Below are 72,089 nucleotides of genomic sequence, written 5' to 3'. Positions count from 1 at the left end.
CCGTTAGGCGATGTTGCATCCTGCCTCATATATCCCAGGACAGTTCGGTCTGTACTCTTCTGATGATTTTCTGCTGAGGTCGCTTGTAGTCTCGCTCAAGAGTGTTGAAGTTGGTTTCTTCTGACCGTGCAACGATGTTGAAATGTTTACGCTTCCTGGCTGGCGGCTGGTGATATTTCCGTGTGACTGAGTAATGCTGACTGTTCGAAATTAAAAAATTTCGCTCCACCATTTCCTTACTAACACGTCATGTAACAATTTCTTCCTTTCGTCTACTGCATGGTCTACAATTTTGGTTTAGCGCCAATCTTATTTCGAACTCTCCTTAATACTTTCGCATTTCTATGGCTCTCATTCACTTATAGACACTAATACTGTCATCTAGCCGCAGGTTAATTTGAGCACCACAGAGATTTACTAGGTGCTTTATCAAGCAGTTTGCCCGTGCTTCCCTCCGGCGTTTGAACCAGCCTGCCCAGCCAGGTGGGTCTAAAGCAGAACACGGCAATGCCCACAGTGGGCGGCATTTTTCTCATTTGATTGTGTGGCGTCTATTTCTTCTGACATGTTCGGAAGAACAGACACCACGCGAAATCCGCAGCTGAATTACACGTTATGTAAATTGAACGTGGACGGGGTAGAAAGGAAGGGAAATTGAAGGGACTGTTGATGTCAGTGTCATTGTGACTTTATGCAGAATCAGTGGCAACCAGTGAAAATGTCTGCCAGATCGGGATTCGAACCCACTTACTTACTAGGCAGCTGCCGGGACTATCGGGGCCCGCTCTCGGCCAACCCACATTCTCACGCATCGCCACCTATCCGCACTCCTTGACCATGCTCGTTACTTTGAGATTTCCGCAGGAGGTCAGATACCACGTATTCACATAATTTATTCGGCGCCACATTCAGTGCGGGTACATAATTACGTCCGACTTGCTGAGGGAATCTCAAAGTAGCGAGGTGGAGAACGTGGATGGGGACTGTGGATAAGTGGCCCTGGAATGGAGTGTGGGTCGGCCGAGAGGCGTGTCGCGATAGTCCACGCAACTGCCAAAAGCACGGCGTCCGGGTGCCACAATGGTTAACGCAGTTACCTAGAAAGCCGGACACACATTTTCACTTGTCGCCGCTGATTCCGCATAAAACCCCGATGCACCTGACATCAATAGTTCCTTCCCTTTTCTTTCCTTTCTCCCACAAAATGGTTCAAATGACTCTAAGCACTATGGGACTTAACATGATGTCATCAGTCCCCTAGACCTAGAACTACTTAAACCTAATTAACCTAAGGACAGCACACACATCCATGCCGAAGGCAGGATTCAAACCTGCGACCGTAGCAGCAGCGCGGTTCCGAACTGAAGCGCCTAGAATCGCTCGGCCACAATTTCCGGCCCTTTCTCCCACCTCAACCTTCAATTTACATAATATTTTTCTCACTAACAAGCCGCTGCCAGAGGGGAAAGAAGCAATAAGGAATAGAAAAAGTTATTGGACAAACTGGAGAAGATCAAACCCTGAATCTATGTATTTTAATTTCCGAGGGGAACTTAATTCATTTATATGTTTCACTACACTGTTTACCTTCACAGTAGCGTTGTTCCGCACAACAATATTTCTGGATTTTTTTTTTTAATAGAAGCACTTTTCAGAGAAAATGTATCTTTTAGGAATATAAATCGAAGGAATGCTTTTAAATTCTAGAAAATATCTCAATCAATATTCTGAATGACATTGAATCCATTGTCAATGAAACTACATTTAACGTATTTTCATTATTGCAGTTATTCTTATGTTTAGCTTAGGCGAAAACAAGTGGTATTTGAGACCCACTCCAAGCAAGCATGTCTTTCCGAAGATTCTTTAGGTAAGTGTCTCCTGTTTGTGTAAAGCTAATTTGAATGACACTTCAGAAGTGGCCCAGACCATGACTGCACATGGGGAGTTACATAAGACGCCTATTGTCAGTTGGAAACGTCGTTTCCGTTTTTATTATTAACTAAATGCTCTTCAAATCGTAATTTTATGTGCTCGTCTGCTTTGCAGTTTCTCAGTAGTCTGGTACAGTTTCAGGTCCACAGCATTAAATTAAGGTACCAGTAAAACGCAAAAACTAAATCTCTGTTTTCCTCAGCGACAGAGACACTTCTTTCACAGCCCTAATAAACAGGCGTATGGCAGGGTTGTGCAAGGAACGCTTCTCTTTTCGTGCTACCTATTCCAGTACAGGACGTCCCTTGCCTATACTTTTTCATTTCGTACCCTCTTCAATGGCCGGAATACACTCTTCGAGAACCTTAAGGTATTATGGGGGAAAACGTACAGGAAGAGAAAAGTCAACTACAAATTGTACAGAATACGGACTACAATTATTAAAGCCGAAAGACAAGGCAGGGAATTTATAGTTGTGAAGAGAGTGAGACATGTATGTAGCTTATTATCCGTATTATTCAGTCTGTAAATAGAGGAAGCAGTAAAGGAAACCGTTGAGAAACTTGGAATGAGAAAGTTCAAGGAGACCAAACAGAAACTTCAAGTTTTGCCGATGACGTTCCACTTCCGGCAGACAAGGCAAGACACTAGGGAGATAATTAAATGCAACTGCTATTGTACTGAAATGAAGTTACAGGATTGATATGAACAAAAGTAAAACGACAATAATGGTCTCTAGTCGACTTAAATCAGGTGATGCTGAGAGAATTGGATTAGGAAATGAGAAACCAAAAGTTGTAGGAGGGTTTTGTTATTTGGGCAGCAAAATAACTTACGACGGCCGAAATAGAGACAGTATTAGACATAAACTAGTAACTGCTAGAAACCTGTTTCTCAGAAACTGGTCAATATCTAATATAAATGTAAGTGTAAAGATGCCTCCTCTAGAAGTAATTGTTGTGAGTGTAGACTTAAACGGAAGTCAAAGGTGGACGCTTAACAGTACGGACAAGGAAACACGGAATGCTTTCCAATATGGAGATACATAAGAATGCTAAAGATTAGATGGGTCGAGATGAAAAGGTACTAAATCAAATTGGGGGGGGGGGGGGATAAATTAATTTCATGGCAGCCCTAAAAGAAGTGATCAGCTGTTACAACACAACCTGTGACATCAAGGAACCGTCAATTTGTTAATAGAAGTGTGAGTGCTCCGGTAAAAATTGTAGCGGAAGACAGGTGCCTGACTGCAATAAGCAGGTTCAAATTGAGGTAGGGAGCAGTAAAGCCGAGATGAAGAGGTTTCGACACGACAGAACACCCCTTTGCACTAAAGGCTACTGCACTTCCTGCATAGACACAGTATTGCACACTTTGTAGCAACTACAAGAAAGACCAACAAACCGGCCTAGTGCAGCATACTCCCATCCAGACCGCATATTCTAAGGATGTGCCCGGGACAAATGCTACATAAAAGCTGCGACATGGTCATGAATAGAACAGTGATCCGGAAATGTTGAACAGATTTATTTATTTCACGTCTCTGATCATAAATATTGTAGATCCTCAGACTACCGGTTTCGGTCAGCAAAGACCATCTTCAGACGTGCAGGAAAACGCAAATACATCTAGTGGCTGTCTACAGCTTAAAAGAATAAAAAAAGGCTTGAAACTGGTTTGTGTAGTTACCTAACCTGGAGTAACCTTATCGATTTTGTTAGAAGTTAAGCACTCTCAATATGCAGGAGTTCTCTGTCCTCATTTAACAATTTGAATAACATTTAGCACATTTTGTTACTGAAATGGGGGATAATATTTGTTCACAATCAGCATCTCTGGTAACGTCGACGCTAAGACGGCAGTCGCGTTTACTTCGTTTCTCAGACGATGCACAATGTCACCTACGACACTGCGGATCTGCAGTAACACCTCTGCGTCAGCCGTCCTATACGGATACTGCTCGCAGAGACAGTCAGTCCGCTTCGTGTAATCGCGAAGTGAGCCACGGACGAGTAAGCGGCATGGCAAGAATGCTGAAAGTATATATTTTTGAGAAAACTAATTTTATAATATGGTTTTTGATATCTTCAGTGCGAGAGAGAAAGATTTTTGATTGATTTGGTGAAGTCTTCATAATTTAGTGTTCAACACAAAACTATCCGTCTATTCGTAATTAGGTAACATTAACGACAAATCAGGAAAGATCAACTCAATCGACGCAACTTTTTGTAAACTACGATGAACATACAGGGTTATTACAAATGATTGAAGCGATTTCACAGCTCTACAATAACTTTATTATTTGAGATATTTTCACAATGCTTTGCACACACATACAAAAACTCAAAAAGTTTTTTTAGGCATTCACAAATGTTCGATATGTGCCCCTTTAGTGATTCGGCAGACATCAAGCCGATAATCAAGTTCCTCCCACACTCGGCGCAGCATGTCCCCATCAATGAGTTCGAAAGCATCGTTGATGCGAGCTCGCAGTTCTGGCACGTTTCTTGGTAGAGGAGGTTTAAACACTGAATCTTTCACATAACCCCACAAAAAGAAATCGCATGGGGTTAAGTCGGGAGAGCGTGGAGGCCGTGACATGAATTGCTGATCAAGATCTCCACCACGACCGATCCATCGGTTTTCCAATCTCCTGTTTAAGAAATGTCGAACATCATGATGGAAGTGCGGTGGCGCACCATCCTGTTGAAAGATGAAGTCGGCGCTGTCGGTCTCCAGTTGTGGTATGCGCCAATTTTCCAGCATGTCCAGATACACGTGTCCTGTAACGTTTTTTTCGCAGAAGAAAAAGGGGCCGTAAACTTTAAACCGTGAGGCATCCAGAAGCTTTAAACTGCGCATACCATCGCCGAATGGAGTTAGCAGTTGGTGGATCTTTGTTGAACTTCGTCATGAAGTGTCGTTGCACTGTTATGACTGACTGATGTGAGTGCCTTTCAAGCACGGCATACGCTTTCTCGACTCCTGTCGCCATTTTGTCTCACTGCGCTCTGGAGCGCTCTGGCGGCAGAAACCTGAAGTGCGGCTTCAGCCGAACAAAACTTTATGAGTTTTTCTACGTATCTGTAGTGTGTCGTGACCATATGTCAATGAATGGAGCTACAGTGAATTTATGAAATCGCTTCAATCATTTGTAATAGCCCTGTATACATTTTTGTCTTTGAATGTGATAGTGTTGAACAAACAACTTTAAAGTCTTTTCAGAGTTTGTCATTTGTTCGCAATTCTTGATTATAACGAAGAATACTTTTGTAAAGTGACTTTTCTAAATTTTCCAGTGCACCTTTTAAGGGAGTCAGCTTTAACGTAATCGACCACGCCATCACCCATTTCCCAGTCTTTGTCATTCACCACATAAAGTTTCACAATTGTTTAAAATGCAGACGCATTACGTGGACTCATTGCACAGGAAGTTCACGTGTAGTGAGTTTGCCACCTAGTAAATGAGTCGCGCCTTTTTGTAGCTTGTAATAGCAGCGGCAGCAGCAGCAGTAGCGGCTACCAGAGAGCAGTTGCCCGGGCGTTATTCATGACTCAGGTAAGAGAAGAGAGATAAAGAAAAAAATACAGTTCACATCTCAAGGGCTTCCATTCATACGACCAGTAATCAGTTAAAATTTTGTCAGATTTCATGTCATGAGAAGTAAATAAATATGAAACGGAGTGTATTGGCTTCTGTCTCGGGTTCTTCGGCCGACGTTCATCTAATGATTTTTCTGACGTTTCGCCAGCACGAGTGGCTGGCATTGTCAAAGCTTCACCCTCCATTGCCGGTGGTGCCAGTTCACCACCGGCAATGGAGGGTGAAGCTTTGACAATGCCAGCCACTCGTGCTGGCGAAACGTCAGAAAAATCATTAGATGAACGTCGGCCGAAGAACCCGAGACAGAAGCCAATAGGCAGTTTGTCAACAAGTGGCCACGAAAGCCTCAACAATTTTTGTATGAAACGGAGTGTTGCAATTGTTGAAGGGAACTTAGATGGGATCTGGATTTCTTAATTAGGCGACTCAGTACACTTTCTTGGAAATCATTCAGTCAGATTAAGTTCAGTTTTGATCCATTGTTTACAAAGTACGTAACTTTTCAAACAACTTTTCAGGCAAGCCAAGCAAAGCAACTGCCAATGCAAAATCTATAAGCATAAACTAATAATATCTTTTTTTTAAATTTTCAGTAGCGTGGCGACCAATGTTTGAGATTAATATCGAGCAATGAATGTTTTGTATCTTATCCTAAATCGAAAACAACAAAAATTATACCAACTGATAGTCAAGACGCTTCTTTCCCCGAAGCAAGGGAATTATTTGATTGAAACGACAGTTTTAATGTTACCAGTCACAGTTTATTGCCACCGTGCGTTTCAGAGGTGTACACTTCGATCATCAGATGGATTTATGTGAATTATCACTTAGGGCTAAGATATAGCATTGTCTAGTAGAAGAACTAGAAAGGATATTACAAAAAATGGAATTAGACCCACATCCGCATCTCCAGAAAAAACTGTCATAAGATAAAGACTGAGTAACCAACGACGCGATATCATTCCACGAGTCGGAGTACGGAATCTGAGAAGTTTGAACGTAGTAGGAAAGCAAGGAAATCTGAAATGAAAAGAGCAATAGGTCATTAAAGACACATCAAAAAAACTTTTGCATCATCGCGGTTCCCAGAATTCCTGAAGGTAGACGTTGACTATGGATAGTGTATCATAGACACAGTCCCATTGACTGTTCAGAGATGTTACTAAACCCGCCCAAAGATGTAAACAACCATGCATGAGCAGCGCCTATTAGACGGAGGGGGTCCGACAGCCGATCAGTTCCAGTCATTCCTCCAGGGAGGAGGTACACGGCTCATGATGTTTGTAGTTCAACCACGCCTAGACGGTCAATACCGCGGTTCGATTGCGTCCGCATTGTTACTTTGTGCCAGGAAGGCCTCTCAACAAGGGAAGTGCCCAGGCGTCTCGGAGTGAACCAAAGCGATGTTGTTCGGACATGGAGGGTACACAGAGAGATAGGAACTGTCGATGACATGCCTCGCTCAGGCCGCCCAAGGGCTACTACTGCAGTAGATGACCTCTACCTACGGATTACGGCTCGATGGAACCCTTAAGCAACGCCACCATGTTGAATAATGCTTTTTGTGCAGGCATAGGCCGTCCTCTTACGACTCAAACTGTGCGCAGTAGGCTGCATGATGCCCAACCTCACTCGCGACGTCCATGACGAGGTCCATCTTTGCAACCACAGCACCATGCAGTGCGGTAAAGATGGGCCCAACAACGTGCTAAATGGACCGCTCGTCACGTTATCTTCACCGATGAGTGTCGCATATGCCTTCAACCAGACAATCGTCGTAGACGTGTTTGGAGGCAACCCGGTCAGGCTGAACGCCTGAAACACACTGTACAGCGATTGTTGCAAGGTGGAGGTTCCTTGCTGTTTCGGGTTGGCATTATGTGGAGCCGACGTACGCCGCTGGTTGTCATGGAAGGCACCGTAATAGCTCTACGATACGTGAATGCCACCCTCCGACCGATAGTGCAACCATATCGGCAGTATATTAGGGAGGCATTCGTCTTCATGGACGACAATTCGCAGCCGGCCGAAGTGGCCGTGCGGTTAAAGGCGCTGCAGTCTGGAACCGCAAGACCGCTACGGTCGCAGGTTCGAATTCTGCCTCGGGCATGGATGTTTGTGATGTCCTTAGGTTAGTTAGGTTTAACTAGTTCTAAGTTCTAGGGGACTAATGACCTCAGAAGTTGAGTCCCATAGTGCTCAGAGCCATTTTTTTTTTTTTTTTTTTTTGACAATTCGCACCTCCATCGTGCACATCTTGTGAATGACTTCCTTCAGGATAACGACGACTAGAGTGGCCAGCATGTTCTCCAGACATGAACTGTATCGAACATGCCTGGGATAGATTGAAAAGGCCTGTTTATTGACGACGTGACACATCAACCACTCTGAGAGATCTACGCCAAATCCCCGTTGACATGTGGGACAGTTTGGACCAACAGTGCCTTGATGAACTTGTGGATAGTATACCACGACGAATACAGGCATGCGTCATTGGAAGAGGACGTGCTACAGGGTATTAGATGTTACGGTGCGTGCAGCAATCTGTACTGCCATCTCTGAAAGTCTCGCTATATGATGGTACAAAATGCAATGTGTAGTTTTCATGAGCAGTAAAAAGGGCGGAAATGATGTTTATGTTGATCTCTATTCCGATTTTCTGTACAGGTTCCGAAACTCTCAGAACAGAGGTGACGCTAACTTGTTTTGATGTTTGTAGATATAGTGGGGGTTTCTGAAGTGAAATGGAAAGAAATAAGGATTTCTGGGCAGACGAATATAGCGTAATAAAAACATCGTTATAAAATGGTATGCTCCGAGTAGGATTCGTTATGAAGCGGAAAGTAAGACGGAGAGTGAGCTACCATGAACTGTTAAAGTGATAGGGTTGTTCTCAGCCGTTTCGACAGCAAACCAATGCCGACTTTAACAGTCCAGTTATGCATGTTCGTGTCGCAAGCAGCATAGGCAGATGAAAGTCTAACAATCACAGGGCATTGGAAAGCGGTTGTAGTATAAGGATAGCTGTTTAAAAAAGAGCATGGGCTTGGCAGTAGGAATGAGAGAGAAAAAGTCTGATTTATTTCTACATTAAAATTCCGGCCTTGCCGCTGTGGTGACACCGATTCCCGTCAGGTCACCGAAGTTAAGTGCTCTTGGGCTTGGCTAACGCTTTGATGGGTGACCATCCGGTTTTCCGAGTGCTGCTGGCAAGCTTTATGCAGTCAGCCCTTGTGAGGCAAATTGAGGAGCTACTTGATTGAGAAGTAGCAGCTCCGGTCACGAGAACTGACAACGGCAACGGCAACCGCATCCAGTGCCGGCTATAGGCTAAGAATGACATGGTGGTCGGTTAGTACCGTTAGGGTCTTCCGAGACCTGTTCGACAGATAAGTTAAGAGAGTTAACAGTGAATACTCTGTTCAAGAATCACATGAGGTGGAGTTGTACTTGGAAAAGACCCCGAGACACGGGAAGATTCTAGCTGGATTACATCACACAGAGAATCTGACAGTTCTTAAGATAATCGTCTAGAATAACCATTGTGAAAGGACATGGGATAATGAAGTACTGGGGAGTGGTGAGACGCGTTTAAATTTCGCTAAGAATGTCAGTACTGCGATAAGGAATACCAAACTACGCACTTGGTCATCTTGAAGAGGAATGGACATCGCTAAAGAGGGCAAATACAGATGTTGGACATACAACAATAAGTACTAGGAAGATAAGTACGAAGATAAGTGCGAAAAACTCTTGGGTGACATAAAACATACCTCAAGAGATTGATGAAAGAAGGAAGTAAAAAGAATGTTCAGGTTCAGACAGAAATTATGCGGTGCAAAATTCTTACGAACGAAATAAATAGGAAGTGCACGAAAGAAAAGGCGAAATAGATGCACCAAGGATGTAAAGAAATGGAAAAATAAATAGGACTGACTCAGCATATATAAAAGTCAAAACATCCCTTGGTGAAATTAAAAGCAAGGCTGATAACATTAACTGTGCAGTTTGAAACGCGGGGAAGACAGCGCATATGTGGAAAGGGTACCTTCAGAGCTTCTATGATGAGGAGGAGATGTATAATGAAGTGTTAGAACTTAAAAGAGCTCTGGACGATTTTAGATCAAATAAGGCAGAAGGGATAGATAACATACCATCGGAATTTCTGAAGTCATTGGGGAAAATGGCAACCAAACGTCTATTCGAAGTGATGTGTAAAAGCTATGTGACTGGATGCTTAACATTGACTTTCAGAAAAATATAATTGACAGAATTCCGCAGAGCATTGTCTAGTAGAAGAACTAGAAAGGATATTACAAAAAATGGAATTAGACCCACATCCGCATCTCCAGAAAAAACTGTCATAAGATAAAGACTGAGTAACCAACGACGCGATATCATTCCACGAGTCGGGGTATGGAATCTGAGAAGTTTGAACGTAGTAGGAGAGCAAGGATATCTGAAATGAAAGCAATAGGTCATTAAACACACATCAAAAAAACTTTTGCATCATCGCGGTTCCCAGAATTCCTGAAAGTAGACGTTGACTATGGATAGTGTATCATAGACACAGTCCCATTGACTGTTCAGAGATGTTACTAAACCCGCCCAAAGATGTAAACAACCATGCATGAGCAGCGCCTATTAGACGGAGGGGGTCCGACAGCCGATCAGTTCCAGTCATTCCTCCAGGGAGGAGGTACACGGCTCATGATGTCTGTAGTTCAACCACGCCTAGACGGTCAATACCGCGGTTCGACTGCGTCCGCATTGTTACTTTGTGCCAGGAAGAGCTCTCAACAAGGGAAGTGTCCAGGCGTCTCGGAGTGAACCAAAGCGATGTTGTTCGGACATGGAGGGGACACAGAGAGATAGGAACTGTCGATGACATGCCTCGCTCAGGCCGCCCAAGGGCTACTACTGCAGTAGATGACCTCTACCTACGGATTACGGCTCGATGGAACCCTGAAGCAACGCCACCATGTTGAATAATGCTGTTCGTGCAGGCATAGGCCGTCCTCTTACGACTCAAACTGTGCGCAGTAGGCTGCATGATGCCCAACCTCACTCGCGACGTCCATGACGAGGTCCATCTTTGCAACCACAGCACCATGCAGTGCGGTAAAGATGGGCCCAACAACGTGCTAAATGGACCGCTCGTCACGTTATCTTCACCGATGAGTGTCGCATATGCCTTCAACCAGACAATCGTCGTAGACGTGTTTGGAGGCAACCCGGTCAGGCTGAACGCCTGAAACACACTGTACAGCGATTGTTGCAAGATGGAGGTTCCTTGCTGTTTCGGGTTGGCATTATGTGAGGCCGACGTACGCCGCTGGTTGTCATGGGAGGCACCGTAACAGCTCTACGATACGTGAATGCCACCCTCCGACCGATAGTGCAACCATATCGGCAGTATATTAGGGAGGCATTCGTCTTCATGGACGACAATTCGCACCTCCATCGTGCACATCTTGTGAATGACTTCCTTCAGGATAACGACGACTAGAGTGGCCAACATATTCTCCAGACATGAACTGTATCGAACATGCCTGGGATAGATTGAAAAGGCCTGTTTATTGACGACGTGACACATCAACCACTCTGAGAGATCTACGCCAAATCCCCCTTGACAAGTGGGACAGTTTGGACCAACAGTGCCTTGATGAACTTGTGGATGGTATACCACGACGAATACAGGCATGCGTCATTGGAAGAGGACGCTCTACAGGGTATTAGATGTTACGGTGCGTGCAGCAATCTGTACTGCCATCTCTGAAAGTCTCGCTATATGATGGTACAAAATGCAATGTGTAGTTTTCATGAGCAGTAAAAAGGGCGGAAATGATGTTTATGTTGATCTCTATTCCGATTTTCTGTACAGGTTCCGGAACTCTCAGAACAGAGGTGACGCAAACTTGTTTTGATGTATGTAGATATAGTGGGGGTTTCTGAAGTGAAATGGAAAGAAATAAGGATTTCTGGGCAGACGAATATAGCGTAATAAAAACATCGTTATAAAATGGTATGCTCCGAGTAGGATTCGTTATGAAGCGGAAAGTAAGACGGAGAGTGAGCTATCATGAACTGTTAAAGTGATAGGGTTGTTCTCAGCCGTTTCGACAGCAAACCAATGCCGACTTTAACAGTCCAGTTATGCATGTTCGTGTCGCAAGCAGCATAGGCAGATGAAAGTCTAACAATCACAGGGCATTGGAAAGCGGTTGTAGTATAAGGATAGCTGTTTAAAAAAGAGCATGGGCTTGGCAGTAGGAATGAGAGAGAAAAAGTCTGATTTATTTCTACATTAAAATTCCGGCCTTGCCGCTGTGGTGACACCGATTCCCGTCAGGTCACCGAAGTTAAGTGCTCTTGGGCTTGGCTAACGCTTTGATGGGTGACCATCCGGTTTTCCGAGTGCTGCTGGCAAGCTTTATGCAATCAGCCCTTGTGAGGCAAATTGAGGAGCTACTTGATTGAGAAGTAGCAGCTCCGCTCACGAGAACTGACAACGGCAATGGCAACCGCATCCAGTGCCGGCTATAGGCTAAGAATGATATGGTGGTCGGTTAGTACCGTTAGGGTCTTCCGAGACCTGTTCGACAGATAAGTTTAGAAAGTTAACAGTGAATACTCTGTTCAAGAATCACATGAGGTGGAGGTGTACTTGGAAAAGACCCCGAGACACGGGAAGATTCTAGCTGGATTACATCACACAGAGAATCTGACAGTTCTTAAGATAATCGTCTAGAATAACCATTGTGAAAGGACATGGGATAATGAAGTACTGGGGAGTGGTGAGACGCGTTTAAATTTCGCTAAGAATGTCAGTACTGCGATAGGGAATACCAAACTACGCACTTGGTCATCTTGAAGAGGAATGGACATCGCTAAAGAGGGCAAATACAGATGTTGGACATACAACAATAAGTACTAGGAAGATAAGTACGAAGATAAGTGCGAAAAACTCTTGGGTGACATAAAACATACCTCAAGAGATTGATGAAAGAAGGAAGTAAAAAGAATGTTCAGGTTCAGACAGAAATTATGCAGTGCAAAATTCTTACGAACGAAATAAATAGGAAGTGCACGAAAGCAAAGGCGAAATAGATGCAGCAAGGATGTAAAGAAATGGAAAAATAAATAGGACTGACTCAGCATATATAAAAGTCAAAACATCCCTTGGTGAAATTAAAAGCAAGGCTGGTAACATTAACTGTGCAGTTTGAAACGCGGGGAAGACAGCGCATATGTGGAAAGAGTACCTTCAGAGCTTCTATGATGAGGAGGAGATGTATAATGAAGTGTTAGAACTTAAAAGAGCTCTGGAAGATTTTAGATCAAATAAGGCAGAAGGGATAGATAACATACCATCGGAATTTCTGAAGTCATTGGGGAAAATGGCAACCAAACGTCTATTCGAAGTGATGTGTAAAAGCTATGTGACTGGATGCTTAACACTGACTTTCAGAAAAATATAATTGACAGAATTCCGCAGATAGTAACAGCAGATAAGTGCGAGAACTACCAGTTTAACAGCTCATGTATCCAAGTTGCAGACGAGAATAGTGCGCAGAAGAAAGGGAAAGATAACGGATGGACTGTTATACGACGTTCAGTTTGGCTTTAGAAAAGGTAAAGGCACTAGAGAGGTGGTTTAGCGTCGCGCTTGATAATGGAATCAAGGCTTAAGAATAATCTAGAGGCGCTCGTAGGATTTGTCGAACTAGAGAAAGCACTTGATAATTTAAAATGGTGCAAGATGTTCGAAATTCTGCGAAAAATAGGAGCGAGCTATAGAGAAGCACATGCAATGTACTACAATATGTATAAGAACCAAGAGGAAGCACTGAGAGCGGAATAAGAACGGAATGCTAGTATTGAAAAAGGATGAAGGACAGAGATTCAGTCTTCCGCCCCTACTGTTCTCTCTACACACTGAACTTCAAGGGTGGGATTAAAATCTAGGGTGAAAGAATATTAATGACAATGCTAGCTAATAACATTACTACCCTCTTTGAAAGGGAAGAAGAATTACAGGTTCTGTTAAATCGACAGTCTAAGGAGGACACAATACGGATTGAGAGAAAACGGAAAATGATGATGATAGTGAGAAGCAGCCGAAATGGGAATAGTGAGTGATTTAAAACCAAAGTTGGTGTTCACAAAACACACGAGGTCAAGGAAATCTGCTGCCTTGGAAGCAAAATAACACATGACGGAAAAAGCAAGAACGACATAAGAAGTAGACTGGCATCGGCAACGAGGGCATTCATGTCCAAGAGATGTGTACTGCTATCAAACATACGCCATAATTCAGGGGAGAAATGTCTGCGAATGTAAGTAAGGAACATAGAATTGTATGGTAGTGAATCACATCACAGACAGTGGGAGAACCGGAACAGAAGAGAATCAAAGCATTTGAGATGTGGTGCTAAAAAGGAACGTTGAAAGTTAGGTGGACTCGTAAAGTAAGGAATGAGAGGATTCTCAGGAGAATCTACGAAGTGAGGATCGTATGGAAAATGCTGGAAAGAAGAAGGGACAGGATGATCTTTTACTTAAAAGATTAAGGGCAATGTCACCTGAGGAGCACCATACAACACACACGAGTCAGCTAGACCTCGCTCTCTCTATTCAGCAGTATGTTCCGGCGTAAAAGCCAAGCGCCGGCACGACGTAAGGAACGGTCGGGCGGAGACGGCTGGGAAGAAGACGTCAGCCCGTAGTACGCTGACTCCTCTCTGAGGAGTCACTGAGACAGCGGCGGCCTCTAGACGAAGAGAACATAAGCGCAGCACCGCCTCGCCGCAGCCGAGTGAACACTAGCCATTCCACAAGCGCTACAGCAGCGACTTAAGAACTGCAAAATTTCACTTGTATTGGAATTGAATATGCTGAAGAGACTTCTTATTTGTCCTGTCGCCATTTGCTTGCGACACTTCATTGTAAATGCTCTAACAAGGGGAGGCCGCCAATTGTCAAATTCAGATTCGATTCATACTGCGCATAATAAAAGCTCATGGCCAGAGGTGTAATGTGGCAAAGCACCAAGATGCACTTCTCAGCCGCTGTCGAGAAAATCGACAGTTAAAAGAAACCGTTGTGGTGAAATACTCTCTACGATTAATAATTTTCTACAGCGTCGTGGTGCAGCAGTAAGCGCTCGGGTTCGTAATCCGAAGGTCGCCGGATCGAATATCGCGCTATGCAATCTTTCGTTTTTTTTTAGTATTTGTTTTTTGTAATTCAAATATGTATACACACACATATATATATATATATATATATATATATATATATATATATATATATATAATTCCCGGCAATCAGTTGCAACAATTATGCATATAATAAGTTGTTGAACGTCGTTTCTCGTGGAAAAACTGGCGACTTCGAACATCATTATGTTTTCCGCACACAAAGTTGTATTTCACAAATGTTATTAATTTTCTTCATAATGTTAACCCCGTATAGTTAACGGAAGACGAAGAAACGATATTCCAAAACGAATACGTATAGCGTAAGTCAAACGTTCGAATTAGAACAGGGACCCCACGAACACAAATTTGCTGTGGCAGGTATGAAATATAAATTCCGTTACTCGCTCGTTACACTTGAAGGATAGATGACAGATGTTGAATGTGCCGAAACGAGCGGCCGCATTAACAGCGTAGTTGCCTGCTAACTTCGAAAGAAGGTAGATGCGGTCCCTAGCGCAACTTATAACATCGTCGAAAATCAGTGCGGACGGGAGAGCTTTGGTACACCCTGTTAAACAAACGGAAAAATGGAGGCGGTACAATTGGAGAGCGATCCGCCTTCACCAACATGCATAAGCAATTCATTAATAGTTTATATATATATATATATATATATATATATATATATATATATATATATATATATATATATATATATTTGAATTACAAAAAACTAATAAAAAAATTGCATGGCGCGAGATTCGATCCGGCGACCTTTTTTTTTTCTTTTTCATTTTGTTCGTTATTGATCGATGTGTTTGGTCATTGCGGGCGTCGCAAGATATCCTGTTCAAGTTCGGTGGTTGATCCTTCCACTCAGTTTTTTATTACAGAGGCCAACCGGCTCTCTGACCGAACACGCTGAGCTACCGTGCCGGCAAGACCTTCGGATCACGAACCCAAGGGCTTACCGCTGCGCCACGACGCTGTAGAACATTATTAATCGTAGACAGTATTTGACCGTAATGGTTTCTTTTAACTGTCGATTTTCTCCACAACGGCTGAGAAGTGCATCTTGGTGCTTTGCCACATTACACCTCTGCCATGAGCTATTATTATGCGCAGTATGAATCGAATCTGAATTTCACAATTGGCGACCTCCCCTTGTAAGTTAAGTATTGTCATTTATATTCTGATAATAAAACTCCTTAAACGATTTGCTTGAATTGTTGTCTAGCGATCCGAGAAGCAGGTTTCCTAGGCATCCTACAGTTGACGAGTGGGCAGAACACAATACAATAGTACTTGTATACAGCGCTTAGAGACAATTTTTCTGCCAGGTAGGGCTCTCTGTTACAGTTACCCGAGCAAAAAATGGTTCAAATGGATCTGACCACTATGGGACTTAACATCTATGGTCATCAGTCCCCTAGAACTTAGAACTACTTAAACCTAACTAACCTAAGGACAGCACACAACACCCAGTCATCACGTTACCAGAGCATCATTAAAAAGAATCTCTAGCTGGATTTACATAATCTGTCATATACCCATGACTGTGTTTTCCAGAAGCAAGAGGACAGTATTAAAGTCGGTACAACTTCTTTGCCTGCAATCAAATACACTTGTGTGAGACTTCATCCCGCTATTTATTTTTGAAAAGACCCTCGTAATTGCCGCTCACGGTAGCCGCGCGGTCCGAGGCGACTTGCACGGTCCGCGCGGCTCCCTCGTCGGAGGTTCGACTCCCCCCTCTGGCATGGGTGTGTGTGTCGTCCTTAGCGTAAGTTAGTTTAAGTTAGAATAAATAGTGTGTAAGCTTAGGGACCGATGACCACAGCAGTTTGGTCCCGTAAGACCTTACCACAAATATACCCTCGTAATTTCATTACTTGTATAACACCTGCTAGAAAATTATTCTAGAGCCATTATTGTTCATGCTGAAAATGTTATCCCTCGAGACGCCTTACATTTGAGAGATGCAAAAAGAATACTACGTATACACTATTGGCCATTAAAATTGCTACGCCAAGAAGAAATGCACATGATAAACGGGTATTCATTGGACAAATATATTATACTCGAACTGACATGTGATTACATTTTCACGCAATTTGGGTGCATAGATCCTGAGAAATCAGTACCCAGAACAACCACCTCTGACCGTAATAACGGCCTTGATACGCCTGGGCATTGAGGCAAACAGAGCTTGGATGGCGTGTACAGGTACAGCTGCCCATGCAGCTTCAACACGGTACATTTCATCAAGAGTAGTGACGGGCGTATTGTGACGAGCCAGTTGCTCGGCCACCATTGACCACACGTTTTCAATTGATGAGAGATTTGGAGAATGTGCTGGCCAGGGCAGCAGTCGAACATTTTCTGTATCCAGAAAGGCCCGTACAGGTAGAGCATTATCGTGCTGAAAAGTAGGGTTTCGCAGGGATCAAATGAAGGGTAGAGCCACGGGTCGTAACAGAGCTGAAATGTAACGTCCACTGTTCAAAGTGCCGTCAATGCGAACAAGAGGTGACGTGTAATCAATGGTACCCCATACCATCACGCCGGGTGATACGCCAGTATGGCGATGGCGAACACACGCTTCCAATGTGCGTTCACCGCGATGTCGCCAAACACGGATGCGACCATCATGAGGCTGTAAGCAGAACCTGGATTCATCCGAAAAAATGACGTTTTGCCATTCGTGCACTCAGGTTCGTCGTTGAGTACACCATCGCAGGCGCTCATGTCTGTAATACAGCGTTAAGGGTAACCGCAGCCATGGTCTCCGAGCTGATAGTCCATACTGCTGCAAAAGTCGTCGAACTGTGCAGATGATTGTTGTCTTGCAAACGTCCCCATTGCGCGATCCGTTACGGCAATGCGGATAAGATGACTTTCATCTCGACTGCTAGTCATACGAGGCCGTTGGGATCCAGCACGGAGTTCCGTATTACCCTCCTGAACCCACCGATTCCATAATCTACTAACAGTCATTGGATCTCGACCAACGCAAGCATCAATGTCGCGATACGATAAACCGCAATCGCGATAGGCTACAATCCGACCTTTATCAAAGTCGGAAGCGTGATGGTATGCATTTCTCCTCCTTACACGAGGCATCACAACAACGTTTCACCAGGCAACGCCGGTCAACTGCTGTATGTGTATGAGAAACTTCCCTCATGTCAGCACGTTGTAGGTGTCGCCACCGGCGCCAACTTTGTGTGAATGCTCTGAAAAGCTAATCAATTGCATATCATAGCATCTTCTTCCTGTCGGTTAAATTTCGCGTCTGTAGCACGTCATCTTTGTGGTGTAGCAACGTTAATGGCCAGTAATGTATGGAGAATTATTCTGCTGAGTTCTCTAAGGCGTAGATGGGAACACGCGAACCGACGCACATCATCTTTCTCCTGAATGACACTAAAATCGGTACCTTTGTGTCAGAACCCTTGTCCGTTTTAGACTGCCTACTTTGCATAATGCTTTTGTTAACTACCCGAAACGTCTGTCGCTCATGCTGAATGGTAACACATTTCAGTGCAGTCCTCCGTATCGCTGTTAATTTAATTTCCACTACGATTCAATTATGTAGCCGGTTTACGTTTGTTCCAGTTTCTGACGTTGTCTTCTTTGCAATCAGTAATATTAATCTTCTATAATTACTTTCGTAAAGTTATTAGCCGGCCGAAGTGGCCGAGCGGTTAAAGGCGCTGCAGTCTGGAACCGCGAGGCCGCTACGGTCGCAGGTTCGAATCCTGCCTCGGGCATGGATGTTTGTGATGTCCTTAGGTTAGTTAGGTTTAACTAGTTCTAAGTTCTAGGGGACTAATGACCTCAGCAGTTGAGTCCCATAGTGCTCAGAGCCATTTGAACCATTTTTAAAGTTATTATATCTCGCAAATAAGCTGTCAGTCTACACAATCAGATCTCGTACGCCTCTCCTGACCTGGTCTCTGATTAGTTCATTTCTGTTAACTTTGTAAAAGCATGAAATCTCCGCTCACCCCTGACCCATATCTGTTTCACTGCCTTCCTGTTGTAGCTGGTCCCCTTAGAACAGGACAGGATTGTTGATTATTTCTGTTTCTTTATTGCCGTTAACTTACGTTACAGTTTTGTCCACCTCAACAATTGTATTAAGGCAGGGACCTCAAAATCGATTAATTTCCTTCGTAGCTGTGTATCCACATACGTTTAATGAAGTACCGAAATACTTAATACGCTGGACGCATCTTCAGAAAATAGGATATTCATAAAATACCTGAAGCAATGGTTATTCGTATTGACTTGGGGAATATGCTTCCCACATTATGTTCTTAACAACAGTTAGCGCTCTAGGTGAGCTTCATTTCATTCGAATTACAAATTACTCTCATCAACTGCCGATAAACGCCTTCATTTCTTTATGTCTTCATTTACATAGGACGCAAACCATTATACAACGTGTTATAAGTGTTTGAAGTGGTTTCATAAATTCACTCTTGCTATATTAATTGACATATTGTCACAAAAATCGACACTCGTATTGAAGGATTCAAAACGTTTGGTGTTGTTGCGGCCACACTTAAGACTGCTGCCACTAGAGCGTAGCAGTGAGCAGTTAGGCAAGATGGCGACAGGCGCAAAGGAGGCGTATGTTGTGCTTAAATGCATTCACATCAGTCTGATGTTGTAGTGCAACGACTCTTCAGAATTCAGAACGAAGTTCAACGAAGATCCACCAACTACAAACTCCATTCGGCCATGGTATGCGCAGATTAAACCTTTAGGATGGCTCTGAAAGGGGAAATCAACGAATCGGTCTTCAGTGAGTGAAGACGCAGTTGACAGCATGCGGGCAAGTTTGGCACGTAGCCCCCAGAACTCAACGAACAGAGCCAGTGGAGAGTCACACATATTACAACCGACCGTTTTGAAGATCTTAAGGAAACGACTGAAGATGAATCCATACCGCTTGCAATTGCTAAAAGCCCTGACTCCTGATGACAAAGTCAGACGCTTTGAATTTTCGGCACAGCTGCAACAGCTTATGGAAGTGGATGGGTTTTGAAAGAATTTCATCTTCAGTGATGAAGCAATATTTTTCGTGAATGGAATAGCGAATATGGGGAACAAGCAATTCCCACAGTATTGTGCAGCACATTCAGGATTCAGCAAAAGTTACTGTGATTTCTACAGTCTTATTATTTAAAGTTTTCGGTCCCCTTTTCTACTGCGAAAAGACCATTACAGGATAATAGTATCTGGACGTGCTGAAAAAGTGGCTCATGCCACAACTGGATACAGACAGTGTGGACCTCATGTACCAACAGGATGGTGTTCCACCATATTTCCATCATGATGTTTGTGAATTCTTAAACAGGAAAGTGAGAGACCGATGGATTGGCAGTGGTGGCGCTGATAATCTGCAATTCATGTGATGGCCTCTATGCTCTCTCGATCTAAAACCATGAGAATTATTTGTGTGGCATCATGTGAAAGATCCAATTTTTACGACTTCTCTGCCGACAAAAACTACCAGAAATGCGAGCTCGCATCAATTGTGTTTGTACAGATTGATTGGAACATGCTGCGCCGAATGTGGGAAGAACTTATCGACTTGAAACCTTCGTAATCAGTAGGGGGCACTATGGTGCACCTATAATGTGTCAAAAAATCCTTCTGAGTTCTTCTATGTGTCTACAAAGTCCTGTAGAAATGTCTCGAAAAATGCAGCTACAGCAAATCTGTGAAATCGCTTCATCCACTTGTAATAACCTTGTATAGTGTATGGTTGAGGATATACTGTACCATTAATAATGATTTTCTGTTCTGTTCAATTCGCTTGCTGGACGAGGGGAAACTGATTGTTTGTACGCCTCTGTACGGGCCTTGAACTCTGTCAGTCCCTACGCGAGAGATGTTACGTTGGCGTTTTCACCTCCGCAACAAACGTTACTGCAACTACACGGACAACGGTGCTCTGCCAACTACTCTGAAGTCCGTGGCAGAGGATACTTCTCACTGAGCATTATTAGGTTTTCTGCCGCTCCACTCACGTATACAGCGCGAGAAGAATGTTTAAATGCCTTTCTGTGTGGTGTAGTTAATGCAATCATGTTCTCCCTACGGGCCGACCGCTGTGGCCGAGCGGCTCTAGGCGCTTCAGTCCGAACCGCGCGCCTGCTACGGTCGCAGGTTCGAATCCTGCCTCGGGCATGGATGTGTGTGATGTCCTTAGGTTAGTTACGTTTAAGTAGTTCTAAGTCTAGGGGACGGATGACCTCAGTTGTTAGTCCCATAGTGCTTAGAGCTATCTCCCTACGGATGTCGTACGTAGGTGGTTGTAATATACTCCTAGGTTCATCATTTAAAGCTACTTCACGAAACCTATTTTGTGACAACCAATTGACAGATTTACAGTTTGCTTGGCGTCCCAGAATATTCAACAAAATGAATCACCAAATGAATGAAAACTCACTTAAATAATGACCTTAAAATTTACATTCAGTTCCCCAAAAGGACTCACACATTTAAAAACTACATAACCAAAAATGCCAATGCATTTAAAATTTTGTGTCAAACAAACTTTATTGGTCTGCACGAATGCTATTGATCAAGAGGCAGCGCGACGTCAGAATCCGACCGACTGCACCCAGAGAGATACTCAGGGTAAATCAGACTTAGATACGTCCCGGATAATATACACCAAGCAATTGACACGAATCCTTTTCTCTCAGAACTGAAAAGCTAAATACCAAGTATCAAAGCCATACACAGCAATAAATGAGTCCACAAAGCTATCACATATAAGAAGGTAAAAAACGGTATTTCTTAATTACAGAAAAGCACAAAATTACTGGTGGTACAAGAAGCAGTTTGTAGGAACACGTGCAGGCCTCTTGAATTCGCACTCAACTTACCCATGACGGGGGCTTCAGCAAGCAGGAAGACTGAGCCGGTATTTTTTGAGTTCTAATAGCCGTGAAGGCGGGTAAGGAGCATAACGGCTCGACTTCCGCAAGAGGCAAAGACGGCATGCGGAAGACGTACCGCGGCCTATCGAGAGGGAACGGCTCAACTTTTACACCTGTCCATGACATGGCATCCAAGATAATATTCTGCGTCGTCCCTATCAAGAAAGCCGCAATCCAGTCACAAGTTTCTTTTGATACTCAATATGATTCTACTTTTGATAATAACCGTAGTTTCGGTATTCACTCAAAAGCTTTCCAGAAATAAAGAAATACTTCACGTACCTGAATGCCTTCATACATGCCTTTCAGGATGTCGGGAAAAGTGGTAAACAGCTAGCTCCTATCCATGGCATGTTTCTTCATTGGAATCTTTTAAGATTTTGTGTAGCAATGTCTCTAACGTGAAGTGTTTCCGTTCTTTTTATAGCTATGTACGGAAAACGTCTCTGTATAAAACTAATCATCATTTATTTATCTTACAGTTCCTGATGATGTCTTAAGCCCAAATACGTTACTTTATAAAACAAGAAGATTGATCAGGGAGGTAACTTATGTTAACAAGCTCAATTTAGTCCGTCACGAATTCACAATTAGTGCTGCAGATGTAAGTATAAAGCAGCTACTGATGAGATAGCTTATGAATGAATATGAAGCACTATATCCATTAGGTTAGTCGTAGTCCGAATTAGTGATGGAGTTAGGTACGTTCCCAAAGCGCCCATATCTTCCCCAGTTTTGGTTGTAAAAGGTTTGTCCTGATTAGTTTTCTGCCTAAATTCATGGGCATCAGACTTAAAAGTTTATGACAGCGTTGGGGGTCTGGCTTTCGCCCAAGGTACACGTCTCAGACTATTAAATTCTCTAGTTGTGCGCCTACTGACACTTTCCCTGTCGGAACTGCTACTGTTTCTGCATATCGTGCGCCACCAAAACAACAAACTTGTAAAAAGGGTCTTTTCACATTATACTATTCTTAACTGAACACTGAATTTATTGCTCTTTGAGCTCAAGCGATATTTCCGTACCTTGCCAAATCACCATTCACACTACAGTCACAGTAACACATATTTCTTACCTTCTTCTGAGGTAGCCATTGTTTTTCGGTTCCATAGGTCGACTTCGATTGAACATTCTTTCATCAAATACGACGTTAATCTCAATAAATAATCAATACACTTCTGAACGTGATCGCACACACCCGCGTCCTATCCTGCGGACTTGCTCAGACTCGTGCAACTCACAAACGCGTGCCAAAAGCGGCAGGCGCCGAAGCCTCACCCCGCTCATAATGTGTGGCATTCCCCCTTCATACCCTCTCCTTCTGTGCTGCTATAGCCCAGCAAAGATAAGCAAGGGTAGATTTGGTACCCGTACCCTTACACTTTGTCGCCACTGTGTCCACCTCATTTGGCACAGTCACCAGGTCGGTACTGCTTGATGCGTATCGTTGCTCTGCAGTTGTGCCTCTAAGACATTGCGGACTCGTATCTTGATGAAAATCACTTGCACACTTAATGCAGTATTTGATTCCCCACAAAACATTCTGAAGAATTTTACTTTTCTTTTAGATTTTTGTCGATTGGCGGTTCAATGTAGGTTCACAATACATGATATCTCAGGATAATATCTACTAAGAGTCGTATGATGAGAATATACCCTTGGTATTGGCAGAACGACAAGCTAAGAACGATATTATCTATAGTTCTCCACAATCAAATACGAAACTACTTTGGAGCTAATTTCTCAGTAACCATTGTACACTATCTGTTCTGTTAAATTCCGATTATATGCGAATATGAATCCTGAAGCAAGCCCTTCAAAAATTCCCACATCAAGGTAAAGTTGAGACCCAAGAAATGATATCATAACGCCATCTGCCTACATATTTTAAAGGAATATAATTAAAGAAAGGTAGATATAGTTTACTTTACGCAGCGTAATAATAGCGATCATAATAAAACATGTGAATGGCTTCTGTGAACATACTAATTTCAAATAGTCCCATAGAATGCTTTCAAAACGTGTAATTAACTCACCTTGAAGCCATATGCAGTGAGCATGCTTCAGTCGGTCTATAAATGTAGCCTTTCTTATGAAGAAGTCTTTAAAGACACAAAACATTCGTACTGTATATAAAGTGATAAATCGCCAAATCTCTCTGCATCTTCGGCCAATGGCTTACCCTTTGCCTGGAAGACATGCGAAGAAACACCTGAAACGTACTGCTGACTACAGTTTTGAAAAAAGTGTTTACTGATAAGAATAGTGACTCTTTAAGGATGGTGTCTGTTCTGAAGGCAGAAAATCTATAACATTGAGCAAAATTGATCGATACATATTGAAAAGTGCACACTCTATCGTCAAGATACTAGAATCTTTTTACCACTCCACGATGTCCACACAATCGTCTGTGCATGACGTATCTCATCCAACAATCACCGCAAACATAGCATTTAAACAAAATAATTTCACATAACTTAGAAAGAGTTTAAAACCACTAAAGAAGGATGTGATGAATTCAGCAGCCCTAATTTTTGGTTGTATTGATGTAAACCGACCCTGCACCACGCCTCGAGAAATTACCTTCTCAGCAAACGGTGAACGTTAAATACGAACGCAGACATATCCACACTAAAGGTCTGGGAACGCTTCAGGTACTAATTCGCCAAGCAGTGCTGTGTGAGTCAGAATGTCGGCAAACATTTGTAACATGAGAGCAGAGAATGTTCAACAGAAAGTGACTTCATTTCCACTTAATACGTGTCTCGACGAGTGAAGCGCCTCTGCATTACTAACCAAGTCGGCCGGAATGAAGAGCAAGACCCACGAAACAGCAAGTTCTCAGTTTGCTCGCCAGTGAGTGGCTCGCACTGCAGCTCACCAAGGTGTTTCACCTCAGATACTCCTACTTAGTTTGTCAAAGGCAGTGATATTTGCAGAGATCGATTGCTCGTTACAGAAACATCTTCTCAGAATGCCTGCGATGTAGCATACAAGAAAATAATTCCAATATCAATGTTCCGATTGTAATAGACAACTTTCATCTTACTCCCCTTACATTTTAGATCAAAGTTGGTATGTCTGTTGCAGGAAAACCAGCTTAAGACCCTCCAAATTGATGGTTTAACTTTCTACAAACAATGACGACACATCCAGAATGAAATTTTCATTCTGCAGCAGAGGGTGCACTGATATGAAATTTCTTATCAATTTGGAAGGAATGAGATGGGGTACTGGCGGAAGTAAAACTGTCCGGAAAGCTCGTGAGTCGTGCTTGCGTAGTAGCCCAGTTGGTAAAGCACATACCCACGAAAGACTAAGATCCCGAGTTCGAGTGTCGGTGCGACACACAGTTTTAATCTGCCAGGAAGTTTCAAAGGTGGTATTAATACTGCTATATAGGCTAATAGACACGTTGTTTTTCTAACACGAAAACGTGAACACAATTTTCATAACTGAAGAGGCCACAATTCTGGCGCACATGTACGACAATGAAAATATTAAAGAAATATTCATACATAAAAAACGGAATATCCAATACCCATGTGGCAGTAGTCGGCACAACAAATATATCATTTGATTTGTGAGTACGCTGATTTGAAATATCCTTCCAGGTATTCAGATTTATGTTCCAAATTTTTGTGCTTTTAATGCATTTCCACTAGCCTCTGTTTCCTTGAATCCACCTCCAATTGTTGACTTAATCTATTTGTGCCAGCTTTTTATACCTGAAGATGAGCTTTCTATTCCCTGGCATTAACATCTATTACTTCTAACTCTTAAGTTTGTTCTGTTATACTAGCTTCTAACTGTTCTTATAACTCTCTAGAAGTAGCTTCTATGTGATCAAAAGTATCCAGACACCTGGCTGAGAATGACTTACAAGTTCGTGGCGCCCTCCTTCGGTAATGCTGGAATTCAATATGGTGTTGACCCACCCTTAGCCTTGATGACAGCTTCCACTCTCGCAGGCATACGTTCATCAGATGCTGGAAGTTTTCTTTGGGATTCCCACGCCCGAGTTCCCGGGTTCGATTCCCGGCGGGGTCAAGGATTTTCTCTGCCTCGTGATGACTGGGTGTTGTGTGATGTCCTTAGGTTAGTTAAGTTTAAGTAGTTCTACGTTCTATGGGACTGATGACCATAGATGTTAAGTCCCATAGTGCTCAGAGCCATTTGAACCATTTTTCTTTGGGAATGGCAACCCATTCTTCACGGAATGCTGCACTGAGGAGAGGTATCGATGTCGGCCGGTGCGGCCTGGCACGAAATTGGCGTTCCAAATTATCCCAAAGGTGTTGTATTGGATTCAGTTCAGGACTCTGTGCAGGCCAGTCCTTTACAGGGATGTTACTGTCGTGTAACCACTCCGCTACAGGCCGTGCATTATGAACAGGTGCTCGATCGTGTTGAAAGATGCAGTCGCGATCCCCGAATTGCTCTTCAACAGTGGGAAGCAAGAAAGTGCTTAAAACATCGATGTAGGCCTGTGCTGTGATAGTGCCACTCAATACAACAAGGGGTGAAAGCTCCCTCCATGGAAAACCTCCCTTCCTAAATGTCACAGTACTTTCACTGGTTCCTGATGCAGTTTGGAATTCCTGTGTGATGGTCTGGATAGATATCTGCCTGTTAAACATTACGACCCTCTTCAACTGTCGGCGGTCTCAGTCAACAGACGAGGTCGGCCTGTACGCTTTTGTGCTGTACGTGTCCCTTCACGTTTCCAGCATCACATCGGAAACAGTGGACCTAGGGATGTTTAGGAGTGTGGAAATCTCGTGTACAGACGTACGACGTAAGTGACACCCAATTTCCTGACCACGTTCGAAGTCCGTGAGTTCAGCTGAGCACCCCATTCTGCTCTTTCACGATGTCTAATAACTACTGAGGTCGCTGATATGGAGTAACTGGCAGCAGGTTGCAGCACAATGCACCCAGTATGAAAAACGTATGTTTTTGGGGGTGTCCGAATACTTTTGATCACACAGTGTAAATCAGTCACCAGTGCAAAACTCTTCGATGAAGGAGGCTTAGCGGGTGACTGAGGAATAGAATCCACGGGACTGCGCTGTTATTCAACTTGAGCCATGCGAGCAGTAGGAACCACAGAGTCAACTGAAAAAACATCACAGCCACTAGTGGATTCATGTTCACTCATAGTAAAACATCTAACCTCCTGTTTCACAACACTAATATGAATAACCTCAACGTTCTCCGCCTGACTGCTTAACGTTCGACTTGCGTCATCAGAAAATACATGCTCGTTATCTGGAACCATGAGGCAACACAGTGTATCAACATTCTCAGACTGCACCACCGACACAGATTTCCCTTTCTTGTCCAGTCTTCACCCAAAACTACTGCTCCTCATTTCCCTCTGATTTCCATTACCCATAACCATTATGTGATAAATAGTAACAGTCAAGGCAATAAGCAACTTCCCCTAGATGTACACAACGAACCACAAACGAATGTACTAAGTATAACCCAGACAGACAACTGTGCCACCAGAGTACCTGTAATGAACATATATATACAAAGAGTAGCATAATCTATCACCAAAGCCTTAATTTTAAACACAAACAGTAGACAATCAATAAAAGTTCCATGAAATATGTGTGATTTCAAAAGTCAATGCTCAACAGTACCGCTGATCTCTTCGTGTGAAAAAATTTGTCAATGTTCCACGTACACTTCCTCCAAGTAAACAGTTTCACTAAAGTCATCAGAAATAATGTACTACCATATATTTGGCACTCTTAATATACATGAAAATGATTATACACTCAAACATACACATATCACACTCAGTATCAGCGTAAGGAAGGGTTCGATGTACTATGCTAGAAATTCTCACCACAGCCAAGTATAGCTATTGAACTGGCAATCAACGTTAGTCCTATTACCTATTATACCACTGTAATTAAAACCCTGTTCCAATAAGCGACAAGATTCCCAATAATGAATCTCATAAAAGATACGAAAATCACCAACTAGCAGCAGATAAACTGCAATTGAACATGAATAATCAATGGAGAAGGCATAACTCTAATCATTCAGCAATGGAAGCAATATTTCACGCACTTAATGTAAAAGACAATGTAGCATTCAGAACTGCAGTATAGAAAGCCACATTGTACTTCCCAGTAAAAAATCCATCACAGTTAAAAAAATAAAAGCCAAAGATGCTCTTTCAGTGCACACTAAGTTTTATTCCTTCCACCTGATCAGAAAATGTTACCCAGTATCTACAGTATCACTACAAAAGAATATTTACATCACAGAATCATCATTACTCAACACACATGTTCACATATCGCTTATCACTGCAAACCCTGACATATTCCTGATACTGTTTCAAAGTATCATCCTCCCATTAAATAGTCACAAGTTTCTTAAATCCAATCACACATAGGATCTCAAAATTAACCACATTATCTGCAACTCATATCTTACCAGCCAGTACAGCTGCAAGTTCCTTTTCCAGCACATGAAGATTCACCAGTCCAAATTAAACACAGAAGAAAACATGGAAGTATCCCAGTGCAGTCTTACCTCTTCATTATTACTATTCATAAATCTCGTTTCATGTAAGCACTCCTACATACCAAGATGTAAGCGCTCACAAGCTCAGAAATAAAAAAGAAATCGTCCCCCAAAGCAACATAAAGACGTTAGTTAACCAAAAAGCTAAGTAAGTCCACCTGTCCACACGTGAATGTAGTATTTCCTTAAATGTCTACTCGAACAAGATCCACAAACGATATAAGAATTCTGAGACAGACATATATATGAACAATTGTGTCAGTTATTAAAGAATAACACAATACAAGAAACAAACAATTAACATTAATAATTGTGAAAAGACAAAAATAAGATGAAATAATGTGGCATTTGATCACTTTTAACATATTTCAAAGTATTAATTACTGGTTATTAATGGAGGTCCTCTCAAAATTAAATTTACACAGTCAGTAATGATAACTTTGTGGAGAGAGCTCCAATATCATACTAATATGCCACAGGTAAAAATGGTAACTGTTTCATGTATGTTAATAAAAGTCCCCCAAATTCGCCAGTTCTTACTCAAAAGGGCAGTAATTCACTTTTAAATCCCTGATAAGCAAGCAAATAGCACTTTAACTAGTAACTGAAGTCATGTAATGTTTTGAAATTCTTAACGCTCTGAATAACCTCATGCATCACTCATCAAGAAATGCAACAAAACCTGAAATTTTCAACAGAACATAACAAAAAGCAATCATATTTGCAGCCAGCCACACAGCAATAGATTACACAGAATATATTTCAACAGACAGTTAACAGATTCAATGCAGTCAGATAACAGGATAAAATGGAACAGTCACTGACCATGAAATAGCTCAGTACGATGATTTTACATAAATATGTTTCTAATCACCTGAAAAACATGAAATAATTACAGAATCTGAATAGTACACAATAGTGTTCTCACACATGCATACTCAGAAGTGTCAAAATTTTGTACAGCACTGAGAGAATTTAATGAAAGTTGCACTAGCAAATGAGTCAACTGAAAACCAAAATTCAAATCCTGGCACGAAATTGACAGATGTAAGCTACATATCCTCCTGTTAATTTCGACACACATGCAAATGTGTAACCTGAAACATGGTCTCAATGGCATGCGTTCTTCAACGTGAAGTGCACCACCAACAAATGATACAATTCTACAATTTTTTTCAGGAAATAAATAAGAAAAGAACAGGTATAACTACTTTGCAAAATCCGATAGTATCAGGTATAAAGTGTCTGAATGAATTCTATGATCGCAGTAGTTTGTGATAAGCTCACAGCATGGTTTAGTATATGTGAAGCAGCTTGTAGCAAAGCTAAGTGCAGTGAGAATACTTGACTCAATCTGTAAATCTAATCTTTTCTATTTAAAAATCTTAAATTTAAAGATACAGATCTTTCATAATGTACATAGAGTGATGAACGCCAACTGTCTCAGTATCTCCAGCTGATGACTTGCAGAGAAATAGCTGAAGTGTACAGGTGCCTGCAGTTTTGAGGAACGCTTATACTGATTGTAATAGTGAATCAGTAAGACTGACGTCTGCCGAAAACAAAGTATCTATAATATAAAGTGAGAGAGCTCGACCACCTATGGTGTTCAGCTTGCCTCAGCCAGTGTGGCTTCTCAGTGGCCGAACAATACGTAATTCTTATATTCAGCTTTCCATTACGTGTTTATAGCTAAACAGATGTGTTTGAAGAAAGAGGCTTATTTTCTTGGTGTCGCATTAGGACACAGCGACAGAGTTCCACGCGTCTTCTGATATATCACTGGTTAATGTGCTAGTAAAATTACCATGATACGGATGGAAGCTGTCTGCGTGCAAAACGCTGAGCTGAATTATTTCGCAGACATTCGCAGTTTCTCTGGACCTAACATATGGACTACGGGCGACGTCTGCCAGAACATCCACACACAGTCTGCTCTGCTCGTCGCAAACGTACTCACTACTCACGGCGTAGTATTCCAGTGCCCTCCCAGTTACATTTTTTGTATATTCACTGAAATGTCATTCTTGTTGGACACCGTTTGTTGGAATACGTTTGTACGTACAATGCTTTTGTTCTCTTTCCATTCTTTATGCATTCTTCTAGCCTGTGTAATTTTCTCTTGGTCTGTGAAAGACCTTTTTTTTTTTTTTTCCTTCGAAGTAGCCACCACAGAATGAAAAGTAAATTTCCTCTGTGCCCCTTTTATAAAGGTATCACGGGGTTCAACACTGTTTCCTCCTTATCCGTCGTGACATATTTCCATATCTGAATACGAAATTACGGACTTTCGCATAAGACAGCAATTGGTTTCACTTTCAGAGCAGATGAATCCCAAATTCTAGATATTGAAATACCTCCGAAACTAGTAATCTGGTTGAAAGAGTGAATCGCCGTTGAATTTGTCTCTTTTAAATGTATGATAACAGCAGAAGAAATTATTATAGTTGTACCTGAAAAAATGAAGTTAATTCTGATACCTCTGAAATTGATACAAAGTTTCCTTATTTTCATCATGACAGCCACAACAGCAGCCGTTACGAAATTGTCTCTAACGATAAACAGCCCACAGTTGCACTAAATTATGATTATTTTAGACCTTGACCATGATTTCTGCTATAATAGTATAGCCTTCTTGAGAAGTCTTAAACACTAATAAATGTTATTAGTGTGTATGACTTCTGAAGAAGGCTATATTATTATAGCAGAAATCATGGTCAAGGTTTAAAATATAAAAAGATTATTAGTGTGTATGACATCTGAAGAAGGCTCTATTATTATTGCAGAAACCATGGTCAAGGTTTAAAGTAATTTAGTGCAACTGTTGGCTGTTTTTCATTCGAGATAATACAAAGTTGTTATAAATGACTGAAGCGATTTCATAAATACGCGGTAGCTAGATTAAGTGACAATTTGTCACAAAACTGAAGAGAAAAACATGAAGTTTTGTGTTGTTGCCACCGCACTTCAGATTTATGCCACGAGAGCGCAGCAGTGAGTAGGTATGTAAGATGACGACAGGAGACGAGAAAGCGAAAAGACCTGTGTGGCACACTTATCTCTGGACATACTGGAAAATCAACTCATTACACAACTGGAAACGGACAAGGTGACTTCGTCTACCAATAGTGTGGTATTCCACGCCAATTCCATCATGCTGTTTGTGAATTCTTAAACAGAAAATTAAGAAACCCATGGGTCAGTCGTGATGGGGTTGAAGAACAGCAACTTATGTCATGGCCTCCACACTCTCCCGACCTAAGTTGAAGCGATTTTTTTATGTAGGGTTATGCAAAAGTTTCAGTGTTCACCCATCTCTACCATAAAACCTACAAGAAATGCAAGATCACATAAACAGTGCTTTTGAAAAGACTGATAGGGTCATGCCGAGCTGAACCTGGGAAGAACTTGATTGTCGATTTGATATCTGCAGAATCAGTAGGGGCCCATATGGAGCAATGGTAATATGTCAAAAAACACTTCCTGAATTTGTCTGTGTGTGTGCGAAGTCCTGTGACAATATGCCAAAAAAAATAGCTAAAGCAAATGTGTGAAACCACTCTAGTCATTTGTAATAATCTTTCATAGAAATGGAAACACACTCATGAGAACTCAATTCGACTGGGTGAACACTGCATTATATCTTAAACGATTTGATTTGGACAACTTGTGTAAAAAACTGCATACAGAAACTTTTCGAATGTTTAAAGGAGATAAAACGAAGCATGCCGCAAGTGCACCCAACCACGCTACAGATCAATGAAGCTTTTGACGCTAGTGATGTTCGGAGACTGCGTTGATTTTTTTTCTTTTTTCTTTGAGAGAGAGAGACAGACAGAGAGAGAATAAAATGCCATTTGACTGTGTATTGCTGTATTTATCTTCCGTACTATCTACATGTCGGCTTTTATGTCATTGTCGAGTACAGTGCCTTTGCCTAACAGTTCTTATACCATTAACATGTCTTACCTGTGTTCAAATTGCCGTGCGATGCATATCGTTATAGATACGTTGCTAAAAATGTGGTCGTTCTCATTAGCCACAACTGGCATCTGCACGCTGATGACTGTCTAACATGCTCAAAATAGCCAGGAGTTTCACTAATATTTACTGCAGCTTCAGCCAAGAGGGCAACCAGCTCTTCTAGGGTGGCTACAGATGTCTCGTACATCAAGCGCTTCATTTACCTTCACAAAAAGACACACACAGGAAGTCAGCAAAATCTATAAAAATCACACAACAGTTTGAACAGAGTTTCTGAGCATCACTAGCGTCAAAATTTTCACGGATCTCTAGTTTAGAATAGTGGCACCTTTGACATTTTTGTCACATAAAAAATGTTTCTTTTTATCTGCTCTAAACGCAATAAGATTTTGTATACATTCTTTCTTTCGCATTACGATATCATTTCCGATTATATCCTTAATACTCCACAGCTCTGTCTTAATTAAACAGTCTCTCTGAGCGTGTGGCCACGAAAAGTGTTTATTTCAGTTCGCCTAGGAAATACAAAACATCTATCCCACTGCAAGCTTTCTGTAAACTTATTTACTTCTCTCTCCTGCTGGTAGATAGTGTCACAACATCCGCAAAAGTCTTACATACAGAACATTCTTATCTACTTCATCGGCATAAAACCATCAGGTTATCGAGATATAATTCTCTGAAATGCGTCTTCAGGAATATAATAAAAGTGACTGTGTGTGCTAATTTGTCTCTTATAGGTCTAATAATGAATAGGAAAATAGGAATGAGGGTAAGCTACTACAAACAGCACAGTGAACGCATTATTGTGGCCAAGATAGATACGAAGCCCACACCTACTACAGTAGTACAAGTTTATATGCCAACTAGCTCTGCAGATGACGAAGAAATTGAAGAAATGTATGATGAAATAAAAGAAATTATTCAGATAGTGAAGGGAGACGAAAATTTAATAGTCATGGGTGACTGGAATTCGAGTGTAGGAAAAGGGAGAGAAGGAAACGTAGCAGGTGAATATGGATTGGGGCTAAGAAATGAAAGAGGAAGCAGCCTGGTAGAATTTTGCACGGAGCACAACTTAATCATAGCTAACACTTGGTTTAAGAATCATGAAAAAAGTTTGTATACATGGAAGAACCCTGGAGATACTAAAAGGTATCAGATAGATTATATAATGGTAAGACAGAGATTTAGGAACCAGGTTTTAAATTGTAAGACATTTCCAGGGGCAGATGTGGACTCTGACCACAATCTATTGGTTATGACCTGTAGATTAAAACTGAAGAAACTGGAAAAAGGTGGGAATTTAAGGAGATGGGACCTGGATAAACTGAAAGAACCAGAGGTTGTACAGAGTTTCAGGGGGAGCATAAGGGAACAATTGACAGGAATGGGGGAAAGAAATACAGTAGAAGAAGAATGGGTAGCTTTGAGGGATGAAGTAGTGAAGGCAGCAGAGGATCAAATAGGTAAAAAGACGAGGGCTAGTAGTAATCCTTGGGTAACAGAAGAAATATTGAATTTAATTGATGAAAGGAGAAAATATAAAAATGCAGTAAATGAAGCAGGCAAAAAGGAATACAAACGTCTCAAAAATGAGATCGACAGGAAGTGCAAAATGGCTAAGCAGGGATGGCTAGAGGACAAATGTAAGGATGTAGAGGATCATCTTACTAGGGGAAAGATAGATACTGCCTACAGGAAAATTAAAGAGACCTTTGGAGATAAGAGAACCACTAGTATGAACATCAAGAGCTCAGATGGAAACCCAGTTCTAAGCAAAGAAGGGAAAGCAGAAAGGTGGAAGGAGTATATAGAGAGTCTATACAAGGGCGATGTACTTGAGGACAGTATTATGGAAATGGAAGAGGATGTAAATGAAGATGAAATGGGAGATACGATACAGCGTGAAGAGTTTGACAGAGCACTGAAAGACCTGAATCCAAACAAGGCCCCCGGAGTAGACAACATTCCACTGGAACTACTGGCGGCCTTGGGAGAGCCAGTCCTGACAAAACTCTACCATCTGGTGAGCAAGATGTATGAAACAGGCGAAATACCCTCAGACTTCAAGAAGAATATAATAATTCCAATCCCAAAGAAAGCAGGTGTTGACAGATGTGAAAATTACCGAACTATCAGTTTAATAAGCCACGGCTGCAAAATACTAACGCGAATTCTTTACAGACGAATGGAAAAACTAGTAGAAGCCGACCTCGGGGAAGATCAGTTTGGATTCCGTAGAAATACTGGAACACGTGAGGCAATACTGACCTTACGACTTATCTTAGAAGAAAGATTAAGGAAAGGCAAACCTACGTTTCTAGCATTTGTAGACTTAGAGAAAGTTTTTGACAATGTTAACTGGAATACTCTCTTTCAAATTCTAAAGGTGGCAGGGGTAAAATACAGGGAGCGAAAGGCTATTTACAATTTGTACAGAAACCAGATGGCAGTTATAAGAGTCGAGGGACATGAAAGGGAAGCAGTGGTTGGGAAGGGAGTAAGACAGGGTTATAGTCTCTCCCCGATGTTATTCAATCTGTATATTGAGTAAGCAGTAAAGGAAACAAAAGAAAAATTCGGAGTAGGTATTAAAATCCATGGAGAAGAAATAAAAACTTTGAGGTTTGCCGATGACATTGTAATTCTGTCAGAGACAGCAAAGGACTTGGAAGAGCAGTTGAACGGAATGGATGGTGTCTTGAAGGGAGGATATAAGATGAACATCAACAAAAGCAAAACGAAGATAATGGAATGTAGTCGAATTAAGTCGGGTGATGTTGAGGGTATTAGATTAGGAAATGAGACACTTAAAGTAGTAAAGGAGTTTTGCTATTTGGGGAGCAAAATAACTGATGATGGTCGAAGTAGAGAGGATATAAAACGTAGACTGGCAATGGCAAGGAAAGCGTTTCTGAAGAAGAGAAATTTGTTAACATCGAGTATAGATTTAAGTGTCAGGAAGTCATTTCTGAAAGTATTTGTATGGAGTGTAGCCATGTATGGAAGTGAAACATGGACGGTAAATAGTTTAGACAAGAAGAGAATAGAAGCTTTCAAAATGTGGTGTTACAGAAGAATGCTGAAGATTAGATGGGTAGCTCACATAACTAATGAGGAGGTACTGAATAGGATTGGGGAGAAGAGGAGTTTGTGGCACAACTAGACCAGAAGAAGGGATCGATTGGTAGGACATCTTCTGAGGCATCAAGGGATCACCAATTTAGTATTGGAGGGCAGCGTGGAGGGTAAAAATCGTGAGACCAAGAGATGAATGCACTAAGCAGATTCAGAAGGATGTAGGTTGCAGTAGGTACTGGGAGATGAAGAAGCTTGCACAGGATAGAGTAGCATGGAAAGCTGCATCAAACCAGTCTCAGGACTGAAGACCACAACAACAACAACATTGATTTCCACAACAGTCACGGTCAAGTTTAACCTAAAACGTTCTATTAAAAGGTAGCTGTGTCTTCGTTCAGTACTGGCCAGTAAAACTGCTGTACCAAGAACAAATGCAGATGATAAACGGGTATTCATTGGACAAATATATTGTACTAGAACTGACATGTGATTACATTTTCACGCAATTTGGGTGCATAGATCCTGAGAAATCAGTACCCAGAACAACAACCTCTGGCCGTAATAACGGCCTTGATACGCTTGGGCATTGAGTTAAACAGAGCTTGGATGGCGTGTACAGGTACAGCTGCCCGTGCAGCTTCAACACGAGACCACAGTTCATCAAGAGTAGTGACTGGCGTATTGTGACCAGCCAGTTGCTCGGCCACCATTCACCAGACGTTTTCAATTGGTGAGAGATATGGAGAATGTGCTCGCCAGGGCAGCAGTCGAACATTTTCGGCGGTGCATTATCCTGCTGAAATGTAGGGTTTCGCAGGGATCGAATGAAGGGTAGAGCAACGGGTCGTAACACATCTGAAATGTAACATCCACTGTTCAATGTGCCGTCAATGCGAACAAGAGGTGATTGAGACGTGTAACCAATGGCACCCCAGTATGGCGATGACGAATACACGTTTCCAATGTGCGTTCACCGTGATGTCGCCAAACACGGATGCGACAATCGTGATGCTGTAAACAGAATCTGGATTCATCCGAAAAAGCGACGTTTTGCCATTCGTGCACCCAGGTTCGTCGTTGAGTACACCATCGCAGGCGCTCCTGTCTGTGATGCAGCGTCAAGGGTAACCACAGCTGTGGTCTCGACCTGATAGTCCATGCTGCTGCAAACCTCGTCGAACTGTTCGTGCAGATGGTTGTTGTCTTGCAAACGTCCCCATCTGTTGACTCAGGGCTGCACGATCCATTACAGCCATACGGATAAGATGCCTGTCGTCTCGACTGCTAGTGATACGAGGCCGTTGAGATCCAGCACGGCGTTCCGTATTACCCTCCTGAACCCACCGATTCCATATTCTGCTAACAGTCATTGGATCTCGACCAACGCGAGCAGCAATGTCGCGATACGATAAACCACAATCGCGATAGGCTACAATCCGACCTTTATCAGAGTCGGAAACGTGATGGTACGCATTTCTCCTCCTTACACGAGGCATAAAATGGCTCTGAGCACTATGGGACTTAACATCTATGGTCATCAGTCCCCTAGAACTTAGAACTACTTAAACCTAACTAACCTAAGGACATCACACACATCCATGCCCGAGGCAGGATTCGAACCTGCGACCGTAGCAGTCGCGCGGTACGGACTGAGCGCCTAGGACCGCTAGACCACCGTGGCCGGCCACGAGGCATAACAACAACGTTTCACCAGGCAACGCCTGTCAACTGCTGTTTGTGTATGAGAAATCGGTTGGAAATTTTCCTCATGTCAGCACGTTGTAGGTGTCGCCACCGGCGCCAACCTTGTGTGAATGCTCTGAAAAGCTAATCATTTGCATATCACAGCATCTTCTTCCTATCGGTTAAATTTCCCGTCTGTAGCACGTCATCTTCGTCGTGTAGCAATTTTAATGGCCAGTAGTGTATATTGTATGACTCTCAGGCAACATTAGCTTGTCTCGGTAGCTCCCTCGCTTATCAGCTTTTCCGTGTGCATGGGTACCATGCCGTGATCGTCTCATGGTTCACGTCGTGCCGAATCCGTGTGTGATGTCGGTTTGTCAGCCGCCAGCTGCGAAGCTGACATTTTCGACCCTTAAACGAGAACCATAGTACTGCTGCGGACACGCCTCGCCTTCCTTATTCACATAAACATGTAATTAAATCAGACAAAATATGCAAGACGATGTTCCTCGAATAAAGCGTTCCTGGGCAGAAGAACTCCTCCGCTACCAAATATCGAGGGACAACTTCATTAAAGAGGAAGGCTGGAGCACCATAACGAAACCTGGTCTGCGGGAAAACTTTGATAGATGGAACTACATTAATTTGAAGTATGGCGTTACAAACGTAGTGGTACGAGCGGGAAGGAAGCAGTAAGATGCTGGACCAAAATTGCATCACAATTTTTTTTTGTTAATGATTTATCACGCAGACATTCGAATTTCAATTTGAAAGCCAAGAACATTGTTTCAGCTTTCACATGATGAATAACATGCTGTGTACTTCATGTTGCAAGTTATGAAACATCGTGCTCCAAAAAAAAAAAAAATAAATAAATAAATAAATAAATAAAATAAAATAAAATAAAATAAAATAAAATGAAAAAACAGTTCAACAATGTGATGGCGATCCACATGAAACCAAGCTGAAACTAAAAATTTTACACACTGACTATAGCTCAGGAAGAGAAGGTCTCTAAACTGACATGACTTTCGTAGAGCTTAGGTAACATCTACAGTATATAATTTAAAGTCTTAGTTATGAAACTTATATGCGCTTTCGCAAATTTTGACTTCATTTAATTCCAGGAGAATTAATTTTCAGTTACCGTATTAATTACTAAAATATGTAAAATGAGTTATACCAAAGTTCACGGCAGTGAAAAGATTTTTAAAAGAAGCAATAACATCACAAAATTTCAGCTGGTGAACACTGCAAAATTTAAATACTAAATACATAAATATCAAGTACCGTAAATCTCAGGTACGCAGCCTTTTGAAATAGTATCTACCTACAGGAGCTGATGCATCTCATTAGATGCAGTGGTAGTTCCAAGAAAAACACTCACTAGCTTACAATACGATAAATTAAAAACCAGATTACTTATCATAAGAGCCTGGCTCCAAATAATAAAGAACATGCGTACAAGCCCCTCTGTCAAATGGCTGCTTCCTGGGTCTTCAACAAAAGATCAGTCATCAATGTGGTGGCATTTACAATGAGTTAATAAAGAAGTACATTTGAGTAGAAATATCTGAAACATAGATTTGTTACCACAGGCAACCGACGTAATTAAAACATAAGCGATGGCAGTTTTACACTTGTTACGTGCAATAACCATTGATTAGAATGTTAATAAAATACGACCAATCGGAGATCACAGCACTGTTCGAAAGTTGTTATGGTGATAGACATAATTCGGCTTTCAGAAGTAATCAAGGCTCAGGGACAGTATAAGTGGTATCAAAATTCTCACCACCTTCTGAGGGACTCGGTAGAAGGAAAACATTGGTAAACAGCCTAGCCCTCTATAAAGGCTAGAATTAACAAGGGGGCGACAGGAATAACTGACAAGACTCCCAAAGTAGTGTCCCACAATGTCACTAGTTCATTACAGATACCATAACAGATCGCGCCATAGTATTCCAAAATAGCAAACAGTCTCCTGGTCTGCTCTTCAGATTGCTAATAGAACCCTTCGAGACACCCTCGGCTCTAGCAATAGCAAGCCGGACCATACTGCTACCCAAGTAGTAGCCATCTTAGACACACTACACCCGACTGTCCTGGCGTCGTCGCAATTCGCGCCACTCGCGACACCTCGCGGAGGGCCACCACACAACCCACAGGACGAGCCCTAATAGCCTCGCGCTCGCTGCGCAAGAAACCCTTTGATCCGAAAATTTCGAGAGAACCATCGAATTATCCAACAAGTTAGAAGGCGCAGTAAATCCATCGCAAAATAATTTCGTAAAAGCAAGCCGGATGCATCAACAAGAGAAAGTAGTCGATTAATAGAGTACGACAAAAAGTATCAGGAAGATAAAGCGCTGGCAGTAATAGTAGAGGGGAAAATTATATGAAACTTCCTGGCAGATTAAAACTGTGTGTCGGCCCGAGACTCGAACTCGGGACCTTTAACTTTCGCGGGTAAGTGATCTACCAACTGAGCTACCCAAGCACGACGCACAATTCGTCCTCACAGCTTTAATTCGGCCAATACCTTCCAAACTTCCCAGAAGCTCTTCTGCATTATGTACATGGCATCATCATCCATGTGGGTGTAGTAGAAAGAAGTGAGCAAATTTGTATTTACATAACATGTCTTTTACGGCTCTGGCGGAGGCTACGCAAGCAACATTATCATCTGTTCCTATTCCTTTTGCGAAAGACGAGCTGCTAGAAAGAAAGAAACGCAGTCGCGAATACTCGGAGCGAGCACGATTTTCCTGAATCTCCCGTCACTGTCAGTTGGCTAAGCTTATGTGGGAGGAATTAATAGCTTGTCTAACTCTTGTTGGAATGTAAGCCCTCGGAATTTCAACAGTAAATCTATCGCTCTCTTGTAACGGCTACCACTCGAGTCTAAAATAATCACCATGATGGTCTTGCTTTTCCTGAAGGAACCCACGACGAAACGCTGCATTTTTCTTAGAATCCTTTCTATCTCCCCCGTTAATCTGTCCCAGGTTAACGCGCAATACCAAAAATTATAGTCGTCAGAAATAATTTAAAACTAAAGATCAAGAAGCAGACGCTATAGAAAATAAATTTATATTTGATTTCATTAATGATATTTACACCTGATGTTTACTGGACACTTAAAAAGGTCGTAGAAAATTAAAATTTCTGCACGTGGTCAGCTGATTTTTGAATCGGCTTTGTGACATGTATTCATACACAGTGTTAAGTTGTAGCTTGTATACACTCGGCAATATGTAGTAATACACATGGATAATAAACAACATCGAAATACACTCCTGGAAATTGAAATAAGAACACCGTGAATTCATTGTCCCAGGAAGGGGAAACTTTATTGACACATTCCTGGGGTCAGATACATCACATGATCACACTGACAGAACCACAGGCACATAGACACAGGCAACAGAGCATGCACAATGTCGGCACTAGTACAGTGTATATCCACCTTTCGCAGCAATGCAGGCTGCTATTCTCCCATGGAGACGATCGTAGAGATGCTGGATGTAGTCCTGTGGAACGGCTTGCCATGCCATTTCCACCTGGCGCCTCAGTTGGACCAGCGTTCGTGCTGGACGTGCAGACCGCGTGAGACGACGCTTCATCCAGTCCCAAACATGCTCAATGGGGGACAGATCCGGAGATCTTGCTGGCCAGGGTAGTTGACTTACACCTTCTAGAGCACGTTGGGTGGCACGGGATACATGCGGACGTGCATTGTCCTGTTGGAACAGCAAGTTCCCTTGCCGGTCTAGTAATGGTAGAACGATGGGTTCGATGACGGTTTGGATGTACCGTGCACTATTCAGTGTCCCCTCGACGATCACCAGTGGTGTACGGCCAGTGTAGGAGATCACTCCCCACACCATAATGCCGGGTGTTGGCCCTGTGTGCCTCGGTCGTATGCAGTCCTGATTGTGGCGCTCACCTGCACGGCGCCAAACACGCATACGACCATCATTGGCACCAAGGCAGAAGCGACTCTCATCGCTGAAGACGACACGTCTCCATTCGTCCCTCCATTCACGCCTGTCGCGACACCACTGGAGGCGGGCTGCACGATGTTGGGGCGTGAGCGGAAGACGGCCTAACGGTGTGCGGGACCGTAGCCCAGCTTCATGGAGACGGTTGCGAATAGTCCTCGCCGATACCCCAGGAGCAACAGTGTCCCTAATTTGCTGGGAAGTGGCGGTGCGGTCCCCTACGGCACTGCGTAGGATCCTACGGTCTTGGCGTGCATCCGTGCGTCGCTGCGGTCCGGTCCCAGGTCGACGGGCACGTGCACCTTCCGCCGACCACTGGCGACAACATCGATGTACTGTGGAGACCTCACGCCCCACGTGTTGAGCAATTCGGCGGTACGTCCACCCGGCCTCCCGCATGCCCACTATACGCCCTCGCTCAAAGTCCGTCAACTGCACATACGGTTCACGTCCACGCTGTCGCGGCATGCTACCAGTGTTAAAGACTGCGATGGAGCTCCGTATGCCACGGCAAACTGGCTGACACTGACGGCGGCGGTGCACAAATGCTGCGCAGCTAGCGCCATTCGACGGCCAACACCGCGGTTCCTGGTGTGTCCGCTGTGCCGTGCGTGTGATCATTGCTTGTACAGCCCTCTCGCAGTGTCCGGAGCAAGTATGGTGGGTCTGACACACCGGTGTCAATGTGTTCTTTTTTCCATTTCCAGGAGTGTAGTTAATCAAACATCTGGCAAAAAGTCGAGAAGGTCAGAAGAAATGAGAAAAATATATATATAGAAAGAACTGCGAGGGCTGATGGAAAGCAATCACTGGCGAGAGGTTGTCATTAAACATCTTGGGGATTATGAAACCGCTTCAGCTGTACTGAACCTTTTTATTATCAGATCACAATCTGCTTTGTGGCTCTGAATATCACTTCCTCAGGTTAGAAAAAAATGGCTTTGTGCACTACGGGACTTAACGTCTAAGGTCATCTGTCCCCTAGAACTTACAACTACTTAAACCTAACTAACCTAACGACAATACACCCATCCATGCCCAAGGCAGGATTCGAACCTGCGACCGTAGCCGTTGCGCGGTTCCAGACTGAAGCGCCTAGAACCGCTCGTCTACAGCGGCCTGCTGAGTCATTAGAGCTAGGATGTGGTGTTCAGTACTACGAAACCTGTTGTGATCCGATAATAAAATGATTAAATACAGCTGAATGGCTTCTTAATCCCCAAGATGATTAGTCACAGCTGTAGTTGCCCTGCCTACAAGGTTTTCTGTCACTGAACAATTTTGTGACTATTTACTAACATAATAACAAACTTCTGACGTCTGCTGAGATTAGTCTAGTGTAACACCGTGATGCGCTTTCAGACTTCTGAACGGCAGTCTAAATTTGACAACATTCAGTACCTCAGAAAGTAGGTTTATCAGCTTAGCGAAAAAAACGTTAGAAATGATATTAAAAGCAAAGTTGTTTTCTTTTTTTTTTAGATAGTTTCAGATGTAAGCTTTACTACATGTTGTCATACTCAGAATGAATGAATTTATTTCCTTGAAATGATGTTACGAAACCTTTCAGTGCGCCTTCTTTCCTGAGACCAAATCACTGATGGAGAAGCTTGTGGGCCGTACTATGCAATAAAATCGTGTTGTGCAACTGCACGAGAAAGAGAGGCCGGAAGAGATTAACTGAATTCACAGAAAATATTCCTCAACAACCTCTGAAATCTTGTCAATGGAGTACTGGTTCACCCTGTGTACGTAGCTGTAGCGCTGGAATCATAGTTCTAATTTTTAATGGAACTGGCCCCATGTGCTATTCTATCTGCCAACCAACTACCAATATACGAGGTTTCACAATAAAGTAATGAGACTGATTTTGTTGCAGGATGTGGCAATCCTGCAGGCTTGCGTATGGACAATATCTTTGATCGTGGTCTATTAGCTGCTTCTAGTTCAAGCGGCACATCGACGCAACTGCGTAGTAGTGAGTTGTGCTGTAGTACGTTAACATGTGTTTTTGTCTCTCGTCTTAGAAATGGAACCACATAATATTGGGCAACGGTATGCCATTTATTTTTGCGTTAAATTGGGTGAAAACCCGACAACAACTTATGGTAAGCTTCAGAAGGCTTTTGGAGAGGAGGTTATGTTAAGAGCGCAAGTTTTCCGTTGGCATAAAATGTTAAGTGAAGGCAGAACGAATGTTGAAGATGAAGACCGCAGTGGACGACCATCAACCTCACGGACGGATGTCAACTTGGCCATGATGCGTGACCTCGTATGATCTGATCGAAGATTATCCATGAAAATGATTGCAGAACAACTGAACATCAATCGAGAAACGGTTCGTCTAATAATAACTGAAGATCTTGGTATGAGAAAGATTAGTGCAAAAATGGTCCCCAAAAATCTCACACCACAATAGCGAGAAACGGAAAAATGTGGCAGCCGATCTGTTAGCGCAAACGGAAATCAGTCCAGAATTGTTGAGTCGTGTTATCACTGGTGATGAAAGGTTTTTTGTTTCTGTACGATCCAGAGACAAAACGCCAAAGTCCGCAATGGTGCTCAAATGGATTACCCAGACCAAAAAAAGCTCGCATTTCAAAGTCAAAAGTGAAATGCATGCTTGTGTGCTTCTTTGTGTGTGTGTGAAATCTTATGGGACTTAACTGCTAAGGTCATCAGTCCCTAAGCTTACACACTACTTAACCTAAAGTATCCTAAGGACAAACACACACACCCATGCCCGAGGGAGGATTCGAACGCCGGCCGCGGTGGCCGTGCGGTTCTAGGCGCTGCAGTCCTGAACCGCGGGACTGCTGCGGTCGCCGGTTCGAATCCTGCCTCGGGCATGGGTGTGTGTGATGTCCTTAGGTTAGTTAGCTTTAAGTAGTTCTAAGTTCTAGGGGACTGATGACCTAAGATGTTAAGTCCCATAGTGCTCAGAGCCATTTGAACCATTTTAAGGATTCGAACCTCCGCCGGGACCAGCCGCACAGTCCATGACTGCAGCGTCTTAGATCGCTCGGCTAATCCGGCGCGGCTGTGTTTCTTTGATTCCAAGGTAATTGCTCATAAAGAGTGGGCGCCTCCTGGACAAACAGTTAACCAATATTAGTAAAAATAAATTTTAGAAAGACTTCGCAAAAGAGTTCTTCGTGTCCGTGCCAACATTGCTGATAATTGGATTCTGCATCACCATAATGCGCCATCCCATACTGCTCTCTCAGTACACCAATTTTTAAACTCAAAACAAATTTCAGTACTACCACAGCCACCTTATTCACTAGATATTGCTCCATGCGAATTTTTTCTATTTCCAAGGGTCAATACGGCGGTCAAGGGACACCATTTTCAAACAACACAAGATGTAAGAACTTTCAACATTGCAGGTATCCGTCCCCGATAGCTGAGTGGTCAGAGCGACACAATATTAATCCTAAGGGCCCGGGTTCGATTACCGGCTGGGTCGGAGATTTTCTCCGCTCAGGGACTGGGTGTTGTATTGTCCTACTCATCATCATTTCATCCCCATCGACGCGCAAGTGGCCGAAGTGGCGTCAAATCGAAAGAATTCCACCCGGCGAAAGGTCTACCCGACGGGAGGCCCTACTCACATGACATATTTTTAACATTTCAGATGTCCAAAAAGCTGTGACGAGGGTCTTGGAGGATATTACAGAAGATTAGTTCCAGAAATGTTACTATCAATGGCAGAAGCGCTGGAAAAAGTGTGTGCAATTAGAAGGGAACTACTTTGAAGAAGACAACACTAAACTTGACTAAAACGGTAAGCAACATTTTTTCCACATCAGTCTCATTACTTTATTGTCGCACCTCGTATAAAAAGAGGCACGGAACAGCTTGTCAAGAACGTAAGTGTCCCATGGAGTATCAAATTAACTACAGGAAAAAGAATGCAGGTCCACAGGCCTGTGAATTTCCGTGACAGTCGCCGGTACTGTACATCCTGTCATGTTGCAACCCAATATAACAGAGTTTTGGCCACGACTGCGAACGCCCAACGTCAGACTTTGCACGATTAGAAGCCTCTCAGCATACAACTGCACCGCTTCTCTAGCAATCTGACGATATTTGACGTAAACGAACACCATATCGACATGCCGATTGTCATACACATTGTAAGAGTCTGAGCAGATCCGGCAACAAACTGGCTGATCGGTACCACAGTAGGACGCAGACTAACGGGCTTGAAGCTCACGGGTGGACTTACGAACCGTACCTGAGTTACTTGTTTGCTTACGTGTGGTGCATTGGGGCACACGTCTATTTGACCTTTTTCCCTGACAGCCGGACAGCGATTTTCGGCGCTGTCATCTTGCTACTATTTGAAAAAAAATTGCTCACATATTATATCGCTGAAGATCTCTTCGTAGGCCTTTTCCAAAAGCACTGAAGAAATAATGTAAGTTGATTAAGAAACAAAAGCGCCACCACAATTCGCTAGCTACAAACGTTACAAGTTACTTGAGTAAGCTAGGAACTTCAGCTAACTGTCCTCTGTAAGGCAACGGAAATCACATGTCGATGTATTCACTCGTTCTGGGTGTATTTGGGATGTCCCGATTTAGCTGCATCATATTGTTAAAGAGTGCAGTTGCACTCGCATGGATGAGTGGTGGAGGTGACAGCCTGGAGCGCCCAATGGAAACACTGCTGACACTGAAGACGGCTTGTATTCAATCTCGGTATGTGCTCTGTCGTGACTCAACGAGACAAAATACGTCTCAGTCGGTTGACTCTGGCCGGTGGTGACGTACGGGAGGCCGCTTCTGCTTTGGTTCCAGAGGATGCTGCGTAGGCGACCCGCAATGGTGACAGCTGGCCAGTGGATAGTCAGTGGGCTCTGTAGACCACAGCTGTGACGTCAGTGGCGGCGGCGCCACTCTTGATGCAGGCACCGCGGCTGCGTGTGGAGACTGCTGTGCGCGGGATTCGATCCGCTGCTCTCTGGCACGAGGCAGTCAGAGGCTGGCGCTGTAATACTGTATCCCAGAGAGGGAATTCAGCGCTGGCGGCCACCGGGACGAACAGCAGGTTGGCGGTGCTGCGGCAGCAATTCCCTTGAGAATCTTCATGCTGACAGCGGCAATTGTAGCCCAGTCTCGAACTCGTGGCTGTTTCTGACGATGCCCGTCGTCTCACCGTCCGGCACGCACCTGGCGTTGTGGTGGTGACGCTGGACTCCGGCTATGAGACGTGCTCCTGCCTCAAAATTCAGCAATATTTACATCGCTCTGAGGTGCATTTGTTTCACTAAAACCTGTCGCCATGTCACGTTGCTCGTAACAAGGGACTTGCCACACTGTGGTGACACTGACCTGCTTGCTATGGTTATTACTGCTGCATGGCGCACTTTTCCGCTGAGAGTGGCTAGCGTCGTTTCGAAATCCCCTTACACGCACGTTTATTCTGACTTTCGTGTCGTCACACTGTGGCTACCGACCTGCGGCTGCAATACATTGCTTCATGGCAGCTTCCTCACTACTACTAATTACTTTTACTGGTCAAAAATAGGCGGACACCACTTCGTAATTCGGAATTGGCCACTAGTGTTTATATCCATCAATGTAAATGGAGGCGGGTAGTATTGTGTTGTCATTTGAGAAGTAGTGTCAGCAGAAAGGCTCAGTCAGTATAGTCCACTTCGAACGTGGATTAGTCACAGTATGTTGCCTAAGTAACAAAGCAGTCAGAGATATTGAAACTGCCCAAATCGATTCTGAAAGAAATGAATGTGAAGTGGAAATGCGAAAGAATAAAGCACTTGCCCGCGAAGGCAAAGGTCCAGAGTTCGAGTCTCGATCCGGCACACAGTTTTAATCTGCCAGGAAAATTTCATAACAGCGCACACTCCGCTGCAGAGTGAAAATCTTATTTTAAGAAAAATCTTTATTTGATCATTATCATGATACAATTTAACCTACTACCTAAATACATTAGTAGGTCCTATTTTTAACTATTACAATATTCTATCTGCAGCTATTATTATGTTTAACACTACAGGTTTCTACTGTAAATTTTCACCACTATGGGGGTTATTCTACTATACTATACTATGTTATTGTTTTAGTGTTACTTTGATTTTAGCTACTGTTAATTAGGAACCTACTTGTGAATGGTTATTATTATGACTACTCTACCTGCAGCGTTACAAGTGTGCCAGAATAAGATACAAACCTAATTGCTGGCCATTCCCACTGAGCTGATCCCAGTACGAGTGCCCCTGGCACTGGGCTGGCAGATGACGTCGTCGCTGCAGTTCTGTACTGTTTCTACTATCCTAGTTTGAACCTATAACTAACCTTATATCTAATGTCGTAATTGGTGCGTAGTCAGGTCCGGTGGTGATGTACTGCCCCCCTAACCTATTCCGAAAACCTGGCGGATTCCAGCCGTGAGGCGGCTGGCCAAGTCCAAGTCCCGGCGGAAGAGGGAGGGTGTACGTGACAAGTCTGGTATTTATTTATTGATTATTTCTTAAATATTCTTTGAGGACTTTTCCTGAGATTACGTCTGCTAGATGATTCAAGACATTGAAAGTGTTTTCGTGCCTGAGCAGGTGGTGCGTGTCGTTATTCGGCAGTTGTTCCCTGAATTGTTGTGCTACATCGTCGAAGAGGGAACACTCGTACACCACGTGGTCTCGAGTGCCCTGCACTGCTCCACAGTCACACGCTGATCTTGCCCTTTTCCCGAACCGACACAGATATGTCGGGTAGGGTCCGTGCCCAGTAAGAAAGTGCAGCAAGCCTCTAGTGGGTTTGATGTAATTGAGTTTTAGGCGTTCCTGTATGTTTGGAAGCAGCTCGTGTGTTCTTCGGCCCGTCTCATCATTATCTCAGAGTTCCTGCCACAATTCAATTCCTCTTATTTTGATACTTTGTTCAGCCGGCCGAAGTGGCCGTGCGGTTAAAGGCGCTGCAGTCTGGAACCGCAAGACCGCTACGGTCGCAGGTTCGAATCCTGCCTCGGGCATGGATGTTTGTGATGTCCTTAGGTTAGTTAGGTTTAACTAGTTCTAAGTTCTAGAGGACTAATGACCTCAGCAGTTGAGTCCCATAGTGCTCAGAGCCATTTGAACCATGTTTGATACTTTGTTTATCCCCCACATATACCCCCATGATTTCTTTTTGTGACTGGTTTTTTTTTTAATCTTTATTCTATCCAATTATTTCTTACATCATAACCCACCACCTTATATATTAGTGGGTCTTCAATCTACATTACATTTGTTAGTATTAGCAGGATTTATACTTCTAATTCTAGTATTAGTAAGCTTACTTGCTACATGAAATTTAACTGTTTGTGTAGATTTAAAAAAATGTGGTACAATGGGTCGAGAAGCTCCTCATAAGCCACAATTTCCAGTAACTGGTGCTCAGAGACGCTTGCGGTGATATAAAGAATGACGCCACTGTACTATGAATGACCGGAAACAAGTGATCTGCAGTGATTAATCACGGTGTACATTGTGACAATCGGATGGAAGGGCTAGGGTTTGGAGAATGCCTCGAGAACGTTACCTGCCGTTGTTTATAGTGCTAACAGTGAAGTACGGCGAAGGTGCTGTTACATTAAGGAGATGTTTTTCATTGTTAGGGTCTGTTTACCCTATTCTGCTTATTGTGCTCAAGAAGACGCTGAATGAGAGAGGATACCAACAGATTTCACAGCACTGACAACTGTCCACAGGGAGGTCGACTGTATTAGTACTTCAATGCACCCTGAACAGTAACATACCTGTGATGGACTAACCTGTCCGGACCCCGAACTTGATCCCAAAGAAACTCCTCTGGGACGATTTACGATGTCGACTTCTCTCCAGACCGCAACGACTAATATCACAATCTTCTCTGGTTTCAGCTTTTAAAAAGGAATGGGGTGTCATTCGTCTACAGAGATTGAGATTCCTCACTGAAAGTGTCCCCAGCAGAGTTGTAACATCCCCTTCGAAAAAATTTATAAATGACAGTGCGGGAAAATCTCTTCATTATTTGATTTTCAAACAGCTGAGCAAAACTGAACGTACTCAGACATTTCTCTCTTTATTTATTCTGGTTCGCAGCTTGTGGTCGTGCGGTAGCGTTCTCGCTTCCCACACTCGGGTTCCCGGGTTCGATTCCCGGCGGGGTCAGGGATTTTCTCTGCTTCGTGATGACTGGGTGTTGTGTGCTGTCCTTAGTTTAGTTAGGTTTAAGTAGTTCCAAGTTCTAGGGGACTGATGACCATAGATGTTAAGTCCCATAATGCTCAGAGCCATATTTATTCTGATCAACACTAAACTGACAAACAATATTTTTAACACAACGCACTCTGACTTTATATAATCCCTGCAAAAGAATGGCCCTGACTAACAATAACCTATACCTTTCATGAATCACTTACCTCACAAAAATCTCCGTTACTCGAACTACTGCAATGCAACGAGCGCCAATACTGCCAGCTAAATAAAAGATTCTAACTACTGAAGGCACTAACTACTGATAGGCAAATGAAAGATTTTGATAGAAAACAAACAATGTATTTACCTTAATAGTGTTCAAAAGTCATCTCATATATATCAGTTCATCATATCCAATATTACCAGCATAAAAACCTAAACAGCCTACTTACAAATGGTTCAAATGGCTCTGAGCACTATGGGACTTAACAGCTGTGGTCATCAGTCCCCTAGAACTTAGAACTACTTAAACCTAACTAACCTAAGGACATCACACACATCCATGCCCGAGGCAGGATTCGAACCTGCGACCGTAGCAGTCGCGCGGTTCCGGACTGCGCGCCTAGAACCGAGAGACCACCGCGGCCGGTCGCCTAATTACAGATTTCAAACCGGTGGAAAGGCGAAGGATGGACACACCCAATATCAAAGTCCAAGAACAGCTGTCCATATGCTTTTGATCACATAGTTGAAGCGTTGGGATCATATTCCAGTTTCGTAAAGCAAGTGACGCCCAATATGGTTGGCACTCGAGAAACAATAAAACGTGGAGGGGACAGCCTGCAATAAACTATAAGGTTCTTATGAACATCAAAGTAACTGAAAGAAAAACTAGTGTAAAAATAGTGTAAATTAAGTTGGTTGGGTTTCGCGGCTGGAGTGAATTTCCTTAATAATTTTCGGCGTGGTAAGTTGAGTCACCTTATAAAATGATGTGTAAGTGGCTATCATCAAGTCTAACGAATGCAGTCTGGACCATAGTATTATTTATTTTCGTTTGTTTGTGTGACCGTCTTCCGCAACAGCTGTTAACAACTGTTATTATAGGTTATCCGTCTTGAGCTGACTGCTATGTAATTAAAAAGAGACTTACACCAGACGCGTTTCGTTTTTATTTACAGAGCATCTTCCGTGGTTATTCTGTAAATTGGATACATACATTTCTACATTTTTCATCTACATCTGCATCTACATGATTACTCTGCAAATCACATTTAAGTGCCTGGCAGAGGGTTCATCGAACCACCTTCACAATTCTCTATTTTCCCAATCTCGTAAACGCGCGGAAAGAATGAATACCTGTATCTTTCCGTACGAGCTCTGATTTCCCTTACTTTATCGTGGTGATCGTTCCTCCCTATGTAGGTCGGTGTCAACAAAATATTTTCGCATTCGAAGGAGAAAGTTGGTGATTGGAATTTCGTGAGAAGATTCCGTCGCAACGAAAAACGCCTTCATGGTAATGATTTCCAGCCCAAATCCTGCATCATTTCTGTGACTCTCTGTCCCATATTTCACGATAATACAAAACGTACTGTCTTTCTTTGAACTGTTTCGATGTACTCCGTCAATCCTATCTGGTAAGGATTTTTTATTGTAATAGGTTAAAAACAGCTTTTTCTTAACAAAGTTGGTGTGCCAGCTACTTACAGTGTTTGTTTACATAATCTGGCCCTTCCCTTCTTGCTAACAGTGGTTGGTGACGACAAGCTTCATTTCATATCTGTACTTGGCAGTTTTTGACATTCGTCAGTACTTCCTGAGCTACACTATTTACAATTGACTTTCTTAAGTGTTTTTCATTTTGCACTGCCACAATGTTTAGGCTTATTCGTTTGTTTTCGTTCACGTTGTGAGTGTTGCCAACGTATGAAACGATTTTGTGTGCGTGTGTGAGTGTGTGTGAGAGAGAGAGAGAGAGAGTGAGAAAGAGAGGTAGAGAGAGAGGGGTGAGTGAGTGAGATAGAGTTGGTGAAATTATCTTATCTGTAGGTAGAGACGTGAGAGGAGTCGGTTCGCTTGATTTTTCTTTAAGGGTCGGGAGGGGGGGGGGGGGGGGTGGAGGGAGCGAGTAAAGACGGGGATGGACCTGCATAGTGAGTATAGGACAGACTCTGGGAGTAAATGGTAGTGGTAAATGGAGCCTGTAGTTATATATGTATATTAAGTGGTCAGTCAGTTTATAAAGTGTGTGCTTTGCCAAGTTGAGCTGATCATTTATGAGTTGTTTCTTTTCTGTTATGGTTTTTTGGATGTGGTTGTTTTCTCATAACGGAAAAGAAACAAATGATCAGATCAACTTGGCGAACCACACACTCTTTAAACTGATCGACCACTTAATATAACATAAAAAGTACACATATAACCACAGGCTCAATTTACCACTACCATTTACTCGCAGATTCTGTCCTATAATCACTGTCCAGGCCCATCCCTGTTTTGCGTCGCTACCCCTCCCCCCCTCCACACCCTTTGAAAAAAAAAATCAAGCAACCCCACTGCTCTCACGTCTCTCTCTACCTCCATACAAGACTACACCAACTCTCTCTCTCTCTCTCTCTCTCTCTCTCTCTCTCTCTCTCTCTCTCTCACACACACACACACACACACACACACACACACACGAAATCGTTCAATGGTTGGCAACACTCACAACGTGAACGAAAACAAACGAATAGTCATAAACATTGTGACAGTGCAGAGTGATAAACAGTTAAGAAAGTAAGTTGTAAATAGTGCAGCGCAGGAAATACTGAAGAATGCCAAAAACTGCCTGTGAAATGAGGCCTGTCGACACCAACCACTGTTAGCAGGAAAGGAAGGACCAGATTATGTAAACAAACACCGTAAGTAGCTTGCACACCTTTGCACACCAACTTCATAAAGAAAACGCTGTATTCACCTACAACATTCAAAAAATGTAGAAATATATGTATCCAATTTACAGAATAACCACGGAAGACACTTTGTAAATAAAAGCGAAAAATGTCTGGTGTAATTCTCTCTTTAATTAGATAGCAGTCAGCTAAAGACGGATAACCTATAGTAACAGTTATTTATTTTCAGTTCAAAAATGGTTCAAATGGCTCTGAGCACTATGGGACTCAACATCTGTGGTCATCAGTCCCCTAGAACTTAGAACTACTTAAACCTAACTAACCTAATGACATCATACACATCCATGCCCGAGGCAGGATTCGACCCTGCGACCGTAGCAGTCGCGCGGTTCCGGACTGAGCGCCTAGAACCGCTAGACCACCGCGGCCGGCTTATTTTCAGTGATCAGCAACGTGCATGGAATGCCATCTGCAGATATGGCTATCTAACAACGCATCGCAGCAGCAAGTTACATATATTCTGTACACTGATTGCAGTAGTGATTAAAACGTATGGTACTTTATCTTCCAACACGACGCAGTCTGCAACCCATAAGAATTGTAAGAAAAAAAAAGAAACATTTAATTACTTAGTACTACTAGTCCAGTGCGGATATTCAGACTCTCAATGTGCAAAGAAAAAAACTCGGTGTTGCATATTCCATTCGATCGCATTGGTAAGCCAGCAGTGGACTGTGTGTGCAGTAGAGCAGAATGAGAGTTGAACTGTCCTGTGGACCTGCAAGGGATGACTGAGCGCGCGCGCGTATTCTCCAGCGTGTGCCGTGTGATGGGCAGCCATTCTTGCGCGTGTTTGGACGTGAGCCGCCAGCGAACCTCTTCCTCCGGCCCGACAACGGAGGACGCGCCTGCCGCCGTCCTTTCTGCTCCCGGGAAGAGTTCTCCTTTTTCCCCTGCCTCTTCCCTCTTGAATGTTCCGATGGTGCGGCTCTTGCGGCAGGCTAACACGACCGAACGTCACTCTATTCGACAAGAGAGCACTTTTTTTCTCCTCTTTGCTGTTCCTCCTGTGAAGTACTTGTATGTGTCTGCGTGGCAGAGTTGAGAGAGAGAGAGAGAGAGAGAGGGAGAGAGAGAGAAGGTGGAACCAGGAGCGATAGAAGAGCAGGAAGGCAGTTTTTTGCGACGAAAACCGTAGCAAACCGGAACTCGGATAAACGTTCGTTCAATTAACTGAGAAATCGGAGGGAAAAATTCACCGCGGCAGCCGCTACAGGGCCCACACGTCTGGACAGGACTGGGCCGCCAAGCTCACCCCCCCCTCACCCCCCCCCTCCTACACCCTTTCAAACCCTTTACAATTCTTCCCTCCGGCGCCGGCCGCTACACCGTCCTGTGGCCTTTATCATTCTATTAATCCAGGTCGTTATTTTAAACTGTCCTCCGCAGCAGGTTTCGCAGATTCGTTACGTCCCAGCCAGGCGGAAAATGTATTGGCGAGAAAGAACGACGGGCCTAGGCGATGGAGGTCGAATTCCCCACAGTGATTAACGGGAAGTTAGATGTAATTAATTTTTGAAATTGAATAAAACCCTGCAGAAATCTGTTAGCAAGAAAGGACGCAAACCGGGCAGGAGATAACTTTTCTGATTGATTAACTACTTTGAAAAATATCGTCATCATCCAAAACTATTAAGAACTATATAGTATAGAAAGTGATTGTTATTATAAACTTTTTAGTTGTACTTTCCGGACTAAATCGTACCGTGTAACACCTACTTCACAATATTTCGAGATGTGTCCTCATCTTTTATGCTAAATAAAAAAAGCCCTAATGAGACAACAGTCTAACAGCGCATAAGAAATACTACACAGATGAGGGCATATCATTGTGAATTGTTTCTCTGAGACAAGTATCAGCTTACATGTCGCTGTAAAAATAAGTAGCACGAACTAGTTTTAACATTTGTTGGCACGAGATGAAAGTGGAGTACGCGGGTGAGGTAACATTTTTTTACAAGTTATCAATCATTCAACTGTTCCACTCTCTTGCTGATCTTTTCATATCTACGTAACTATTGCATTCAGCATCATCTACAAACTTGTTTCGACGTTTAATTCTTTGTCTTTAATGCTTCTTCCATTGCCGTGGACTGTCCCAGAATAGCATTCGAAATATCCTACTATAGCGGCAATAACACATAAATAATGAATAAAAACATTTAAACAATTTGCTGACTGACAGAGAGCAGTGTCAGAGGGTTCTGCTAAATAACTCTGTCATCAGCCTGCAGTCTAGGTATGAGGTCATATGCCATTGTCTTCCTTCGACGTCTGAACTACTAACACAGCTAGATACAGGGGAATCCGCAATTTAGATTTCGGTGCTGCTTGGCATTTTTCACGTTAACAAGCACCTCCAGAGGCAGAAGAAATTAAATTCCTAGGACTAACGGAGGATTATACCCGAAGACGCCCGAAGACGTTTGGATCTGTAGTATTGCTTAACTACTGATCCATCTGGGATTCAACTGCGAAAGGCGCAACGCAGCGAACATATGGCCCTCAAGACACAACTTAAATTTAGCGCTGGCTGGATCCCACCACCCAACTCGCTGAAAAGTAATAGTTATTTTAATCGAAGTATGACATTCCATTTTACCTTGTAAGAGTCTTTCATACACTTCTCTCATCACCTAATCTTCCTAGAAGTTCTTCATTTCGTATTTCATAGGTCCACAACCTTTTGAGGTTCATCAGTAGAACCACGTATCCAATACTTCCAGTTTGTTCCTCTCCGGTTTTCCGGTGGTCCATGTTTCGCATTCATCCAGTGTTGTGGTTCATACACAGACTTCTGCCTACTTTCCCTATTTGTATATCTGCGAACTCTGGCACTGGATATAGCTTTCTTCACAGACACCAGCTTATAACTGTTAAAACCCATTCAACAGCCAAGATCTCAAAAATATTTCTTTATTTAAAACAACCGGTTTCAACAGACTTTGCTGCCATATCCAGCTCTTAAAAATCTTTTTCGTTGTAAAACCTAAACCTTAATCATAAGATGTCAAGTGGATAAAAACCTGCACAGTATAAAAGGTTTGTCATCGCTAAAATATTTAAAACCCTAAAACACCTCGTGTAAAAGGCCATGTCACAAGATTATTTACGTTTTTAATATTTTAGTGACGACAAACCTTTTATAATGTGCTGATTTTTATCCACATGACATTTTGTGCGCGAGGTTCAACATAAAATGAACATGTTTTACAACAAAAAGATTTTTAAGGCCTGAAGATGACAGCAAAGTCTGTTGAAACTGGTTGTCTTAAATTAAGAAATATTTTTGTGGTATTCGCTTTTGAGTGGTTTTTAACAGTAAAAACAGATTGCCATTCAGTACACTCAAAATGAGACAATTCGGGCAGCAATTTACTTTCGTTATCCTCCTTGCTCGGCCATCCTGCACAATCGAACTTCCTAAATAGGAGAAATTTTCCACTTCATTCAATACTGTTTAGTTTTCAGTTTTTATGTTAATCCAGTCGTTATTCTCCTGCCTTCTGCTCCTCATCAACAATGTTTTTAGTCTGTTTACCCATAAACCGTATTCTGTGGTAACTACGCTGTTCATTTCTTCCCATAGTTTAGGTATTCCTTATTTCTGACCACTAGTAACCCAAGCGTTCATATTCACTGAATTGTAACTGGTAAACAAAAACATTCATAATCATTGCTAGTTTGTACAGTGACTGAACTCGTGTCTGACAGAATTATTAACAACAGCGTTGAGCGCCGCACAAACAGAAATATGTCTCTCTTTACAGTAATTATAGCGCATTACGACGACAAGCTTCGAGGGGTTGTAGAGAGTATCTCGAGGAACAAATTGAGGATAGGAACCCGTGTCCGGAGACGTCATCCACGCTGCTATAGAGAGTCAAAGTCACAGGAGGAGGCGTCTGTCACTAGGCCACACCTTTGGCAGCAAACGCGACTTTGTACGCTGAGGGATCGTAAGCAGAACATCTTGTGATGTTGTTTGTTATTCAGTGACCGAGAATAATATTCATGATCCCCAGTAGAGCGCAACGCTCTGATGTCTTGGTGGATCACGGTTTTGGGACACGGGTTTCGATCTGTAGTTTATTTTTCTCTTGTGCGCTGAAAAACACTGGGCATTGTAGAGAGTTCCAGGAGAAACTAGTTCCATCTTCCCCAATGGCGATCGTAGCCACTAGTCACGACCATTGATTAACAAACAACATTGCGAGACGTTCCGTATACGGTCCATCAGAGTACAAAGTCACGTGTGCCGCTAAAGTGGTGGCGTAGTGGGAGGTGCCGGCGAGTATAACTTAGACGCTCTGTACTGCCGTCGGATGACGTTTCTGGACAGTAGTTCCTATGGGTGACGTTCCCTGTCACTGGTTCCTATTCTCGATTTCTTCCTCGACATACCCTCTACAACACTTCGAAGTTCATGGCAACATTTCTGGGACACGTCAATCAAACCAAATCAATTAAATTCATTCCTAAAAACACAATAAATGTGACTAACACCATTTTATCAGCTACTTGTAGTAATCTGTTTAAGCATCACTGAGTATATAAAGACGAAACATTGCCTACAGTAATTAAATACAACATAACTAATTAAATAGAGCCCAAAGATAAACTCGTTTCCACACGAGTGTAGGACCATCTTAGCCTCGTCTTTAGCCATTGTTCTTGGTATCTATGTTTACGGCGACGTTGGCATTGTATCAACGAAACACTGAAAAAGGCTATTCTGTGGCTTTCAGCTTTATTGCACTTGCAATGTACTGCTATACTCTTGGCTCATTCTTGCTTTTCTCATTTTGCCCAGCAGGAGTCTGAGTCATCCCGATACTGATGATGCTGTGAGATATGCGTGACACGGCGATCTCTAAAATGAGAACTACATATAAAGTGCAGTTAAGGGGCTCCGGAACGCCCTATACTTGCAATGTTAAAATAACGCTTATAAATTACATCTTTCCTCACAAAGTATTTGAGGTAGGAAGTTGAACTTTTTACAGATTATTTATTAGAATATGGGCTACAACTTAACACAGGGATTTTACAAAATTTTAGTTCAGTTATTAAATATGATTTTTTTTCAATTGTAATGAAAATTCACAACATTTTTTTGCAATTTTTTTATTTATATATTCAAAAATATACAGTTTTTTGGAAAAAGGCTGTGTTAAATTATGCAGAAGGTAATGTGTAACATTTACTGAAAGTTTGAAACAAATATGTTTGGAAGATCCTTAGAAAACATGTAATTAGTACGAGAAAATAAAAGTTTTGGGAATCGAACGACAAAGATTGGATTAACTTTTTAGTGCATTCCAGGTCCATAGGATGGATTATCTTCATCCTCTGCAAACTCCTCCTCCAGCTTCCTCTTGTTCCTCCTCCTGTTTACTCTTGCTTGTATTTCTAGACTCTTTACAGCCCTGTCTGCAGCCCGAAGGCGTTCCTTGTCTAAAGCAAGCATCGCTCGTACCATGTTAGAACCTATCTTCATTCCCATATTTCTAAATACCTTTGGCTTTCCAACATTTCTCCTTTTCTTAAAAGCCTTCAGAGGATTTCTTATAACTTTACTTTTACTCATTATTATACTTCAACAAAACAGAGACTCAAGAAACAGAATTAATTACGAATATTTTCGAGATAACGACAGAGTAAATAAACATGAAACAATCGACAATCACACCAGCGATATATATTGAACCATCACAGGTTATCCACAACACATACTTTATCTCACATCACTAAAATGTACCTGATGAACACGGACGTTAATAATAACACCATTTGACAGCAGTTTAACAGCGCCACAGTGGGTCACGCCCACGTAGAACACATTTCAAAAAAAATTTAAAAATAGTTGTAGTCTTCGGAATTGAATAAATTATATATCTATTAAAAGGTAATAGTCTGCAGATTCAGAAAACGCAAAAAAACTAAAAATTGAACTTTTTATGATTTTGAGCCTTTCCGGAGCCCCTTAAACTGAAGGCGCACTCGTAAAATGGCTTCATGATTCGCTATTGCCATGTTTTAATGAAAGCATTGTTTGCAATAGAAGAAATTATTTTCATTTAGTTTAAATGGAGTGGTACTCGCCGTACTCCCACTGCAGAAATGTGAAGTGCAAACTAAGGTACTTAGCACAGAAACGACAGTTTATGTAACTTGCTATCTAGACTAACCTATTTCATAAGGTTACGATACTACCGACTAGATTTTTACACACCATATTTCCGCAACCCTTCATTAAATACCTTAATGCCTTTATCAAATGAATGTCGTATTACAAAATTCTGTAAATACTTTTGGGTTACAGTTACTTGACTGTGGAAGTAAGGAGAGCACACATCACGTCAGACAGTTGTAGCCCAGGCCTTCTTCATCGTTATATTCTATTGGTGAAAGATATGCGAAGCTAATAGTTGATTAAGAAGTTAAAAACCATACTCCGTGGACGAAACCCAACTCTGTCTAGCGGTTGCTGAACTAGCCTACAGAACATGAAGTTTTCAGTGAGTACAACTGCTCTAGGAGACACAAGTGAAAGTTACCGTTACAATCGATCAATGCCAGAGGAACACAGTTTCTACCTCATGTGTGCGTCGTGTGGATTACAAGAGCAGCTAACTAATATTTCGTCTGGCGCTAAATAAATCGTGATTTGACCAATAAATGCCAAGAACAAATCCAGTACGGGAATTTTCGGATCGCTGGAGGAGAAAGGAAGTTTACTTATATTCCTACCAACGGGAACTTTTCTTCTATTCGTGACGAGAGGCTTTTGAAGCTTTCTAGGAGAACTGCCTGACGGGAGATGTCTACTGGTGGTTGTTCGAAGCTGCTCATGAACACGGTCATTGTTGACAGATACCTGGTCCAGTACAGCCTGGCAATAGCTGACACACACACACACACACACACACACACACACACACCAGCTGTCGCTGGAAATGCTCCCGTCTCCTGGGTGCAAACGGGAAAGATGTCAAAAGTCCATGACGCAACGCGCCATTCATACATCACACTAAAATTCTATCCGCACAGTCTTCATTTGTCGCAAAGTCACAACTAATTGACACTCAGTAAGGTGACCACGAGATTATTGTTAAGATAATCTACAAAGTTTTTTTAATCCTTCTTTTGTGATTGGCGTATTTGTTTCAAACAATAAAAACTAAATACTTGACATAATTGTAATCGGGTAAGTACGACAAATTACGCTGTGGCCCACAAATGCATGTTCGTTGAGCTAACAAAAGTAGTAACAGAATGTCTTCATTGCAGTCCTTATTTATTAGTCGTAAATACTACACTCAAGTTGATAACTTTGATTACTCTGTTCGACTGTAATTTGCTGCACTTACATGCAATATTTTTATCAACAATATCAATTCCTAGAACAACACGTATATTAGCTTGCCAATGTGAATAGATACTAACTCATTACCAGGTAAATGGTTTGCCTAAAATGAAATTATCATTCTTCGTTTCACATGTTATTACTGTTTTTGAGGCATTATAGACGTTTCTCCCCAAAATATCGGACGACACAGCTATAAATGTCGAGATTTTATCGACTTTACTCAGTTACATACGTACTGTCATAAAAACAAATTTAAAACAGTTCTTCTCCCCGGCTCTAACGAGTGTTTTCGAGAGATTTCCCTTGTTTGTAAAGTAAATTTCGAAACTGAAAATGTAATTCAATTTATTCACAATATGGAGCCTCCCTGGCTCAACAGCCACGGCTGCGGAGCGCCACTAGTGAGTTTGCCGTCTCGTCGCAAGTGCAGCAGTGATGCAGCCAACCATTGTCGAGTGATTTAGAAAGTATGTTATTGTACCTGATGAAATAATATTATTTTACGCCCTTCAGTGATTCCTTTAGTGCAAAATGTGATAAGCGCTGATATTTTTGCCAGTATGATGTACCGGGTGACGGAAACTCAGATGTGCCTTTTAGAACCAAAAATCAGTTAATGTCAGATCTAAGAGGCGTCATGCTGGGTCTTGACGTTGTATAGTGTTATTATCTCTGCCCACTATGAAGATTGGTCATATTGGAGAAATTGAAGATGTTATTATGGAAATTACAACACAGTTTTGCATATAATAAGCAATAGTTTAATGCAGCCAATAAGAGACATATCGCAAGGCTTGCTCATTGAAAAAGCGTCGTGAAGTGAAATTGCTGCAGTAAAATTATTGTCTGTGTGCTGCCTTTCAAATAGACTCTATTAAATGTTGAAACGTGGTTCTCCTGAGTGTTTACAGTCTGTGATGATGTTACCGACCTTGGGATACGAAACGTTAGGCACTGAAACACGCATTGGACCACGGCATAATGGCCATAAAATAAAATTCACGAAGGATGTATTTTAGTTTAGTTGTATTTGCATATTCCCGAGATGATTTTCACGACAGTGATGTAGAGCATATCATTAGGTCCACGAGTAATATTCATTCCCTCTGTGAAAACATGGCTACATGCTGGCCATTTACATAACTAGCCTTTTTGTACTTAGCTTAATCTACAACAAAACTAATACATGTGAAAAACCAAATGCATGCTATCTACTAAGAAATTAATCTACAGGGTAGAAGGATTTTTCTACTGGACATGATTTCAATACGTTTCCAAATTTTTCGTTATCTAAATGTTCAAATGTGTGTGAATTCCTAAGGGAGCAAACTGCTGAGGTCATCGGTCCCTAGGCTTACACACTACTTAAACTACCTTATGCTAAGAACAACACACACACTCATGCCCGAGGGAGGACTCGAACCTCCGGCGGGAGGGGCCGTACAATCCGTGATATGGCACCCTAAACCACGCGGCCACTCCGCGCGGCTTTTTCATTACCTTTAATTCACAAAGGACAGGGTCAAATAGCTTTATGGTTGAATCGCTTACTCTTTTTTGTGCAGGACTGAGGTAAAGCTGTGGAAAGCAGACAGTTTTTGTTCTTAGTGCTACAGTTTTGAATGTTACAGTTACTTTCATATTACAGCTGACTTTTTGAAACAAATTTTTATAGAAAGTGAATTTGAGGTTGTTCTGCGAAGGCCTCAGTTTTTAACAGCTGCCTACAAGGAGGTCGACGATAGACACCTGATATTATCCTTACTGCACATTTATGTGCAGTGAATGTGTTGTGTCTAAGCGTCAAATTGTTCCAGAAAATTATTACAAACCGTATCCAAAGCAGCAAGAATGCAAAGTAAGCTAATTTTCTGATACTAATGTTGCGACTGACCCAAAAGTCCGTTAACATCGGTAAACTCAGTACTCTACGCAACTGTGTAGACAGAGAGTTAAAAGTTGAGACACACATGGGGTTTTATTGAAACCAAAAAAGTGCTCAAAATCGCCAATACATGGCGCTTCATGTGATACAAAATTAGTAATTAGCGTAACAACAAATTTTTAGCAAAGACGATGTTGGCAATAAGAACTGCTCAGCATGTCGGCCGTCATTCATTAACGATACTTATAGTCGAGGCAGACTGTTGTGAACAGCACCGTACAGCATACCAGTAGCTATGGTCAGAAACTGCCGTCGGATGTTGTCGTTTAGCATACCTAACGAGAGAGGACGATCGCGGTAGAGTTTCGACTTCAGGTAGTCTCATCAGGCCCAGATCAAGGGGAGGGGAGAGGGATCAAACCGGGGTATCTGCCCTGTGCAGCAATTTCAGGGGTCGCCAAATTCATATTCTTGAGGAAGAAAATCTTGATCCACAAAGCGCCTAGCATCAAGCGCACGTTGGTCTATCGATTATTACTATGATTTTGAAATGCATCCTTGTTGGTTTCTGAACATTTTTGAACACATTCTAAGTAGATTTCTGAATGAATCATAAGATGATTTTTGAATGGGTGCATAGTGTACATGGTGTCTTGTCAGGGGAATCACCGTCGTATAAAGAAATAAAAAAACTTTCCCGCAGACAAAAGGGGAGATGCCTGTACGAGCTGAGCCGAATAAACCCGAACGGGTGAATACCTATCGCTGTCCGTTTATGTGGTTGATTGGGTGTGCGAATGATAAGCGATGATATAATTACTAGCGAAATCCATAGATTCACACTACCAGGGTGGAAATAAAAGACTAACAAAATAATAGATAAGAAAGATTACATATTATGTTCTCGGTGTACCCAAGGAAACTAATGTTTGACAGAATATTTTTGCCAGATCGCTACACTATTAACGGTAAGTTGTACAGTCCCCATTTGGCAGCAGTTTAAGTTCTGTCCTCGGAATAGCGCGGAAAACGAATTGCACGAACTCATAATAACACCTAACCAGAGAATAAACGCGGTAGAGTTTATTACGTACGCTTGTTCGCCCACTGCTTGAATACTGCTCAGCGGTGTGGGATCCGTACCAGATAGGGTTGATAGAAAAGATAGAGAAGATCCAACGGAGAGCAGCGCGCTTCGTTACAAGATCATTTAGTAATCGCGAAAGCGTTACGGAGATGATAGATAAACTCCAGTGGAAGACTCTGCAGGAGAGACGCTCAGTAGCTCGGTACGGGCTTTTGTTAAAGTTTCGAGAACATACCTTCACCGAAGAGTCCAGCAGTATATTGCTCCCTCCTACGTATATCTCGCGAAGAGACCATGAGGATAAAATCAGAGAGATTAGAGCCCACACAGAAGCATACAGACAATCCTTCTTTCCACTAACAATACGAGACGGGAATAGAAGAGAGAACCGATAGAGGAACTCAGGGTACCCTCCGCCACACACCGTCAGGTGGCTTGCGGAGTATGGATGTAGATGTAGATGTAGATGTAGATAACAAAACCGGTGATTCTGCCAGGGTTTTGACAATGGCAGGAATAGTTACAGAGTTAGTGATGACAAGATTGTCTATTAGAACGAGGAAGGAGAACAAACGGGGACATCATACAAATTATGTGGAAGAATATGACAATTTATGTATTAGGTCTACAACTTTGCTTCCGCCGTTTTGCAGTAGACGGCATTAGTGGATAGTAGTGACGCAAGTCGTAGGTCGTAAGTGTCATACAGTAAGCTTAGGCATTTGAGAACATAACGCCATCAAAATATTAGTGGATTTTTGATTGCATCTTAAAGTTATTCTCGGCTGAATATGTCAACTTACGAGCCCAATTCTCGTCATCTGCGGTAGGTTTTAATTTTCTGCTTCGATATGAAGAGATCTGCTGCTGAGGCTCATAAAAAGCTGGGTAAGACCTACGATGAGACGCCTGTTAGTGAGAGAACTTTGCAGAAAATGGTTTCCATGCTTCAAGAACGGTGCTTTTGACGTTGAAGACCGACATTATTGTAAAAGAAAGAAATCTTTCAATGCTACTGCAACCGACTGGAACAATCACAGGAGATCGTTATCGAAAGCAATTGATGTGTTTGAGCCGATCACTGAAAGACTAACGGCCACAATACAGCGATGTACATGAAAAAGTGATTTTGCAGCATGACAGTATTCGACCTCATGTCGCAAAACCCGCCAAAACATACCTGGAAACGTTGAAATGAGAAGTCCTACCTCATCCGCCGTATTCTCCAGACATTGTACCCATTGACTACTAGTTTTTTAGTTCAATGGCACACGACCTGGCTGCCCAGCGCTTTCTGTCATGTGAACAATTGCAAAATTGGTTCGATGCATGGATCTTCTCGAAAGACGCCCAATTCTTCCGCCGCGGGATTCGTATGCTGCCCGAAAGATGAAAGTAGTGGCCAGCGATGGCCAATACTGTGAAACGTAAATTTTTCCTAAGATGCTCAGAATAAAGCCTCGAACTTTGAGAAAAAACGGCGGAAGCAAAGTTGTAGCCCAAGTAACAATTTCGTGCTACTATTACTTTTCGACCTCATGCTTGAGAAACTGGAGCGTATGAATGAAATGTGAAACTATTTCCCAACATAAAACTTTTCGCTTGTGATAGGCCTAAAAGGCACTTGATATTCGTGAATTATATTCTGTCGTATTATTTATGGAAATGAAGTAGATAAAAATGACCATTTGTGCCAAAACAGTCTCGCTTATTTGGCGTGTTTCAGTTGCTTCCATATTAGGAAGGCCTGTTTCGTTTTATCCAGAACACAGTGACAAAATAGACGTAATTTATTCAAGAAACCAAACCACTGTTGGGTACTATTTGTATTAACAGCTTTTTCAGTATTATACAACGACACTTTGATTTTTCATGTAGCAGAAAGCTTGACGAACTTTGATGAGGTAATAGATTCTTTCACAGAAAGAAAAGCACGTCGCGTAAAGCTGTAGGAAGATTAGAGAGATATGCTGGTACCTAAGTACTGAAGGAATGTGTTCTGTCTTGCTTGTCTCTTTTCTTTACTGGTTTTATGTTTCGTATATTTAATTTTATGACACACAAAAGACAAAGTTTTTAGCTGACAGGCAATAAAGAGCGTAAATTTTCTGAAGAGTACTTATTCTCTTGGGCCCAAATAATACCACGCAGTATTAAATGTGAGTTTTTTTTAAAAAAAAAAAAGAAAAGGGTTGTAGGATGTCGAACCGGCCCACTGGGAATACGTGAGGCACCACAGAACATTTTAATTTCCACTGTCCGAAATATAGGTTTGACGGCTCCCATTAGAAAATATACACGTGTGAATTCCACAGGGCGAAATACAGTGACGTGCGATAGAAGAATGTTGTGTGATGAGGCGTGGAACAGCACTTTGGCACACTTAAGACCACATAATATGTCTTATATTTGCTCTAACATATATGTATTACATATCACTCTCCTCAGAAAGATGTGTGCTACAAAAATAACGTACTTTTGAAAACATTGAGTTCTTTTTCCATTTTTCACGTCCTGTCTCAAACGCTCGAGAAGGGAGGGGGGGGGTCACTATTTGCCCCTGTTCGGAATAATCGCAGATTCGGGAATGAGTGCCACAACCAATAATCACACGGATTGAGGTCTGGAGACCTGGGATGCCAAGGATGATGGACGTGGCGGCTCAGCAAGCGGTCCTCACCAAACGAAGCACGCAATATGCATGAGTAGGAAGCAATATATGGTGGAGCGCCATGCTGCATGGAAGTCGTACCGCCCAGCATGTGGCCAGGTTAGGGATGATCTGACTCCGGATCTCGCTACAGCTCACTTTCTACACGATTTCCATGCAGCGCCACTGACGTGTTGCTGTCCAACGCCCCCTGTTGGCCGGTTTTTGCACACGTTTTTGGTCTCAATAAATCCCCATGTCATTTTAGGCAAGTATATCAATTTTTACCCTATGCCTACACTATACAGTGAATTAGCGGATCTTCAAATGTTAACAAACTTCTAGGACACCCTGTCTGTATGTTGATGTGCTCAACCACTCTTAAATACATAATCTAGTAGTAAAACGAGTCGATTGTTGGTAATATATGTCTTTCTACCTATGCACTGATTTCGCGAGGTGCCTATGCTGTTGCCAACCCCCCTGCCCCCACCCTCCCGGCTGGGGAACTGAAATTCAATAAAGAAAAAAAAAAACATTCACTGACTAGGTAATACATTACGACGACTTACTTAAAAATGTGTTCGTCTACCTCTGGAACGCAATTCAGCAGTGATTCTGCGTGCCGTGGATTCGACAAGTACTTGATAGTTTTCCAGAGATTTGTGACACCAGTTGCCTACACGCAGGTGACACACTTCCGGTAATTTAAGAGCGGCTGGATCGTGAACTCGGAGCTGGCACCCACTAGCGTCACAGTAGTGTTTCATGGGATTCAGATAAACCGAATTTGCTGGCAAAGACATCAGCGTGAGTTCACTATCGTGCTCCTAGAACCGTTTCAGCGAGATTCTAGCCGTTTGACCGGGACAGTTATCATGCTGGAAGATGCCACCGCTTTTGGGGAAGACTTCAATCGTAAGGTGGTCCCTAATAATTTTCGGCAACGGCCTTGCCGCAGTGGATACACCGGTTCCCGTGAAATCACAGAAGAGCTGTCGGGCGTGGTCGGCACTTGGATGGGTGACCATCCAGGCTGCCTTGCACTGTTGCCATTTTTTGGGGTGCACTCAGCCTCGTGATGCCAATTGAGGAGCTACTCGACCGAATAGTACCGGCTTCGGTCAAGAATACCATCATAACGACCGGGAGAGCGGTGTGCTTACCCCACCACCCTCCTATCCGCATCCTCCACTTAGGATGGCACGGCGGTCGGATGGTCCCGATAGGCCACTCGTGGCCTGAAGACGGAGTAATAATTATGTTCACATAGTCCACAGCTCTCATGGTGCCACTGATTACTACTGCGGGACCAATGGAAACCGAGGTAATTGTCCCCCATAAGATGATAATGTTCCCACCGGCCTGAGTCCGTGGCGCTCTGCATGTTTCAAGCAGGTCGTTTGTCTGGATAACGGCGTATCTGGACACGACCGCTCACCTCGTTTAACAATAAAAGGGATTCATCCGACCAGATGACACTCTTGCATTGATCCACGGTCCAGCCTCGATGATGCTGTGCCCACTGTAATAGTAGGTGACGATGATGTTGGATCAACACGGGAACGCGTAGTGGTCCTCTGGTGTGGAACACCATGTTCGATACTGTACACTGAACGGTGTCTCCCAAACACTTGTTCCTTCACCGGCATTGTACTCTGTCGTCGGATCTTCCACAGATCACAAACTATCCTGCTTTAGAGAGCACGCAAGCCTCCGATCTGTATTTTCTGTGATGAGGTATAGACGTCCAACTTCTTGTCGCCCACTCGCGGTTTCCGCATTCTTCGATCATTTGCCATGGATGCTTAAGACAGTAGCACTCGAACAGCCGACCTGTTTCGCCGTTTCACAAATGCTCGCTTCCTGGTACTGGGCCACAAAAATCTGGCTTTTCTCAAAGTCTCTCAAGTCGGCGAATTCCCGCATATGTGCCTCTTATCGTAGCTAGATGATCCCCCATTCGTCTCTGTTCCACTTGTATGATTCTGTTTATGCGTCACGTTCCCTCAGCGCCACGAGACAGTATAAAATCTCGAGGTGGGCTGTGGTCATAACGTCTTCTATCATCAGTCTATTTAAGACGGGTCTCAGGATGGTATACGTTAGATTGTCTGGAATGGTGCCTTGTTATAATGGTGAGTTAAATACGAGACGACTTCAAAAAGTAAGTTACACATTATTCCGTAACTTTTACTGAATTCTGCACTTCATGTCAAAGTGATACAGAACCATAACATTGTTTGTCAACATTGAGCCGTGCTGCAGCTCGCGTTGGTGCTGTTTGTAGGTTTCCGCCCTCTGTTGGAGTCCAGACGGTATCGTTTAGTTGGCATGGTTTCGGTTGTTTATCTTCTTCTCGTGTTGACTGGCTCCACTCGGTTTCGCAAGCGTTGCCTGTCCGCTAGTGGTAGCAGCAGCGGTTATTGGTATGTAGTAACTGTTGCCCTATCTTTGGGGCGAAGTTGTTGTTCTTCCAGGTCGTCTGAGTGTGCGAGTTCGGTCGGGGACAGAGGAGGAGCCACGTCCGCCCAATGCCGCAACACGACGGGACCCCTGGCGGCACACATGGACTGCCGGATGGAAGGGCTGTTGTCACGAGAGTGTACGACCTCGTCGTAAACCGGATCCATCAAGGTTTAAGATGGGTGCATTTCAATTCAAGTAGAAAAACCTCCACTTGGGTTCGTGTTGCTGCTCGTAGTGTCGCCGAGGCGAAGAGCAGCGAGTGGAGTGCTTGGGGAAGGCGGTGGGACGAAGTACAGACCGCCGGTTTCGGCTTTTGCGTATTGTTCCATCGTTGCATTTGGTTTATTGGACGTCACGTAGCTTCAGCAAGATTATCATTAGTCATTAGTTGGACTGCCACTAGTATGAGTTACCATCTTGTGAAGTGAATGCAACTATGGCTGCCTATCTCATCGCTCGCGAAAGTGTCTGTTGCTGGACCTTCTCTGAGGTCGATTCCTGGAGCACCGTCTGCGGCTCTTGTAGGACATGTATGTTCTAAAAGGAGGTCTGATGGCCAGTAGTTCAGTGTAACGCTCATTCAGCCGACGCCTTCTGCGGGTACAATCTGCCTCAGTACCCTTTAAGGCACTTTAGGGTTGGGTTACAAAGTTTACCATCATCTTTTTCACCCAATTGGTATTCAGGTGTTTGTTTGTAAATTAACCTTTGCTATCGTATTTGCTGCTTTTACAGAAGGTTTCTAAATATTTTATATTATTGCCGTTCCTGGCGTGTAAGGGTTTCTACCGTGATTGTGCTGATTTGCCTTAAAATTCTAATTTGGTATTTGTATTTTAGCAGTAAGCCTTAAAACCTTATTTACTGCCATTCCTGGTGTCTGATGCCTTCTGCTGTGTTTGTGGCGACTTACCTTTAATATTTCGATACCTGTAAGTTGCAAATTGCAGCGAGTTCTTAGCATTTCCTAATTTATTGCCATTCTTTATGTGTAAGGCCTTCTGCCCGGATCACAGTGGCTTGCTTTTTAAACATTATCCGCTGTATCTGTATTTAATGGTGATTTACAAAATTGTAACTCACTGAAAACACTGTTATTTACATAGTTGTTTATTCCTTCACTGATAACGTGTGGTATTTTTATTTATTGTTCAGTCTGGAATTACTGGTTTAAAATAAATTGTATGTAGCTGTAAAAGGCAACCAATAGTAACTATTACTGCCCCATCCACAATCGTAACCGAATCCTGCCTTCCCTTGACTACCAGGTTCCAAACGTAGCCAACACGTATCTGTAAACTATGGTCCGAAAGTTCTACGCCCCGTTCAATTCTTTGACAACACCAAGTCCACTGCACGGTCTCGGAGCCATTCGATCGTCTTTGCCAAAAGGACTGCTTGAACACTGTCGTCTCTTGTCGACATCAATGGTCTCCCTTCCCGGTCAACAACACCCACACCTATGTGGCCTTGCTCAAATTCTCCTACATGTGCTTCTGCATAATATTCCGCTAACTACTCTAAAGTGCATGGGAATGGGTACTTCATATTGTTACAATTATTAGTACTCCTCTCTGTTCCATTCATGTACGGAGAATGACTTTGTGTGCGCTGTAATCAGTCTAATCTTCTCTTCTCCACACTCACAGTCCCTGGAGGAGCGATGCGTAAGGATTTAAAGTGTATAAATGGAGTCATCACTTAAAGCCAGCTCTCGAAATTTTGTAAGTATGATTTCTCGCGATAGTTTGCGTCATGTGTGTGCCAGTTCAGTATATACAGCATCTCTGTGAACTTTCCCACAGGTGAGAACAAATCTGTGATCATTCGTGCTGCCTTTCACTGCACACGTTCAAATCCACTGTTATTTCTATTTGGTACGGTCCTACAAGCTCGAGCAGTATTGTGGGACGTATTACATGAGTGATCTGCAAGCAGGCGTCCTTATATATAAACTGCATTTCTTTGGCATGTTATAAACAGGGGCTTTCCGCCTGCTTTCCCTGTGGTTGGGCCTTTAGTACCGTTCCAATACCTATCCCTAAAAAGTGTTGTACACGGGAATTTGTATGAATTTATCAATTCCAAAGGTGAGTCTTTGGTAACGTAATCACTAGATTCTACGGTTTTTTCATTATGTGAAGTGCGTCACTTACATTTTTCACATTTAAAGCAAGTTGCAAGTCTTTGAACCACTTGTAAGTATTGTCTCAAGATCTGACTGAATATTTTTCCAGTTTCCTTCAGGCAATACATTATTATAGATCACTGAAGCACCTGAGAAAATTCTGAGAATATTATATTGTCTGCAAGATAATTAATATACAACACGAACAGCAATCTCCAAACACTTCCCTAGAGCGCGCCCGCAGTTACTTTTACACCTGTCAATGACTGCATCAAAGTTATCGTGCTGCGTTATCCCTACAAAGAAATTCTCAATCGAGTCACAATTTGCGCTTGATATCCCACGCGATGGTACTTTTGACAATAAGCATAGTCGTGGTACTGATTCAACTGCTTTTTCGGAAATCGAGAAACTCTGCATCCAAGCTATCGCCTTCATTCGTTGCTTTCAAGATGTCATGTGAGAAAAGTGCGACTTGGGTTTCACGCGATGATTTAGGAATCCAAGCTCGTTAGCATGGAGAAAGTCAATCTGTTCGAGATGCACCATTGTTTTTGAGCTCAGAATACGTCCTAAGAGTCTACACCGCATAGATGTCAAGGTTACCGGACGATATTTTTGTGGATCACCTCCGCTTACCGTCTTTAGTGTGAGCTGTACATTCCTCCAGCTATTGCGCACAGTTTTTCTTCGACGGATCTACGGTAGTATAAGCTTAAAAGAGAGGCTAACAGCCGAAAATTCGGTTTAGAAGCTGATACAGAGTCCACTGAGCCCCACAGATTCGTTCAGTTTTAGCGATTTCAGCTGTTTCTCATCACCACTGAGACTACTATCTTCAACATTTATTTTTGCGTTGGTGCCAGAATTAAATTGGGGAAATACGCATGGATTTTATCTGTAAAGGAATATTATTGTTACTACCTCCACATGGACATCGATGTCGGTTTCTTTGTGAACGTCCTCAAGATGGTCAGGCCTATTCGGTGGCATTAGCTCCAATATACTTCCATCATTAGTGTGCTTCCGAGCAATCTGTTCTAGTTAATTATTAGAGAACGCATTTGTTAATGGTTACAGTGTGTCTTATCACGCCTCCTACATACAAAACTGTAATTTTCCCAGTTGATTGTTGGGTTATTGAAGTCTCCTCCGATGATGACAGTATTACTGGGTAACTTTCGTACACCTACGTATATATACACTGCAAAGCACTGTTAAGTGCATGGCAAAGGATATGTACCGTTTTACCACTTATCAGGGCTTCTCCCTTTATATTCACGTATGGAGCGCAGGAAGAGACATTGCTTGAACGCCTGTGTGCATGCTGTGACTTGTAAACTTAGGTTTTCTCTAAATTTATCAGTGACATCTGAGGAACAATAGTGGACCTAAGATTGACACTTGTGGAAGCCCATACGTGATTTCCTCCCAGTCAGAAAAATCTCCCCTAATTATGTTGGCTGAACTACGAACTACAACGTCCTAAGTCATATATTATCCATTGGTATGCTATATTATCAGACCCATAAAACCTGTTTATCTAGGAGAATACTGTAACTCACACAGTCAAATGTCTTACATACGTCGCAGAAAATAGCGACCGCTGCTGTTTTGTTATTTAATACTTTTAAAACTAGGTGAGTCACTTGTAATTGCTATTCTCAATAGTAATGATGACAGTCATTGTTTCCTTGCAATTCTTTCCTGATGCTGCACCTGTAGTGATAGAGTGCCTTTAGATATTACGAGCTTCATAATGTCTTTCTCTCTGAAGAGGGTTATTTTTGTAGTTTTCTTCTGGCATATGTATTGGATAGTGTAACCACAATTGTCATGCTCTCATCATACACGCTACGACTTCCAAAGCAGCCTCTCTGAGGCCCCACGATCGAGGCACTCTATCGCTGCATATTCAGGTGTTCCCATTTCTTCATGAATGCATCTGTCGTCTCTTACATCGAATGTGTGGAGATAATCTGAATAACACTCCCGTTTCGTCGCTGTAGGGAACAAACTTTTCGAAGGTATTAGGTAACTCATTTTCGCATGTTTGGTAACTTCTGTTAGCCTGCTGCAGACTCTTCTTGCTGATAGTGCCCAGATTGCTTAAAGTTCATCAGCCATCCACCGTCTTACCTCTTATAACAGCAAAACAGGTAGTTCATCCATTTTTTCCCTTAATTTTTCAACATTACCTTTTCTGAGGTATTTTTCTTTACCCTTCCTCCTCACCTCTATATCGACCGGTTAAGTTCCGAGTTGTCCAATAGACATCAAAGATTATTTTAAGCACTGTGCCCAGCATTCTTCGGAGGATTTGGTTAAGTCTGAACGCCCACATTTAT

This window comes from Schistocerca nitens, chromosome 5 (genome assembly GCF_023898315.1).
Source record: "Schistocerca nitens isolate TAMUIC-IGC-003100 chromosome 5, iqSchNite1.1, whole genome shotgun sequence".
NCBI classification, from domain to species: Eukaryota; Metazoa; Arthropoda; class Insecta; order Orthoptera; family Acrididae; genus Schistocerca; species Schistocerca nitens.
Note: the sequence above shows the minus strand (reverse complement) of the source record.